The sequence below is a fragment of the Ochotona curzoniae genome, unplaced genomic scaffold, assembly GCF_017591425.1.
Source record: "Ochotona curzoniae isolate NIBS_2020 unplaced genomic scaffold, NIBS_Ocur_1.0 contig_3498, whole genome shotgun sequence".
NCBI lineage: Eukaryota > Metazoa > Chordata > Mammalia > Lagomorpha > Ochotonidae > Ochotona > Ochotona curzoniae.
In genome coordinates this window covers 44,854,464-44,924,903 of record NW_024465885.1, presented here as the reverse complement: position 1 = coordinate 44,924,903, position 70,440 = coordinate 44,854,464, and the positions used below count along the sequence as shown (strand labels likewise).

Sequence of the window (70,440 nt, the reverse complement as noted above, 5' to 3'; positions counted from 1 at the left end):
GATGTGATTCTCCTCAGAGTGAAGGACAAGGACCTGAGCTTTGCCTGTCGTGTGCCCTGAGGTCGAAGCTCATGGAGCTGAAGCTAAAACCCTGAAAAAGAAGGGGCAGGACTGGGGATAGGGCAAGGGTCCAGTGTTGTGCCCCAGTGGGGGTTAAGCCACAGCCTACCCATACGGAAGCACTGGCTCAAGCCCAGCTGTTTCACTTCTGATGCAGCCTGAAAAAGCAGCAGAATTTAGCTCAGGTCTTTGGACAACTAACATTGCTGAGAGACCCAGATGAAATACCAGCCTCCTGGCTTCAGACTGGCTTGTTCCAGGTTGTTGTAGCCATTTTGGGGGTGAACTGCCAGCAGATGAAAGCCTGCTCGCGCTCTCTCTCTCTCTCTCTGCTCTCTGAATCTTTGCAAGAAGGAAAAGCAGTGGCCACAGTGCCATACCCTAGTAAAAAGATCACTAATTGAAAAGGAAAAACAGAGAGAGGAGAAAAGAAGGGAGAGAGAGAGACATTCGGGGGACCCTAGGGTTTTGTGATGGTTGTATTAGTATGATCTTTAGAAGACCAGCCATACCTGGATGCAGGAAGATGTAAGGATTAAAGCACACAGGGAGAGAGGGGGAGAAAAAAAGGACACCACCTCCAGTTCCCTGAGAGTCACACAGGCACCTGCTCTCATCTGGAATCCAGTCCCATCTTCCAACAGAAAGGAAATGCCAACTAGAGCCCAGTGACCGCAAGATAGCCCGCCCCCTGGGATGGAGAGGACCTGAAGGGAAATCCAGATTTGGAGGAAAGAGAAGCCGGGCAGTTTCAGATGGTGTTTATATGTAGCTATTCCTAAATACCAAAGCACATTAAATGCTTGCCTTTCTTTTTAAAGATTTATTTATTTTTATTTGAAAGGTGGATTTACAGAGAGGAGAGGCAGAGACAGAGAGGAAACCTTCCATCTGTGGATTCATTCCCCAAATGGCCATAATGGCTGGAGCTGTGCTGGCCCGAAGCCGGGAGCTTCTTCCAGGTCTCGCACGTGAGCGCAGGGTCTCAAGGCTTTGGGCTTTCCCAGTCTGTAAGCAGGCAAGTGGATGTGAAGCAGAGCAGCCAGGACACAAACCAGCACCCATATGGGATACCAGTGCCACAAGCGGAGGTATAGCCTACTATGCCAGGGCACTGACACTGAGTTCTTGATTCTTTAAAGCTAACATAGAATAGCATAAAAAAGAAAAACAATCCCAGAGTAGCCCATCACTAGCATTACCAACATTATGTTGTGTTTCCTTAGACTTCTGAGATAATGTAGAAGTGTCCAGGTAACACCATTGAAACCCTTGTGTGTGTGTGCGTGTGTGTGTGTGTGTGTGTGTGTGTAAAGAAGTAATTTTATTGGGGCAACTGGCTAATCTTCCATCTGTAAGATCTGGCATCCCATTTGAGTGTCAGTTCATGTCCTGGCTGCCTCCCTTCCCATCCAGCTCCCTGTTTGTGGTCTGGGAAAGCGGTCGAGGTCGGCCCAAAGCCTTGGGACCCTGCACCCGCGTGGAAGACCCAGAAGAGACTCCTGGCTCCTGGCTTTGTATTGGCTCAGCTCTGGCTTTGCAGTCACTGGAGGAATTAACCAATATAAGATCTCTCTCTCTTCTCTCTGAGAAATCTGCCTTTCTAAAAAATCTTTTTAAAAAAGGAAATAATTTTATTTCAATCTGACTTAATGCTTTTTAAGTGAGTTATTTTTAATGTAACCAGATTTTTAAATAAACACACAGTAATTATGCATATTCACAGAGAACAACCTGTCATGTTAGTACATTTGTACAGTGAGCAAACATCAGATCCTCAGACATTCATGACTTCTTCACGCTGGGATGTGTTTTTCACTTAACATTGTAATACAAGGATCCACCATGCTGTTACAGTTATTTGGGGGGAGAAAAGTAAATCAATAAAACATTTTTGGTTGAAAGGATGGGAGCCAGAGAGAGAGAGAGAGGCTCTCCCACCCACTCTTTCACTCCCCAGAAGCAGGTAGAGCTACAGGCTGAGATCTCAATCCAGGTCTCGCACTGACTGACAGAACCTCCCAGGGCATCAGCAGGAAGCTGCAATCAGACCAGACTCAGGACTTGACTCAGTTACTCCAACACGGAGGGCGGCCCCAGAGCAGCGTCTTAGCCCCTGCGGAGGGATGCTAAACGCCTGCTTTCCTAGTGACTGGCTGTAGGGTTGCACTGGGTAGACTCCTGCATACAGATGCAGAGCCTGTGATGCATTGATCCAAGCCTCCCATCGCAAGGAAAAAACATAAAGAACAAAGAAAAGCAGAAAGTGGGGTGCGGAGGGGATTTGCTTCTGCCTTGACAGGCGTTCACACCTCTGGGAGCAGCTGTTCTATAACCCTTTGCGGTATGAGTGCCCTGCCTGTGCTGGGATGCAGGGAGAAACTAGAGGGAGTCTGGTGGGTCTCTTGGAGGCGGCTGTGTCCAGAGACTTTGGAAAAAGGGCTTAGGGGATCCCCCAGATTTTTCTCTTGGCCACCTCCCGCTTCCCCCGCCCCGCCCCCGCAGTCCCACAGAGAGGTTTGTGTGTCCGCAGGTAGGTCGGGCTGTTAGATTCCAGTGCAGATTTTCTGCCAGCCACAATCTCACCCGGCCTCATTGGAGAGCATCTTTGAGCCCAGCTGCGGGCTGGAGTGCAGGGCGCGGAGGGCTCCGGCCGTGTTGGGGGTAGTCCCAGGGACCTGGAGCCCTCCGGGGCGCGCGGGCGGAGCAGGGCGGAACGGCCACCGGCTGCTGCAGGCCCCGCCCGCCTTGCGCGGCGCTGGCCCGCTGAGCGTCTGCCCCTGGGCTCAGCTGACGGTGTCCCCAGCGCTCGACCGGCGGACTCCGCTACACACTTGGTTCTGCCAGCGGCCCAGATCCGGTAAGTCATGGCTGCAACTGCCAAGCACTGCCCCCCGCGCGGGTGCGCTACTTAGGCGAGCTGGAGGGGGCTCTCGGAAGCCGAGCTCAGCCTCGCTGGGCGCAGCTGTAGCACCCCAGGCGAGAACCCCATCAACCCTAACAGGGAGAGACGAGGCACTTATTCATCTGTCGCTTCTTTCCCCTGGGCCCATCTTGAGTCAATCCATTGAACGAAAACATTTTTGCATTCTTTCTGAGTTATGGCTGTGGTCCTAGAGAAATTGGGGAAATACCTGAAAGCATCCAAACAAAATTAAAATCACACCCCTGTCGCCAGTCTTCAGACAGCCTGGGCACAGTGTGCGAATACAGAGGGAACCTTTGGAGTGGAGCTGGGGAGAGTGAACCAGGAAAGTTCTGGGACTCTGGGGTTCCTCGTTGTTAAGGGCATGGAACACCAAGAACACTGCTGGTATCTGATCTCGATGGTGACCTAGGAGAAAGGGGATCTTTAAAAGCCCAGTCTATTGATGGCCCCTTTCCACCTCTGTTGGGGACCAGACCACCCATTTGAGTCCACCTTCAGATAAAGAAGTTCCCAGCCCCGTGAAGGGAGACCCTTAGTCTATTTAGAGGTAAGCCAAAAGTGGAGACTCTGATGATCTCACAGTTCTTTGAATTCATTTGCAACAAGCATCCCAGACAACTCCCTCCCTGGCTTTCAAGCAGCTGCCTCAAACCCTCCACTTTCTCTGGCTGCTTTCATACAGCCCCCACAGGTGAGCAGAAGAAACCTCCAGAGCCACAGGTTACTGGGAAGGGAATTGTCTGGGAAAGAATAAGGCACGTGTTGAGGGCATCCCAGGGACTCATTGAGGGCAAGACAGTTCCAGTGCCAGTTTCGGGTCGGCCTGACTGGTCCTTGGGTGGAACACTTACTCATGCATTTATGCATGCATGCCTACATTCCATGCATGTTTATTGCGCTCACAGCAGATCTCCAACAGTGTCCTAGTCACTCAGGAACAACAGACTTTGGGCTTGCCTCCCTCCAGAGCTTGCATTTTGGTGGGAAAGATAAGCATGAAGCAATGAACATGCTATGCAAGGAAGCCATTTTACATTAGCAAGTGGTAAGTCCAATGGAAGCCAAGGGAAGCGTTCCTGATAGTCGGGGGAGGGATGGAATTAACAATGACTCCCTCCTGCCTTCAAGGGAATAAAATGTGCTGCAGATACATGCACCAGTATGTGGAGGAAAATGCTTTAATGTATAAATGAAAAGAAAGAAGGTGAAATTTAACATATAGAAACAAACTAGTTGCAAGAAGCTTTCCTTTGATTATCCAACAACCTTTTTTCCAGAATGTAGAATATTTTCTCAATTATTCACTCTGGTTCCATTAATATGGAGTTCAATTGATGGCTTCACAATCTCATTGAACTCAGCAAATGTTTACTAAAATATTCTAAAATTTTTACTAAAATATTCTGGAGAGGCAAAACCAAAACCCAGGTGGTCAGTGACCTTCCAAAGCTTCTGGAAGATGGGCAGACATCTCTACAAACCCTTGTAAGGCAAATACTGTTGTAAAAAAAAATCAAGACACAGCCCTATGAGTGACAAATATGACCTGGTTTCTGAAGGGCCAGTATAAGTTGAAAAAAATAATCCTGAATTTATTTAAGGGGCAGAAGAACAGAAAGAGCTTCCATCTGCTGGTTCACTCTCCGAATCTCTGAGTGGTTGAGGCTAGTCCAGGCTCAAGGCAGGAGCTAGGAACTCCCAGGTCCCAGAACCCAGGTCTCCCAGGTGAGTGGTAGAAACCCAAACATTGGAGGCATCACCACTGCCTCCTGAGTCTGCACTAGCAGGAAGTTAGGAGTTAGGAGTTGGAGCTGGAGTTAGAACCTGGAGCTGGAGCCTGAATCCGGTTCCTTGGATGTGGGATGCTGGTGTTTCAACCATCAGGATAGATGCCTGTTCCCAAAGAGCATCCACACTTCAGCAAGCAGGTGTAACAGGTGCTGCTCTTGCAGAGAGCACTGACGACCAGGAAGGTGGAGGTCTTTCATGCGGCACAGACCCCATAGTGTGCATTCATATTATGCCCCACCTGTCCCAATCCTCAGAAGAGAAAATCAGGTGCCGTGGACTTATTTCTTATGCTAAGGTAGGTTTTCTTCTGCCTTCCTCCTAGGGGTCTTCAACTGTCATCCATTCTCTCTTCCAAAACTCCTGCCCTTTTTGTCACACTGAGTTGAGCTGACTCAATTCCCTGAACAGTCATTTTTGTCTCTCCACTCTTCACATCCCAAGCTTCCTGGGAAGCTCTGGTAAGAGTGTCTGACTCAAAAGCTACACCCAACATGCAGCTGGCAGGTGGTAGAAGCTCTTTTCCCACTTTATGGGGAAGACTGACTCTGGCTCTGCATGATTACATCCCGACTCCTTGGAAGACCCTGGTCCCCTTAAGAGGGCCAATTGCTCCAAAGAGAAGGGATGAATTACAAAACACGACAAAGCCAGTTCACTGCCTGGAAGGTCTGATGGTCTCACGGGGCTCTTTTCTGTTGTGTTTCTAGGATTTGGCTATGGAGTTGCAATAAGTATGACACCAATACACAATTGCTTCCTGGGAAAGTTTTAGAATTCTTAACTCTGTAGGGTCATATTCACCCAATTAAGTGTAGTCACATTGCTTTTACCCTAATTCTGCTTCCTAGAGCCAATAAGACCAAACAACTATTTCTTTTCTCTCTCTCTCTCTCTGGCTTATTTATTTATGTGAAAGGCTAATTTACAGAGAGAGAGAAAAGACAGAGAGAGCTATCTTCTGTCCGTTGGCTCATACCTCAAAGGCCAAGCTGAAGCCAGGAGCCTCGAACTCCATCCACATGTGTGACACACACGAGCAACTTGGACCATCCTCTGCTGCTTTCTTAGATGCATTAGCAGGAAGCTGGATCAGAAGTGGAGCAACCAGGACTGGAACCAGCGTTCATATGAGATGTCTGCATCGTAGGGCATGGCTTAACTTACTGTACCACAGAGCTGGCACCCTAGATGACTATTTCAAGACTGCATCTCTTGCATCTTGGTTAAGGAAGGCTCTTCTGAGGAAATATTTCAGCAGTGCTGGTGATAACACTAAGACTGATAATCCCATTCCCACCTGGATGCTCTGCTGAGGCTGTGGGTGGCAGTGGGATTTCCCTGGGCACTGAGCTCTGACATGGGCATTCTGCAGAATTCAGACTTCTTGGAGGAATGCTGGGAATTGCCTACCAAAGCCTTGTCTGGCAGTATGTGCCTGTGAAAGAATGGGAGTTGCTAATGCTGGCTGTGCTGCTGTTCAGAAAGTGCCCCTGCTGTTATCAGTGGTGACAGCACACCCGAGGGAGTGGGTGAAATGCAGAGGAGAGGTGCTCCCTGGGATCAGCCAGGCTTCACCCACTATCTCTTCTCCTCTTTGTGCAGCCAAGGTTTTATGGAACCCCTGGGTGCCAGAGTTCAAACAGGGCTCCATTGGCAGCTGCTTGGCTGATTTCAGTTTCCCAGAGCTCTGTATGCCAAGTCCAAGTTTTCAAGAACAAGAGAAAAAAAAATACACCAACCCAGACTTGGATAAACATCCCTGCCTCAAACCCAGGAAACTTCTAGAAATCTCTCTCTCTCTCTCTTGATCTAGCAAAGCCTCATTGGAGAACATTGTGCTCAGGCTAATCAGCAACTGGATTTATTTGGAGGTGGACACAGCTCACCCAGCCCCCTACTTGACTGTAAGCTCCAGGAAGTTGTAGGAAGACAATCCTCATTTACATAAATCCAATTCTACCTGGTGAAAGTGACCAGTTCCTCAGTGTCTTTCAGCTTGGATTGTTGCCTTGCTGCCAAGTCCTGGGTGTTTCCTTTTGTTTTCCAGTAAAATGTGAGTAGCTGAAAAATTACATTTTTTGTGTATTTGTTGATAGGAGATGCCCTTTGTCAAAGGACCTCATCTCAGGGGAGCTGGTGGTCTGTACTTGAAGGTTGCTGTATCAGTTGCTCTCTAAAACCAAGTGAATCCAACGGTTTCAAACCCTAGCCACTGGGCATGCAGCCCTCGGGCATTGCAGTGGGCGTGCAGCTAGCCACTGGGCATGCAGCCCTCGGGCACTGCAGTGGGAATGCAGCTAGCCACTGGGCATGCAGCCCTCGGGCATTGCAGTGGGAGTACAGTTAGAGTCTGCCCTGAACTCCCAATTAAGCTGCAGATGAAACTCAAAGTCATTTTCACTATGCTGATCATTAAGAGGACTGACTGGTTCATTTTGAGGCTCATTACACACTTACACACACACACACACACACACACACACACACACACACACACACTAGCCTGCAGACCTGAGGGGCACACAGAGCATTTAACAAAAACCACACCATAAATTAAATGTCAGAAACCCCTTTTCTTTAAAGCTGCAGAAGTGTTAGTTGAATGAGGTGCCAGCCTAACTTGGGAAGTTGGCAGCCCAGCAGAGGTCTGACCATTCTCTGCAGCTTCTCTTCAGGGTATATGAGACACATGTCAGACCAAACAGGGAAAAACTATTGAGCAAGCAAGTTTGAGAATTTGACTATGAAATCACGCTTGATCCTCTTACAAACATTCCCCAGATATCCTACAGCACCAAATGCTTTTGGATTAACTCTCCAAGGTCCTGCAGCGCAGCCTCATGGTCACGGTTACATATTGGGATTACTTGTTCTGATTTACTTGCTCTTGCTCTGTTTTATTCTGAGATAGCAGGACCTCTGAGACTGGGTAATTTATAGGTAACAAAGACTTATTTCTTATGATTCTTCAGACTGGGAAGTGCAAGGTCGAGTAATGCATACCAACCTCCGTTGACCTTGCAAGTCACCTTGCGGAAACCTAGGAGGGAAGCAACCAAAAATGAACTAGGCAGACAGTGCTCCAATGGCAACTGGCAATGTTTATTTCCAGGGTTCCAATTTTTATGCACTCAGCAAAACAATAGTTCAAACACAACTCAGACTTAGGTCATGTCTATAAACAAGGAGTTCAAGCCTTGGTCAAAACACTACTGAAACGGGGAGTTGAAAAGGGGTACTGTCTGTTCTTGGTTAGCTGGCTAGACAGAGCACAGATGTTCCCCTTCTATCAAGGAGAGCCCCAGAACACTTCCAAGGACTCACTGGGGGCAGGGTGCACTCTGGGCGAGGGACACTTTGCCTGCTCTTCCTGGAGCCTCTTTTCAGCAGGTTCCCACAGGCATCTGTTACCCCGGCTATCCTGGTGGATGCATTCTGACAATGCACATCTCATGAGGGCTTTCTTGATGCACCATCCCACAGTAGAAGGTAGAAGGTGGAAGAGAAAGAGGTTAGAGAGAGAGAGAGAAATAGAGACAGAGATGTAGGTAGAGATGGAGATAGGTAGAGAAATAGAAATTCAGGCTGGAAACACGTGGTAGACGTACAGAGATGGGCAGAGAGATGAGAGATAAAAGAGATGCCAAATACATCCTGTTGTGAGGAACTGACTCTCAAAGTCACAACTTGAGTGCAGTTCCCTCATCAACTAATCACTCCTTCAAGGCCCCACCTCTGGACACTATTTCATTGAGGATGAGGTTTCCAGGACACAAACTTGGGAGACACATTCAAACTTTCAAACAGGCCCTGAGCCAGACAGGAACAACATGAGTAACACCAGAATCTCTGAATGTGTGGTGCCAGTGTGGAGACCCAGCCCAAGGGAGGTGCCTCTTATGACACCAAGGACCTGTCCAGCACTGGTCAGAGCTTGGGCTGCTCTGCTTCCCATCCACCTCCCCGCTTATGCTGCTGGGAAAGCAAGACAAGGTGCCCAGAGAACTTGGGCCTCTGCCACCAGTTGGGGAGACCCAGAGGGGCCAGTTTCAGCAGCCAATTGGGGAGTAAACCAGTGGATAGAATCTCTTTCTTTCTATCTCTCTGCCATTCTGTCCTTCAAATAAATAAAGTCTTCTGAGGCAGGATCCAATATCTTCACAGGTAATTCCAGAAGGCTCCCTGGCATGGTCAGCAGCAGAAATGCAAATCCCTAGGCTCTACCCAGACCTGCTGGGCCAAAATCTCTCAATGGAACCTGGCCAGCCTCATTTAAAAACTACATTTATTTATTTATTTGAAAGTTAGAGAGAGTGAAATCTTCCTTTACATAATTAACTCCCCCAAGTGTGTGCAACAGCTGGAGTTAGGCTAAAACGGCCAAGACCCAGGAGCTTCTCTAGGTCTTCCATTGGGTGCAGGAGCCCAAGCACTTGGGCCGTCTCTACTGCTTTCCCAAGCACATTATCAGGGAACTAGTCCCAAAGTGGAGTAGCTGGGACTTGAACTGGCGCCCCATATGGGATGCTGGTATTGCAGGCAGCAGCTTTACCTTCTGTGCTACAGCACCAACCCCAAAGCCATCCTCCTTCTAACCTTGTGACTCCAACTCCCTCTACAGCGTGAATCCCACTGCCTTACAAAAAGGCCTGGGAAGTTTTCTGAGCAGCTGTTTTTAGTGGCTTCCTCCCTTCATGGTCAAGCCCATCTGGTTTTAAGTAACAGTAATGCCACCGGAGTAAACTAACTGCAAAAAAAAAGTGACTTTTCAGCTAATTTGCTATATGGAGTTATTGTTGCTAAACCAATCACCATTTGGAACTCCAAAGATTGCCTGGTAGCCTCACATTATGCTATAGGAACTTCTAATGTTAGCAGGATTATTTGCCAGTTATGGTCACTCTGAGTTTGGGGAAATAAAATTATCAGCTCAAGCCTTACCTGTTTTCAAGGCAGGGTTCTATGCATTCATAAGTGGTTTCAAGTCATTTTTTAAAAAATGGTTGAGCATTGAGTTTGACTCTGTTACCGAATGATTCCTGCTCACCCCCATGGTTAAAATGGTCTATGTGCTGGGCTTATTAGGGGCCACCCCTTGTGTGTCTTTTGAAACCCTGAAGCTCAAACACAGATATCTGTGAGCAGATGTTTCTCATTCATGGGTGGTCCCCCCTCGCTTAATAAAAAAGAAAGCGACAGTCATTGGAGACCAAACCTGATGCCCCAGAGTCCCCAGTCTGTGAGCTGCCATTTCTTAACAACATGGACAGTCCAGGAAACCCTCACTTGAGCCCACTCTGGTGCACCTGCCTGTTAGGATCACTGCTCCATGCCCAGAGCAGTGATGTGGCTTCCTACTCGACACAGGGAAAAAGACACCACTCACCGAGCAGGGTGAAGCACCCTCTGTGGCCAGGAAATAGCAGGGCCAGCATTCACAACAGTGAGGGCAGAGGTGTCCAGCCAAAGTCCCAGCTGCTTCTGCTCATCCATCCCCAAGCCTGTGGTCATGCCTGCATTGCAACAACAGCAGCAGCACCACCACCACCACCACCAACACACACACACACACGAGCAAAACTCCTTTTAGCTTCGCGGTGATTCCAATGCCTCCCAGATGGGGTTTTCAGGACATGTGCAGCCTCTGGGGGAATTCCACAGCTAACTCTTGGCCTACTCCTGGACATTCATTGATAGTTCCATCAAGGTGAAAGTGAAGGGGGAGATGCCGCCGTTCCCATGGCCATCTGTGCTCACTGCTAGGTATTGTACAGCGGATCGAGAGGACAGAGAGCATGAGCTGTGATACAAAGTTGGCCATGGGCTGGAATAGGCTTCTCCACCCAGATGAACACAGTGATCCCTGGAGAGCTAGCTATTCCATGGTGAAAGAACAGATCGAGGCCCTTGTCCACTTTTTGTTGCTGGCCTAGTTGTCTGTTAAGAAGAAGTTCATTTCACCAATGGCTGTATAGTCTATGTAAAGGCTAAGAATATGGTGCTGGCATTGACTCTGTATCTGGTGAGGACCCTGTTACTGAGAGAGGGCATCCCTGAGAGACAGAGAGAGCTTGCTTTGATCAGAAAGTCTGTCCTGGCATAACCCATGAGTTCGTTTTTTGGGGCAAGACCAACTCTCCAAGACCTCAACTCTACACTGGGGCATCAGGGACCAAGTCTTCCCTGTGGACTCTGGCAGACACACTCAGTCCATTGCATAGAGCATGCTGGGACTCACGGATGACCGTGCTTGCTTCCAGTTCATCATGGAAAGCAGCAGGAACTAGTTGTGCATGTAGGGTTTCTGTCAGGTCCATTGGAGGAGGAGGTGGCGGAGGTGTGTCTCCTACTGTTGATGGAGCTAGCAGGGAGCAAGGGCTCACCCCAGGTGAAGTGAGGGAGTGTACATGCACACACAGAGCAGGTGGGGGCCATGGAAGCTTATGGAAGGGACCAGTAATACCGTTTCACCAACAGAGATACACACTCTAAGCAACAGTAGGCTGCAAGGGCTGCCAGAGAAATGGGTAACTGTGGTCCCCTGGAGGGTGGAGGGAGTGGGAGCTGTGGGCAGAGATAAAGGGAATCAACATATCAACTGACAAATCAAGAGGGTTATACATACCCACACTGGAACAGACCAAGGACTGAAGAACACAGTTCACCCATCACCTGAGATCTTAAACATTGTGTGTGCATGCTCAAACCTGTGGCTTGGAACCACTGCCCCCTCCACTGTCAGACTGCATTGTTTTTTCTTTTAGGAGGTGTGCTCAGGACCTGGAAGCCCAGAATGCTGCTGCCCAATGCCACAGCTATGACGCCCTTGCTGATCACCCTGGGGCAGGAGATGACCCCACAGGGCAGCAGCGCGTCAAGCCCAGCCCACAGGTCCCCGCCAAGTGACGACGGCGAGCTGGAGGCGCTCTACATCCTCATGGTGCTGGGCTTCTTCGGCTTCTTCACTCTGGGCATCATGCTCAGCTACATCCGCTCCCGGAAGCTGGAGCACTCCCACGATCCCTTCAACGTGTACATCCAGTCCAATGACTGGCAGGAGAAGGACAAGGCGTACGCCCAGGCCCGGGTCCTGGAGAGCTACAGGGCATGCTACGTCCTTGAAAACCATCTGGCCATGGAACACCCCAACGCACACCTGCCTGGGCTGCAGCCTGCAGCCTGAACCCACAGTGCCCAGCTATACCCAGGCAAGCCCCCATGTGACTGTCTGACCTTTCTAATCATGTGCCTGTGGTGGCAGATTCATCCTGTGCTTGTTAGGGGTGAGGGCCAAATCAATGACACTGCTCTCCTCAAATCGCATTCCTTCTGCTATAGATGTCCCCCATTGCTGTCCCTTTCTTGGTCAGTGGACTAGAGTGCCCAAGAACACAAGCTCCATTTTCCATACCTTGTGACAGCCAACAAGGCTGTGTAATGGGGCCCTCGCCAGCAAAAGTAGAAATGATGAGGGTCCCCCATCCCTGTTCCTGACAGCAGGGACTTGGATGAGGTGGCAAACACCAATGTTCCTGGAAGAGAACTCCATGTTCCCAGATGGCAGGACAGCAGTGGTCCAAGGTCAAGGCGATGGCCAGGGTCAAGTAAGACTCCATAGCACAGGGCAACTAACTCCGCCCATCCTTAAATCATTGCTGTTTTTGCCTTTATTAAGGGCACAAAATTGTCCTGCTAACTAATAGACCTGTCTTGCGGGACTTAACCCAAAGGCGGGCTTGCTCCAGTGTTTCACAATCACAGCAGTGTTTTGGGCCTTGTCGCTTCTGTGTTGGGCCACTGTGACCCTGTCCGCCATTCTTCCCCTCCCTTCTGCTCCCCTCCTCCCCCAAGCACAACCACCTTACACAGCTCAGCCTAGCAGGAATTGCCTCCTGCAAGCTTGGAATGAAGGAGAAAAATGGTCCCTTTTCCGAGTAAACCAAGGATTGTGCTTGATCACCATGAAAAGAGGAAGATGGGGCCCTAGAACCCCATGTGGGTATGGGTGCCTCATGAGAGTGACGTGGTCCACCTCTCGGGTGAAGGACCTGCCTGTGGCTTCTGTGGTATTCCTCCCACCCCCCAAAGCATGCTGCAGTCCCAAGCCCTGTCACCTGTGCCCGTGACCTTAATCTGGAGTTTTTGCAGGTGTAATCAGGTGAGGCGAAGGTGATGTCACTGGTGTGGATCCTAGATCAATGTGACGGCCATGCTGGAGCCACACACACACGGTGACCGGCAGGATGACAGTTCTGCAGAGGCAGCCTGACCCTGCTTGGATTTGGGCTCCTGGCCTCTAGGACCAGGAAACAGGTGCATCTGTGACTCAGCCCTCAGTGTGGGGCACCGCCTCCTGCAGGCCCTACTGACCCTGCCTTGGTGCTGCTCCCTACTCAGTGGGTGAACTTGGGGTGCAGGAAGATGCCACCTGCAGGGGCTGTGCCTTGCTGGCACTCACAGGCCTGTGCTGTGATACCTGTCCTGACAGAGGCACAGAGAACAAGGACCCTAGGGGCACAGCTCCCTTCCCTAGAAAATAGGGGACCCTGCCTCCCACACCTGGCATTTCTAAAGAGTGCGGGATTACAAAGTATCTTTGAAAAATTCTGAGGGTGGGGGCCAGCTCTGTGGCATACTGGATTAAGCCTCTACCCGTAGTGCCAACATCCCATGTGAACTCTGGTTCGAGTCCTGGTTGCTCCACTTCCAATCCAGTTACCTGCTCATGTGCCTGGAGAAACAGCGAAGTCTGACCCAAATGCCTGGGTTCTGCACTCACATGGGAGACCTGGAAGAAACTCCTGGCTCCTGGTTTTGACCTGGTCCTGCCCTGACCATTACAGCCATTTAGGGAGTGAAAATAAAAGACCTTTCTCTTCCTTTCTCCTTCTCTCCCACTCTCTGTAGCTCTGCCTTTCAAATAAATAAATCTTTAAAAGCAAAAATATCCTGATGTGATGTCAGTGGAAAGCAGCCCTACCATTCTCAGGGGGACAAATGTGACTCTGATTTGGGGGCCCCATCTAGCCGTCAAGGGTATGTGGGGGGGAAGCCCTGAACCCCCGAGTGACTGCAGCCCTCCAGGGGTTCTCTGAGTGCCAGAGTCCCATGAAACCCCAGGGAAGGCTGACTTCCCTCACTGCCGCCACCCTGAAGCTTGCACACACACCACGAGCAGCCTCAGGAGCCCCTGCTGCAGCTGCTGGCCCCGCGGCCCCTGTGTGACAGGGACGCTGCTTCTGCCAGGACTGTGTGGTGCAGACTGGGAGAAGGGCAGCTTCAGGCGGGCCTCAGAGTGCAGGAAGTCCAGGTCATGACCCAGGGTCACTCGTTGAAGCTGGTATCCCAGGCACGCCAAGGACTCTTGTCCCTCTGTCACACTCCCCCACCAACACAGCTGTGCCTTTGAAGGTACGGGGTGTCCTGGAAGCTTGGTCCTTCCTGTCCCTGGAGGACAGGCCTGGGACCCAATGTAGCTTTTATCTCGTCCTGTCTACCCCCTGCTTGGGCTCTAACACGAAGGGCAAACGAATTGAGACACTGATTTTCAAATGTCTATCTTTGAATATCTGACCTCAAGTGTGTGGAGTGTGTGTGATGTGCCAGGCCACTGTTCTATTCTAAGCTTCTTTAAAATAGAATCACAATTACTATTTTTAGCTGCTCAATAGGGTAACAATGCTTACTGCAATGTTATTAAGACTTTTTGTTGTTATTGTTGTATAATAAAGTCTCTTCATCCGGATCTATAGTGTGTATTTCTTAATATCCTGACACTTTAATTCTTTTAATTAAAAAATTATTTATGTGGGAGCCAGCATTATGATTTATGATTCCATATGGGCTGCTCCACTTCCAATCCAGCTCTCTGCTAATGCGCCTCAGAAAGCAGCGAAGGGAGGTACAAGTGCTTGGGGTTCTGGCCACCCCCACGGGAGACCTGGAGGAAGCTCCTGGCTTCAGCCTGGCCAGCCCTGGCCATTGTGGCCATCTGAGAAGTTAACAAGGGAGATGGATGCCCCTCCCTCTGTCTCTGCCTTTCTCTCTCTCTGTAACTCTTTCTTTCAAATAATTTTTTTTTAAGTTGCTTATCTGAGAGACAGAGCTCTTTCGTCTGCTAATTCACTCCTCTGCAAGTCTAGGCTGAAACCAGAATCCAGGAACTCAACTCAGGTCTCCCACATGGGTGACAAGAAGCGGCATGGAGCAGCCATTCAGAGGAGAGGCGCACAGGTGCCACTGACAGACGGAAAGCTGAGAAACCCAAGGCCCAGGCGAGGACACCCCTCCTACCACCCAGAGACCGCAGCCTAACACCCTCTACTTGAAGCAGGGAGAAAGCTCACAGACCATGCCTGGCAGAGAGCACAAAGCCAGAATGGGGGAAGGGTGGAACAGGCAGCTTCCCCAGTATGGTCCAGGCCAGGACACACAGTTCCCAGCCTCCTTTCATCTGGACTGCTTGGTTAGATACCAAGCCCCACGCTCACTGTCACAAGTCACTCAACCCAAGTCTGAGTCCACCCTCCTTGCATCCTTAAGACCAGCTACTGAGAGTCTGCCCCAGAAAACTGGATCCACTCTACAGGCGGGCAAACCAAGCTTTGGCACCCCTCTAGGGGGCGCTCTCGTGTGAACTGGGCAAAGTGGGAACCTCACCCCTTCACCCTCCCAGGGCTATGACAGCCAGCTCTGAGAGCTGCACAGAGGTTGCAGAGAAAGGCTGCAGGGCATCCCCAAGCACTCAGTGAACCTCAAGTTTATACCCAAGGTCATCCAGGAGGAAGGCAGCAGGCTATCAGCTCCCTGAAGTCCTGGTCCTTACCCTCCTCCTGATGCCTGGTGCTCTAAGGACTCCTGGAGGGGATGGGAAGGAAGGTGAGGCAGCGCTCAGAAAGGCCACGAGAACGCGGACTTGGTGGACGCTGAGGAATGTGGGGGGGTGAACTTGTTGAGTTTACTTTGTCATGGACACAAACTTCAGTCATTTTTCTAAGTAAGGTACCCCCAGTAACACCAAAAAACTGGTCAAAACCGATCCCCGAATCATTTATGATGGGCATCCTGGTGTGTGTTTAAAGAGACATCAAGAGCCCAGCAGACGAACCAAGCTATTAAAAAAAATTTAGACTGAGCCAGAAAGAAGCCACATTGCAAGGCCTGAGAGTGTCCTTGCACCTGCCACACAAGGAGCAGAAACCGGCTGGCAGGCTGAGAAACTGCCACAGAGCTGAGTCTCCAAGTCCACGGACCGGGTTGTGAGTGAGAGAATAAGGCACGCGGCTCTCCGGGCGCTTTGTGTTAAATCCACTTCTCTATGGGCGTGAAACCACCAGCAAGGGCCAGAGAAACCTGCAAGAAGCCGAGTGGAGAGAAAAGGAGTGGTAAATTCTCTAAGTGTGTGGTCACTGAACACACACACGCACAATCTTAATCCCCACAGCCCCCTTCAAAAAAAAGAATCAGGAGATGGAGAGCCAGGGGCTTTTCAAGTGCACAGGTCTACTGGATCATATCACAGATATTTCCAAAATTGCGCTCATCTCCCGCTACCTGTGCAGACGATGCTGCCCCCTGGTGGCTAGCAATGCTCAGGGCACCCTCTCCCATGCCATCACTCCTGCAAAAGTGGGTGAGAGGTATTTGATGGGAGGTTTTATTTGTATGTGAGTTGAACTTGTATGTGGCCATCAGGTTCAGGGACACAGGGCCCACTGCAGGTCCTGGTGTGCAATGTGAGGGTGAATGCTTAGAAAGAGAGAAGCTACCCTTAAGTGCACGGTGTGGCACCTGCTCTGAGCCGCAGCTCAGAACTCCTGGGAAGTCTGAAGGACCTGTCCACCTCCCACCCCCTACCTCCAGGAGCATCATCACACTCACCATCCTTTCTGCCTTTGGAAAAGACTCTCTCACTTGGGATCCAGCGCAATAGCATAGTGGCTAAAGTCCTCACCTTGCGTGCCGGGATCCTATATGGGTGCTGGTTCTAATCCCGGCAGCTCCACTTCCCATCCAGCTCCCTGCCTGTGGCCTGGGAAAGCAGTCGAGGACGGCCCAAAGCCTTGGGACCCTGCACCCGCCTGGGAGACCCAGAGGAAGCTCCTGGCTCCTGGCTCCTGGCCCTGGCTTCGGATTGGCTCAGCTCCAGCCATTGCGGGCACTTGGGGAGTAAATCATCAGATGAAAGATCTTCCTCTCTGTCTTTGCTCCTTTCTGTATATCTGACTTTCCAATTAAAAGATAAAAAATAAATATTAAAAAAAAAGAATCTCTCACTTGGGGTCAGCATGATTATTCAATTGGCTAATGCTCCACCTGAAAGCACCGTTATCCCATCTGGGCACCAGGAGAGGCAACACTGCATAACGGACAGTGCCACATGGGGCAGCACCAGGGAGCAGTGTGAGCAAGGGTGAGGTGGGATGGGGTGGAGCAGGGGGAGGAACCTTTGCAGTAACAGGAAGGGGGTGCCTGATTCCTGAGGGAGGATGTTGGAATAACACCACCTCACCTGACCCCGAAACCAGGAGGGGACTTGGCGGAGGGAACTTGTCTGCAGGAGAGAGTAGGGGTTGCAGTGAGGCCATGGGAGACCTGCCCTTCCAAGTTGTACCCAATGGGCAGTTTGTGAATTGAGTATAGATTTGGGAGCATGGGGAAGCAACTCCAGCCCTTGGCCCCTGGCCCAGGCCTGGGCGTGTGAAGGGCTTGGTGACCCAGAAGGAGGAGTGTCTTGCCCAGGGTGCTCTAAGACCCTTTCTAGGCTAGCAGGGCTTATGCCCAGGACTGACACCCTTTGCGTAGCCCTTCCCCACCCTCTGAGTGTGGACAAAGCCTGCAGCCATCAACAAACAGAACAACCCTGTGGGTGTGGTCAACCATGGGGTGTGTCCAGGACACAACAAGGGACCCAAGGGAACCATTCCATACCTCCTGACAGTGCCATGGAGCCAGGAAAGCGGACAGGGAGACTGAGGGTACTCCTTCTTGGGGGAGATTTAAAGCTCCATGCTGCTTTCCTCCGGGAGAGGTGAAGAAACTTTACTGGCCAGGGCCACTGGGCATTTAGAGATCATGCAGAGGCCCCCGGGACAATGATGGGGATGCTGACATAGGGGGCGTACCGTCTGCGCCACAGGCTTTGACCACAGGGATGAATGTCAGGCCTGCTGTGTGTTCCTGTGAAAGAAGCTGTATTGGGCCACCGATGCACTCGTGCATTCCTGCTAGCGATCACACTCGGGTGTCTAGGAGAGAAGCCACATGGAGCACAGAACTGAAACGAATTACTTCTGGCCCTTCACGAAGAAAAGAAGCAATGACTTCTGTTCCGGAACTGTCTTGATTTTCTGATAGTGTGGCCAAACTTCCCTGGGACAAGAAACCACAAAAGCCCTATAGGAGACAGGACCAGGCTGAACACACCCACATGCAGAAGACCAGGTTTCAAACTACTGTAAAAAAATAATAGCTACAAATAATCCCACAATTTTGCACCTTAATTTCCCTTTCATTGCTTTCGCAGACAACTGCCTTTGTATTTGCTTCTGTAACGCCCACCGCAGGAAAACAAGTGTGGTGCCCACAGGACAGGCTCATCACAGCTCTCTATGGAAAACAGTTGGGGAGAACACTTAGTAGGCTGGCTGTTATAACAGCTTTGCACCAGAGGGCAGGGGCGAGAATGTTGTGAGTCCTGTACCTGGCCTCAGTGTACTCCCAAAAGCTGATCCAAGGGACTAGAGTGCAGGAGTGTCAGCATCAGAGCAGACCACCCTAGTGTCTGGTGCAGGTGATGTGAGCATCAGGGCAGTCTACACTCACAGGTCTGGTGGTCAGTCTACACTCACGGGTCTGCTGCTCTCAGCATCAGCACAATCTACACTCACCGTGTTGTGGTATGAGCATCAGGGCAGTCTACACTCACAGGTCTGGTGGTCTCAGCATCAGCACAATCTGCACTCATGGTCTGGTGGCAGTCTACACTTGCAGTGTGTTGGTGTGAGCCACAAGCACAGTCTACACCAGTGGCTCCAGCAGCGCTGAACCAGAGGCAGTCTGAAATGCACAGGCTTTTGGCCAAGGTCGTTCTGCGCTCCACACCTGCATTGCTGTTGCGTCTCTTTCTTGGGAGGCTGCTTGCATCACTGTTTTATAGGAAGTTCGGAGATTAGACTACAGTCTGAATTTCTTTTTTCTTTTTTTTTTTTAAATCAATGTTTTCAGCATACATTCCTGACTCTTATGAAAATGGGTTTACCTTTTTTAATGGAGAACAGACAGTTGACCAAAATAAGCAAATAAGCCATTGGTGAGGACACAGCCCAAGGCAGTGAAAGGATTCTTGTCTCTACTCAGAGACTTTGATGCTTGTTCAAGAACGTGCAGCTCTTCATGCCCACGCATTTCCCAGGAGGCAGCAGTGATGACTCAGGCAATTGGATTCCATCTATACAGGAGACTTAGATCAGCCTCGACTTAGTCATGGCCTTCATAGCATGCCTGTACAGTTGGACTAGCTAACTCTTCAGAGATGATGCTAAGCCACAGTGGTGGCAATGTGTGGTTGTGTCTGACTCCACATCGTAGAAAGTCACATCAAATGTCTCTCCATGAATCACAAACCCGGCTTCTGACTTAGCACATAAGGGGAGTGTTTACCTTCCTTTTCGAACAAGTCTTAAAAATTAAGATGCACCTGTAATTTTGTGAATCGCTATCTTCTAGGAAGATGGACACAGGGTGATGATCTTATGTCTGTGTTGCATCTATTACGGGGCTTCCTAATACTGCACAAGATCTGAACACAAATAAATGCTCATGGCATCATTATAAACCATAACCAAAAGTGGCAACAGCCCCAGGTTCACCAGCTGACTCATGGATGGGCAGTGACGCTCTGTTGCATGGGGTGACATGAAAGAACCTTGAAAAATCATACCAGATGTGAGATGCGAGGCTTCCGATTGGCACAGCTCCAGCCACTGCGGCCACTTGGGGAGTGAATCAATGGATGGAAGATCTTCCTCTCTGTCTCTGCTCCTCTCTGTATGTCTAACTTTCCAATTGCAAAAATAAAATAAACCTTTAAAAAGAGGGAGACAAAAGTAGGAGGGCCTGTGAGACAGGGAGCTGATGATGCAAGACTTAACTGGAAATAGAAATGAGGCATGACTGCCTTTGTCCCCTGGAGTTGACAGTGCTCCTGTCCTCACCGGCAGTTCCCTCTGAGGCTCAAAGGAATGAAATGACTTGGCTGCACGGGCGCATGCGCGCACACACACACAAGCCAGGAGTGTGTGATGAGCCCAAAGGCTGCCACAACTGGGAGCTGTCTCCCGGACCCCAGCAGACACAAGGAGCTGAGCTGAGTGCCCCTAAAAAGTCACAGGAAAGGACAGTGAAATCCAGATGCAAAAGGGACAGAAACTCGAGATTAGTTCAACGCGCAGAGCTTCTTTCTCAGGTTGCTCCACCACCTCCCGTTGAGAAGTACAAACTTCCAGACCCTGTTTTCCTGGCCCAGAGGGGTGGTGGGTTCTCCCCCAGGGCTCCATTGTCCTGCATGGGGTCAGAGCTATCTCATAACCCAAGAAGCTGGTCTTCCCCAGAAAGTTCTCCTGAAAATGGCAAATAAAGAGGAGGCCATTGACAGCTGGCATGTCTCAAGTGCGTACTCTGACACCTTAACAAGGGAAAGTGCTTCTTTGTCTCTTAGTGCTCCTTGGAGACAGATGCACAGCATCAGAGCCCGAGCTCCCCGTCTGGGCATCTCCTGGGCTCACTGGGCTCCTTGGCCAGGGCCCTGCAGAAGGAGGGCGAAGGCAGGGAGTTCTTCCTCCTGGAGCCGTGCTCAGAGACTGCTCCCTGGATGAGTGGCTCCGCTTAGTTGCGTTTAGGTTGGTGTTACTCTGGACTGAGCTGGAGGCCCCAGGAGATATAACATGAGTGCAAGAATGGCTGGCTCTCACACAGGGACAGGTTGTTCCTGCGGCACAGTTGTGTAGCATTGGGAATGACAGGTGGCTGGTGTCACCCATGCTGTGCGCGATGGGAAGCAGCTGCACAACCCCTGCAGTGACCATGAACTTCACCCTCCCCTCACTCCAGGCAGAGAGAGAGGAGTCTCCCTTAAATGGTCATGTTGAATGTGTAGAATCCTTTTGGGGAAATGGTGTTTATTTCTCCATGGAAACCATCTGCAAGTCAGAGCCAAAGAAACAGCAGGAAGAGGCGGATGAGAAAGTACACGCGGGGCTGGTGCTGCGGTGGAGCAGGTGAAGTCTCCAAGGTGAGTGCTGGTTTGAGTCCTGGATGCTCCGCCTTCCAATCCGGCTTACTGCTGATGTGCCTGAGAGAGCAATGGAGAATGATTCAGGTTCTTGGGCTCCTGCAGCCATGCGGGAGACCAGGCAGAGGCTCCTGGCTGCTGGCTTCAGATCAACTCAGTTTCAGCATTGCAGCCACTTGGGGAATGAATCAGTCAATGGAAGCCCTCTGTCTCTTTCTCCTCTCTCTGTAATTCTACCCTTCAAATAAAAATACATTAAGTTATCTAAAAAGAAAGTACAGTACATACCAGGCCTGTACAATGCAACCCCACAGCTCTGTGACGGCCCAGGCTGACCCAAACCCAGGAAGCAAAATGCAAACAGCACCTGCATCAGTCCTCTTGCCTTGCCCTCAGCTGCCTTGGGCCACAGGGACAGTATTAGGCCACAGCAATGACAGTTGGCCATCTCACCTGTAGGGCTGGGGACCGGCAGAAGTGACAGCATAGGACTGTCATGACAGGTTCAATGCATCGCCTCTCCTCTCCCCACTTTCATTTCTTGCTTATTCTTCCACTGGCACTTCATGGCCACAGAAGCCAAATAAGCTAGATATGCTTTTCTCGCCATTTTTTTCCCACATAGCTAATAGCATGCTATCTAGATTTTCTTTGGTATTTTTACACACTAGAACACAAAGAGCTTCTCCATTCTTTCTCATGGCTGCATAGTATTCCATTGCATATTTACATCATGACCTTAGCAGCATTATTAAAATATGATTAATATAACATAAAATTCACTCATTTTCTACAAGCAAAGTTGGCCTCTAATTTCCATCTCTATAGAATTGCTCTTCTGGACATTTCCAACGAATGAAATCCTGCATGGGCCAATCTGAAGCCTGGCGTCTGTCATCATTTTTCAAGGTTCTTTCATGTTACCCCATGCATCAGAGCACCACTCCCTTCTGTTGCTGAACAACACTCGCTGTGTGGCCATTCCCCATTCCGCCTATCCACTAGTCAGCTGGTGGACACTGGACTGTTGCCACTTTTGGTTACGGTGAGTAATGATGTCATGAGCTTTTGTTTGAGTTCAGATCTTGTGTTGGGCTTAGATTTGCATTTCCACAGGGCAGAAATCACTGGCTATGTGGCTTATTTTATTATTTATGTGACCAGGTTCTCACTGGTGGACACTTAGCCAAATTATAACGTAAAGACCCTCAGACCCTCATGGAGGTTCCGGTCCCAGAAAGGGCTGGGAGCCTCAGCTATGCCACAGAACCTTCCAGCACTCCTGTTTCTGCGGGACTTCACCCAAACCCAGACCCCTGCCCTAATCTTTTGCAGCTGACTCTGAGTCCAGTGCGGTTTGCGACTCTGGGTACAGGAAGAGAAGAGTTGCTCCTCACAGCCTGGTCTGTGAGCCCACCCTCAGCTGCACCCCCTGCCTGCCGTCTTCCAGGAGACTGTCCCAAGAGAAGCTGAGATGTCTTGACCGTGGAGTTTACTGGTCCCTGTGACGATGGTTCTCTGCACACACCTGGCCACCTGTCACACCTGCAGCAGGTGCACAACAAAGGAATCCAGGACCTATCCAGGCTCTGAGTAGGGAGAGCTTCCTGCCACCACAGGTGTCAGTGCAATATGGATGGGCCAGACTCAGCAACATCAGCACCCCCTGTGAGAAGGTCAGTTAAGAGCTTAACGAGCTAAAGCCTTCTAGGCTGAGCCCACATGAGACAGGTTGATTAATTGAATGACAGTAAATTGGTCCGCTTCCTTGCTGTTTGGATTTCTGTCCATTCTGCCCTAAAACTCTTGGGATGTCAGGTTTGCTCCCTGCCCAGGAGGTTCTGGGCAGCTCAGCTGCTGTGGCACTGTGGTCACTTGCAAAGACCAAGGACTCAGCTTTCATTATCCTCCCTGTCCGAGGGGGCCACTTGAGCGTGCTTCCTCCAAGATCAGCAACAGGACCCTTCCCTGAATGTGAGTACCCTAGGACAGAGCAAGGGTGAGCAATTGTAGTAACTTAAGTATTTCACATCATCTGATGGCATGTGCCAAAAAATGAGTAGCTTTCATGTGGAGGATGCGTTGGTTTTCAAATGATCAGAAGTTCCATTGTTCTTAGGTATGTGTTTTAGATGCATTTGAATATTTCACATCATTCTATATGAGTTTCCAGAAAGTTCTACGGATGTAAACATGTCCTTGTTAGGTGGGTTGGTTTTTTCTTTTTTTAATAATTATGCAAGATCTCCCCCTTCTTGAGTATAAGGCCTCACACCCTTCTACCAACAGTAGCATAGAGGGCCTGATGGTTGTATTGTTGCTGATGAGTGACTAATCTCATTTATGCTGGGCTTCATCACATGAGGTTGGGAGGTTATTTTTAGGTCTTTTCTTTGCTCATCATAAAAGCAATTAAGATTGCTCACTTACATTGGCCACTAAACTGTAATAAAAAAAAATTGGTTTCTCTAGATCTGGCATTAGCAAAATAAATAAACCACAAGCAAGCAAATGTCACATGGGAGGCATTTATGACACACCTAGGAGACATTTATGAAACACGTTTGGCTTACCCAGGGGTTGAGACTTATCCTGTGTTGTGTCTGAAAGCAAGAATGGGGCATGAAAGCCGGAAGGCGCCTGTGGGAATGTCATGGGATTATATGCTGTGCCATCTCCTTCTCTGTCCTAGCTCCCCAAGCGAAGAGCACAGTTTTGAAATCAATAGCAATTGAGATTTTAATCTTCTGGTTGTCCCAGGGCACACGACGTCCTTTCCCGGGGGGCAGGTCATCAAGGAGACTGAAAAAGTACCAGCGTGTTCTCTTTCCTTTGTAAATTAATTTCTCTTTGAAAATAAGTGCACCTGGAACAAAATGTGCAGCAGGCACCCGGTACAAGTCCCGTCTTCCTCGGTCATCTGCCTGAGAGGGTACACCCGGTGCCAGTTTCTGTTCCATCCTAAGTGTCCTTAATGTGCACAAACCACAAGCAAACACCAGCCAGCCGGGCTACACAAAGTTTGTGGGGAATGAAATCCAAAGATAGGCTTACTTGGGGCATACAAATAAAGGTTTCCTGATCTGAGAGTGAGGGCGGAGTGTACAGCCTTGCTAATCCTTGAACACTGGTTGCTGAAGTCATACACTGATTTTGGATAACACAAGATGCACTCTTTATGAACTCTGTGAAGTATCCTCACATGGGATGCTGGTACTTGAAGGTGGAGGATGAATCTGTTGAAACACCACATTATCCCCGGGCCCTATATTTTAATATATTATTGACCTGGGTGGTGTGGGGCCACGTTGAGAGAGCTGTGACTCCAGCACTGTGTATTGCACGAGTGTTTCTTACTGGTTCATTCGTCTTTCCCCACCCATCAGACACGTGTCTGACAAACCCCAATTCCAATCAGCTGATCACAGGGCTCCTTACCCGTGGTTTTCTTGCCTCAGTTCCAGCACAGCTCTGCTTTAGTCCTTGGTGTTCTACCGGGGGACTCTCAGGCAAAGCCATGTCTGCTTCTGAGGAACCCAGGCCTTTGTAGAATCCAGCAGTCCCAGCTGGGCTGTGAGCATGACGAGCATTCACTCGCTCATAAAAATTGAAACATAATTTTTCTGGTTTTAAACTTCTGGCTAAAAGTTGCTAACCAGAATTTGCTCATTTCTTCAAAAGTTTTTTTTTTCCAGTTAATACTTTTAAATGCTATTTGTTCCTATTTATTTATTTGAAAGGCAGAAAGAGACAGGGACACAGAGAGATTTCTTCCACGGACTTGTTCATTCCCCAGATGGCACCCAGGGCTGGGTCAGGCCAAACCTCCAGGAGCCAGGCAGTCCATCCAGGTCTCCAATGTGGATGGCAAGGATTCAAGGAGTTGAGCATCACCTGATCCTGCCAGGTGTGTTAGCAGGAAGCTGGATCACAAGGGGAGCAGGGACTCAATCCAACCATCACAGTGTGGGATGAGGGTGTCCAGCCATCAGCAGCTCAACCTGACGTACCACAATGCCTTCTCTTCTACACATTCTTAACACTTCTTTTTCTATACAAATAATTTGTGTTTCACACACACACCAGCACTAATGATGTTTTCATTGCAATTATGTTAGCTGTATGGATATTTTAGGGACAATTGACATAGCTATGATGTGTTGGCTCCTATTCAAGAACTTGATGTTTTGAACTCTTTTGCATTTTAAACTGTACATCTAGGGCCTGGCGCAGTAGCTTCATGGCTAAAGTCTTCACCTTGCATGCACTAGGATCCTGTATGTTCCCCAGTTCTGGTCCCTGTGGCCTTGCTTTCCAACCAGCTCCCTACTTGTGGCCTGGGAAGGCGGTTCAGGATGTCCCAAAGCCTTGGGACCCTGCACCCATCTGGGAGACCCGGATGAACCTCCAGGCTCCTGGCTTTGAATCGGCTCAGCACCGGCTGTTGCGGCCACTAGGGAGTGAATAGATGGAAGATCTTCTCTGTCTTTCCTCCTCTCTGTATATCTGCCTTTCAATAAAAATAAATAAATCTTTAAAAATGTATTTCCATTGAAGGATGATTCAGTCTTCAACAGACATCAAAATTCAGGGATGTTCAAAGTCCTAATATAAAAATGGCATAGTATTTGCACATTATCTCCTATATTTTTTAATTTTTATTTGGAGATTTATCTAATTATTTATTTGAGAGGTAGAACGTGGGAGAGAGAGGGGGAGAGAGAGATCTTTTATCCACTAAATGACTAAATCCACTAAACGACTCCCTAAATGGCCCAAACAGGCAGGTCTGAGCCAGGCTGAGGCCTGAGCCTGGAACTCCACCCAGCAGCCCAGACACTTAGGCCATCATCTGCTGCCTTTCCAGGTACCTTTGCAGGGGGACAAGGTCAGAAGCAGAGCAGCCACAATGAGATGCAGCACTCTGATGTGGGATGCCAGCATCATGAGCAGAACCTAGGCTCCAGCCCATTTTCTTAATCATCTCCAGAGTGTGCAAGATCAAGGCTGTGAAACAGCTGCTATGCTGTATAGTTTAGGGAATATTAGCCAGGAAAGAAGTCTATACAGGTCCATGCCATTTCTTCCTCCAGATTGCTCTTCATTTGCTGTGAGTTGAACAGGAATGTGCAGACCCCACAGCCACAGACAGTCAACTGTGTACGTTGCTCCATCCACAAATAATGTCTTTTGAAATTTGCCACTGGTGTGGCCAGTCAGCCCTCTGCCCAGCATGCCTGACCTCATCTGGATTTCTCTGTCTTACAGTGAACCTTGGGGACGCACCCAGAGACCCTGCAGCTTGACTCAGGCCAGCACACTCCCGAGCCACAGCATGGATGGGAGGAAAGTGACCAACTCCGCCAGGGCCTTACAACTGCCGGATGGGATGAGTGCTGCCCGGGACATCCTCACCATCATCGGCATCTAGGCATGGTCTTCCTCTTCTGTTTAGCTAGAAACACCCTTGGGAAGAATGACAAGTGTCTAGAGGATACATATTATGCAAACTTGACCTCTGAACTACAAAATAGAGGGCTTCAGAGTAAGGTGAATAAATGCTCCCCACTGACCATTAGCAACAGAACTGAATGCAGCCAGGTGAGACCAGCCCGGAGCTCAGGTATGGGAACAGCAGGCCCCACAAAGGACCCCAGGGATCCCCCTAACAGTCAAGGCCAGCAGGATTCCATGTGATGAGAAGCCAGCTTCCCAGTTCCTTTTCAAACCTGTCAGTGTAGAGGCAGAGCCAGTGGCGTCCAGCCCAGGTTTGCCTCTCAGTAGCAAAACCTGGGTTCCAGGAAAGGATGTGGGGCATCGTGTCCTCCAATAACTCAGGAAACTCTTAGAAGTATACAAGCAGGTGGCTGCTTGTCATGGAAAGGAGAGAGGATTTGCTGTCCCACATCCTGGGTTAAATTTCAGCTTCTTGGGGGTCGCATGATTTGGGGTGGCAAATTGCTCTCCTAGAACATGTTGCAGATGGATCTTTTTAAAAAATGACTCTAACTGGAACATAGGACCGAAGTTGTTGCTATCAGATATGAGGAATACTTGGTTTTCATGGGAAAAAATGAGATGTATTTAAAAAGTGCTAGCTGTGGAGCCAGCAGGATGAAACTCCCATCAGTTCGATAACCAACTACCTTGCTGTCTTTACACCAACCATTTCACCCCCTCTGAAATTTAGTTTCCTTATAGATAAAATCAAGAAAAGCAGGCCAAATCTGCTAGCTTCACCAAGGAGATAATATCTCTTGAGCTCATACTTGTGAATCTGTGTTGGAAAATAGAATAAATGTTTAAGTAGAAGCGTTGGTGTGTAATGGCAGCACTGCTGGGGCTGATGGTTAATGTTGCCGGTGGCATTGAAGGTCATGATAGATGTTTGTGATGGTAGTGGAGGTTGAGACTGATGACATTGCTTGTGGCAGTGGTTGATATCAATGGTTGTGATGGTGGTGGTATTGGTGATGGCTGATGTTAAGGGTAAAGGTTAGGGTAGTGGTAGTTAATGTTGGTGATGGTGCTGTTGATGTTGGTGGTGTTAATTGTTGATGTTTGTGATGGTAATTGTGGTGGTTGATGTTGAAGATTTGGTTTGAGTACTGATGGGTCATGGTATTGGTTGTTGGTGGCGTGTTGGTTGGTTTTGATGATGGTGGTAGTAAGTGATGGTGGTGGTGGTGGTGATTGAGATTGTTGAAAATGACGTTGGTGGTTGTAGTTGATGCTGATGGTGATAATGATGGATCAGAACATGACCAATGAATTGACAATAGCTGCACTGCCTCATTGTAAGGAAAGCCCATCTGCATATTTGGTGACCTGTTAAGTGAATCAACTTCAAGAGAGTGAGGATTTATGTGCAGTCAGACCAGATCCTTTTAGATTCCTTAACCTCAGACATGTGATTCACTCAAATATTCTACAAATGCCTTTTCTTATACATTTAACTCTGCCTTAAGAAAAAAAAAAAAAAGATCTTGTCTAGATAGCTGCCGTGGGTTGAGTGTGTTCCCCAAGGGCTCATCTTTTGGATTCTCGATCTTGAGAGTGAGTGGGGAGACATTTCTAAAAACGAGATCCTCGGAACATTTTGGGGTTGCCCACAGCAGGGAGAGTGGGGGCCCCAGCCTCTCTCTGGCTTCTGTGAGGCAATGCAATGCTCCTTTCTCACAATGCTCCCATCACTGCCCTCCACCACAAGGCAAACCAGTCCATGGGCCCTGACAAGAGCCCACACTAGACTGTGTGCACTTTGAGGCTTCTACACTGGGAACTATATAAATTAATTTTCTTCATAACGTTAGCTGCCTTGAGTACTTTTTTCCACTAATACCCACTGGACTTATAGCAATAACTTATGCAGCTAGGGAAGTTGTGAGTAGTTGAATTTAAACAAGTGACTTTCAGCTGGCAAAGGGAAAATCTATGTTCTTTAAGTTTTTATAAATGTTATTGAGTCTAGTTTTTGGAGCTGTCCCCTGACTTAAAGGTGTCATTTTCCTTTATCTGACTCTAGGCAGTGGTTTGCTGATCACATAAAGATCAGAATTAAGCACTAGTCTCTTATTGTTGTAGGACAAGATACACTTTCAAGGGCATTTCCTATTTGCACCTCGTCCACACCATCATCATCATCATTCCATAGGCTGGAAACAAGTGTAGTTTGATTCTATGATAAAGGCTGGGATTTCTTGCTTATACTTGAAGTGTTAATAGGGCAGGACAAAATTTTTAAAAACTGTACAGACAAAAAACAGATCTGCTAACAAATAGGAATGTGTAACATATTAAAATGGGACCAAATGGTTGGAACTTGAGCAAGGAGAGGCTCAAGGAGTTGGCTCAGTCATCACACAGTGGTGGTCTCTACAGCATACAATGCTCCCCTACTCTGCCTAACTGGCTTCATCTGTATTTGGGGACTCATGTGGCTATACGAAAGCTGAAATCATCTTTTGGTCAAAAGTTGGGGTGAGAGATCTAGATGGACCCTCTCAACGTATCCCATCTCCCATACACACTGGGTCCAGAAATACAGACGACCTACACAAACTGACCCCATCAGAATGACAAGAGGGATTCCTCAGGGGAGATTCTGGAACATGAAAGGTCTCTTGCTCTGGACAGTATTAAATGCACATCTGAGCTTGAGATGGCGGGATTCATTCTGGCACCATGATGAAGGCCAACTTGAGAGTGGAAACCTACACATATGACAGGGTAAAGGGGTCAAAATCACAGCATAGTAAGCTAATCCTCTACCTATGACACCAACGTCCCATATGGGTCCCAGTTCGTGTCTTTGCTGCTCCATTTCTAAGCAGTTCTCTGCTGATGGTCTGGAAAGCAGTGGAGCATAGCCCAAGTTTTTGTGCTCCTATATCTACCTACATGGGAGACCTGGAAGATACTCTTGGATCCTTACTTTGCACTAGTCTAGCTCTGGCTATTGTGGCTATTTGGGGAGTGAACCAGTGAATGGAAGATCTCTCTCTCTCTCTCTCCTTCTCTTTCCTTCTCTTTCTGTAATTCTACTTTAAAATACAAATAAAATAAATCTTGTTTTAAAGAAACAAGAGGGCAGAACTGAGAAAATAATAGAGCTTTGAGCACTCATCAATGATGTCCAAAGCCCTAACTGACTGCTGCAAGTTTTCATCTTGGGAGCCAATAAGTTCCCTTTATTAAGTCCTTTAGAGCTAAGCTTTTTGTCCCTTGCCATTGAAAATATCCTAATTGATACCACTGAATGAATAAGTTCCTGAAAACAGTTGACCTCAAACCAGAATCTGAAAAAGGAAGATGCGCACTGTGGCATGTGGGAGGTTGGACTCATTTCTTTAGCCAGGACTTTTAGACTTTTGGGGTAAGAGAGCTCCTTGTTTCTGCTAATCATCCTTTGTAAGGTTTCTGGTTGCTTGATCTGTTGAATAGCATCAGTGAGATTCCATCTCTCTTTAACCCTCAACCCCTGGCATCATGGAAACCTCGAGGAAGCCAGACATGTGACCAGAGACGCTCCAGTGGTGCTTCCCTGGAAGCAAATGCCAACAGCTTCCCCCTGGCACAGAAACGGCTATACAAGACCCAGGACTCCTCCCTGTGGTTGAATCCCAGTCCACCTACTCTCTGGGGAACTCATCAGAGGGGCTACCTCGAATGTGTATGCTAGGATGGGGACTACCTCTGCAGAAGCTGCTTTTCAAGCCATCCTGGCAAGAAAAATCTTAAGGCACTACAGATATTCTGTGCACCATCCCTTCAGCCTACAGTGAGTGCTCACGATCATTCATCACTGTCTTGACAAGCCCCAGGTACTCGGATTGATAGGGAAAGTGGCAGTCTCACAGCACCAGGGCTCAGTTCAGAGGTCTGCAGCTGACACCAGTCCTGGCAGAGATGGAAGCAGAGCATGCTGCTTCCCGACATTCCAGATACTCCTCTTTCCTTGCGCATGGAATTTCACCCCAAGATTTAGATCAATTCAAATAAAAAGCTTTACGCTGCAATGGGTAGGATTTAAGATCAATGTAGATGGACCTAAGTACGGCTAGCTCTGTGAATCTACAGCTCATGGCACCCGGTTTGTCCACATCATCCACTGGCAAATCCAAGCACCAGGACAGTGTGGGTCGAGCCAGGTCCAGTCGCAACAAAGACTGGTGCACAATACAGAATGCCAAGGTGAGGTTGCCTGTACCAGAAGGGACCACAGCACCCAACCAGCAAGCATGTGAACAAGGAAGGGAGGGGGTAGAACCGACAGGGGAAATAAGGGAGGGTTCCTTTGCTGGACAGCTGTTCCTGCTGGAGAGCATGGGCTGGGATGGGGACAGACCAGACTAGGCAGGACTACAACACCTGTGCGCCTCATGTGGACTAGATCAAGGAAAAGCCAGGCTGGGCTGATTATTCCTACTGGTGTAAACAAAATTAGAGTGGGTGAGGGTTATTTAGGCTTAGCCACAGCATCAGCTGGCAGAAGCTTGCACTGGGGGCTAGTTCTCTCAAGTCAAACCACACAACTATCTGGAGAGTGCATAATCTGGGAGTGGGAGAGGCCTGGGAGGGAAATAGTGGGTTCCCCCCTCTTGGGTTACCACTTCCTCGGGAAGGCATAAAACTAGGACAGCGGCTGGGGTGGAATGGGGTGTGGGACAGACTGGACTACTGCTACACATACTGGCAAACCAGGGTAGGGGGTGGGCCTGGTGGGGGTTATTGCGGGTCGCTCCAACTAGGCTGCAGCTCCCACTGGTTTATGCGAGGGCCAAGTTTGCGCTGTGCAGAACCAGGCTGGACTGCAACACCCATTGGTTCCAGTGGAAGTCATGAGGGAAAACAGAACCAACCCAGCAATTGCAACTACCAGCTGATCGGGACGATGGACTGTGCCGGGCCCTGTACTTGCTAGCACATACAAGAATCTGGTTTGAGAACACCTCAGACAAAGTTTCTTTGGAGATTTCCCTAATCAAAATGCTGGACTCAGAACCCTAACCAAGAAAAGAGAGGAGACAGAACAGGTCAACCAACCATCTCAGCTATATCTTGGCAGCGAAATTCGGGGCAAACGGAGACTATGATGGACTATGTCAATCAGTGGATTCTTCAAGGACCTCATAGTGCTTGGAGTGGCAAGATTGGCAGCAATTCATAACTGTTGAAATATCAAAACCACTTGAGCAAGAACCTCAGAGAATACCCTACATCCAGGACCTGGGGAGGGTGGGAAATTGGGTGGGCCTTCTCCCTTAATACCTCCCTTTAAATGCAAAAGAAAAGCAAAAGATGAGACTTGGGCAGAAAAAAAAATAAAAAATAAAGAATTCTAGAAATGCAGGGGGAAAAAAATCTCAATGGAGAAGGTATGGTTGTAGTAAGCTACTTGTTGGAGGTGAAGTTCATGGAGTTGCCTGACCAGAGCTGGTCACCCCGCAAATCCATATATTAAAGCCCCAGCTCTCAATGTGATGGCATTTTGGAGGTTAGGTCTTCAGGAGATAAATAGGTTTAGATGAGGTCGTGAAGGTGGGGTCCCTGTCATGGGGTTAGTGCCCTTAAGAGAAAACACTCCAGATGGCTATTATCTGTCTATCTATCTATCTATCTATCTATCTATCTATCTATCTATCTATCTCTTTCTCTCTGACCACCTCCTGAGGACAGACACAACAAGAAAATAGGTCTTTATGAACCAGATACCGTAGTTGTCAACATCCTCTTTCTGGACTTCCAACCCCTATAACTAGAGAAAGAAATGTGCATGACTCAATCTGTCCATTTTGTGGGTTTTCACGGCAGCAGCCCAAGTGCAGGGAACTTGTTAAAAGTGACCAAACAGAGGCAGTCAGACCTGTGCCTAGGGAAGGGTGGCTGCAACACAGGCTGAGCTCAGTCCTACCTAAATACTGGGAGACGGGAGTTGGAAGACTGAAACTTGGGAAAAAGACCACACACAATATGAATGAGGGGCCATGGAGAGAGAAACTCATAGAGGGTAATGGGAGAATCATGGAGAAGCATCTGGTGTGGTGAGTTGGGACAAGGCGCGTTTGGTTGTTGGGCAGCACACGGTTGTCTTAGTGGATACTCAGCCTGATTCTAGGGTATCAGGGACACAAGCCAGTGCAGGTGGCAAACGGGCTCCAGCACCACCTTCCGGGGAGTCTTCTGTGTTCCATGGGAATGCTCATCCATTGTAGGTATCAGGACAGGTAGTCAGGGCATTGTGCCTCCTAGGAGGGCAGCAGTGGGTTGGAGGGCATGAGAACCACCTCTGGAAGGACTTGGAAAGCAACCCTACATGCCCACAATGGTGATGTTCAGCCTGCACCTGCTCGCCAGCCCTGGTGAGTTTTGCCTCAGAGGGCCGATTTCTGCTGCCCAAGTCTGTGGACCATTTCTGGCCTGGAAAATCCTGAAGTTCTCTTCCATGCAGTGGCTACAACCACCTCTGCTTCTGTGAAATCTCAAAGTCAGCCTTGGGGAGGGGGTCCCCTTCCAAGTTTGTTTTTCCTAAGCCTTCTCCCTCAGTTCCAGAATTCTCTTTGTGTCTTTCTGCTGTCTTTCCTGTAGGAGTTGAATCATTATTTACATTATTACATTCTACTTCCTCTTTTCATTGTGTGGCCATGGGGGTCCCACACTGGTGCAAAGAAAGAATAATACAAAGAAGTTCAATGCCAAGCAAGCTCAAACCACAGTGAGCAAAGAAGATTTCCACAGCATCCTAAACTCTGAGACTCCCATGTGCCTTTAGCACCACCCATGGCATGAACCAAACCAACAAGCCTTCCTGGAACACTTTCCTCAAGGGCCCTCATGTAGATCAGAGCTCTGCGGGACATAGGCTCTGCCACCGCACAAGGTGAGTCTTGGAAATCAAGACCCAGAGCCCACCTGTTTGTGAGCATCTCACTCCATATTTAGTGAGTAGAACTCTAGCTGCGTCAACTAGTAAGCCATATGCATTCCACACCTGCATGACACCCTGGCTAGTCAAAGCAGAAGACAGCCACCTTACCTCTTGGAAGCTCACAGTCTGCAAGCTAGCTGCCACTCAGGGTTAAACACCACTGGAAATGTTAAGCAGGAAATGCCATGAGGCAGCCCACAGTCAATTCTAACATGGGGTAGGGACGATGATGCTCCTCCATCTGTAAAGGGCGATTCATTCACATGTTTGGCAGAATTGAGAATGTATATACTTCCTAAGTAATGACTTACCAGCTCACTCTGGACCTCCCTCCTGTTAATGAAACTGACATTTTACAGCTCCTCAGATTTCATGTATTATAGCCCATTAAGTCTTTGTCCAAAAAATATCACCCTTTCTTTTCTTTGAAGTGAGGAGTGAGAAGGCAGAGTTGAGTCAGGTTCCATGCGGGTTACTGGGGCACCGTGTGGGGTTCCCTGAAGTCCCCCCTCCCCAGTTCTTCACAATTTATATGCAACCCAAGGATCTCTGTACTTAAAAATCTGCATGGCATCTACATGAGAAACCAACTGATGCTGATTCTCAACACAAACCCCAAAGCCCGTGGCAGCCCTAGGGCCGTGTCTCACCAAAATCCTGATAAGGCCTCCTGAGTAAAGGTTTCTCCCGTCCTGCTTTACAGTTCTCTGTGTGGGATGGGGTAGAGTGGAGGGAGGGAGGGGAGCAATATGGAACCTTAACATGAGCAGTTCTGAAAAGCTCGCAGGCATTGTCCCCCAGGGCTCGCTGCCCCTGGAGAAGCTCTTGGCTGCCTCCTTCTCTGTGCACGCAAAGAACCCAGACAAGCAGGGCTGAGGTTGTGCCTGCTACAGCCAGACCACATTGAAGCCTCCCAGCTCCAGCCTGGTGGTGGGCTGTGGGAGAGTGCCCAGCCAGGTGGCTCCGTCCCTTTGGGCCAGACCCGCTCTCAAGGGTGGGGTGGGGGTGGGAGGTGGGGAGATCTTCTGTCTCCCCCGAGCAGCACTTCTGTTCCCAGCTGCTGGGAAAACAGGAAGTCCATCCGGAGCAAGTGTCTGACAGGTGGAGGTGTTAAGAATTCATGCAGGCCCTGGTAGAGACACACACACTCATATAGCCTCTACTGACACATGCAATGTCACACACACACACACACACATGTGTACATACTCCTCACAGGAAAACACACATCAGTGCTTCTACGCACCCACACAGTTTACCTGCTCCACAAGAAAAATGCAGACAGAATATTCAGGTGAGCTAAGGTCTGGGATCACTTCAGATGAAGTTTCACCCTGCAACTGAACCACTGGACTAAGAACTCCAACGATGGAGAGAACTGCAGGTTCCATGGTCTGACCATGGAATGCCTGTGTCAGAGCTGGGCCTCCTCGGTGGCTGAAACACAGCAGTGGACAGCATGTCCAGGTGCACATGGAGGATGTGGCAGTAGATTGGGGTTCACAGAGGACACCCGGTACCACAACAGAGGATGAAGACAGAACAAATTGATCAACTACCCCAGGCATGTGTTGGCAGTGAATTTCTGGGCAAATGGAGACACTAAGGTGGGCTATATCAACCAGTGGATTCTGGAGAGACTTCATTATGCTTGGAGTGGCAAGATTGGCAGTAAATCAGAACTGTTGAAACATTGAACCCTCATGAGCAGAACCCTCAGAGCATGCCCCACATCGGGGACCCTGACATGGTGCTGGGTGGCTGTCCTCCATCTCAGGGTGCAGAAGCATTTGGGAAGCTGGGTGTGCGTCTCTCCTTGTTCCCCCCCTTCCCACAGATACAGGAAGGAAAAAAAGAGAATGTGGAAATGGTGATCTCACCCCCCTTCCTGTAGCCCTTGACCCTAACCACCCTAACCAACTATGTAAAAATCATCAAAAATAAAAATAATTTTTAAAATGCTGAAATTTATTTTATGCATGTGAGAGTCGGCGCTCCCATCCACTGGCTCACAGCCCAGATGTCCAGGAGCTAGGAACTCCATCCAGGTCTTGCACATGGGTGGCAGGAAGCCAGGCACTTGAGCCATCCCCACTGCCTCTCAGAATGGGGTCAGGAGACAGAGCCTGGAATGAAAGCCAGGGCCAGAAGACGCCCTAACCCCTCATCTCAGGGTAGATGGGCTCACTTGTTCTCCCAGAGAATCTGGTTTTGGAGCTGGGGAGAAAGAAGCAGGCTGCGCGCTGGACAGGCAGCAAGATCATCCTGTGAGTTCTCAGCGGTTTCTCTGCCTGCTCTGCTTTCCACAGCTGCATGCCAAGCCCTCAGGGGCCTGTTGCCTCGGAAGGTTCTGGCTCCATCTCTCTGTGTGATGAGCAAGGTGTGCCACTGTCCCAGACAGGGAGGAGAGGGCTGGGCCACTCAGGGCAGGAGCTGTGCCCAGACCAAGGACAGACAGGGGCTCCTGGGCTAGGGGATACAAGGTCCCTGGTTCCCCACTCTTGGTCCCCCAAAAAGCATGTGGTCCTCCTGGGGAGAGGCAGAGAGGTATGGCTCAGGGACATGTACCAGAACCAGACTTGTAGGATTTCAGCCCCAGCGAAGATTCCAGAGCACAAGTGACAAGCCCAGAAGCCCTTGGATCTAAGACCCATGCCCGCCCTCAGCCACCACACTGTGAGTCGCAAGTAGGGGCAGCCTCAGCCTACATCAGGCTGGGTTCTAGGTAGCAGAGATGAAGGAAATGTTTTTCTAGAAGATAGTGATGACTCTTACAGCTCAGAGGAAAAGGGCTGATACAGGGCAGGCCCTGGGGGGACTCCAGTGGGAACTCCTGGGGCCCTGGAAGTGTCTGCCTCTTGCTTGGGCCTCAGCCTGGCAGGTGCTCACCCATAGAGATGCATCTATACCGCCCCCTGGTGGTGCCTCCATTGTCCTCCGGCAGCCCCGCAGCCAGAGTCATCCCCAGTCCCTGAGCAGCTGCTGTTAGCTTTGGAGCTGGCAGCCCATGGAACAAAGCTTAAAGAGGCTCCAGACTCTGCATCAAGGGAAAGGAATCAGAGGAGGCCTTGTTGCTGCTTGCTGCATGCCCCAGCAGCAGCCACAGAGGCAATGAGAGCAGGTGTTACCACCACACATGGTGTTTGGATCTCACTGGTGATCCTGGATGCCATGGTTTGCTGGAGTTCACGGAGCCTCCACCAAGACTTGGGCAGATCCTTGAGGCTTCAAAATGTTCTGAGAGAAAAGGAAAGAGAAGGAGAGAGGGAGAGAGAAGGAGGGAGAAAGCATTTGTCATTTTTGCCATTTCATTTCAACACTGATGGCTTTTTGGTTTGGTTGGTAGTCTCGCTCCTCTGTCTCAGCATGTCTCCAGAGTCACTACAGACAATCTGGGGACCTGTCTTCATCACAGTAACATTTTGAGCTGGATGCAAGCAAATCCTCCCTTCAGTATTTTAACCTACTATTCCCTCCCGTGCATTGGCAGGACTTTGAGGCTGATGAGGACAGGGCATGAGATTTGATGCCGACTCCACCTGGTGCCAACATCTCTGCGCACAGACCCAGTGTTGCAAGTCCTCTACTGCACTACAAAGTCCAGCGGGCCAGGTGCACACCCACCCCTTGACCTGCCATTTACTTAAACTCTGACACAGAGTCCACACAAAGAAGGGCAAATAAATATTCGCTCCACCTCTTTGTCAATGGATAGGATAACGCAATGGTACCTTCCAGGACTCTTCCCTCCTTCCTCTTCCTTCCCTTCTCTTACACGTTAAGCTTTCCAAAATGAGTGCTTGCTTTGTTTTTGTTAAATGCAAAGATAAGCAAGCACGCCCATGCATGGTTGCACACACAGATAAAAGATGGCTGCTTTTGTAGATTCTCCTACACTCCTCAGCAATTGTCTCCTGTATATAACTGAACGGTGTATGAGAAAGCAGGAACTCGCTCCTGGACTGGACTTGAGTACACAGCACTGCCCACTGCCCTTTCAGCCACAGGGTCCTCTGGAAGGGAGCAGGGAGAGAGGACATGGGAGCACCACAGCCACTTCAACTCTAGCAGCCACACTTCCCTTCTATTATTTGGCATCTACATCAACTTTTTTTTTTTAGATTTTATTTTTCATTGCAAAATTATTATATATATAGAGAGAGAGGAGGAGAGACAGAGAGGAAGATCTTCCTTCAATGATTCACTCCCCATGCGGCTGCAATGACTTGAGCTATCCCAATCTAAAGCCATGAGCATAGAGCTCTTCCAGGTCTCCCATGTGGGTGCAGGGTCCCAAGGCTTTAAGCCGTCCTCGATTGCTTTCCCAGGCCACAAGTAGAGAGTTGGATGGGAAACGGGACCGCCAGGATTAGAACCAGTGCTCATATGGGATCCCAGCACATTCAAGGTGAGGACTTTAGCCACTTAACTACTGAGCCAGGCCCACATCAACTTTAGCCTGAAAACTGGTTTCTATCATGAGAAAATGACCATGAACCAACAACCACCCAGACCACCCACTCCAGGGGCTCTGCTTGGAGACCCCCTGCTGCAGGTTGACCTGGCCATGATGGTTGTCTCTCTCGGGTTGCCTGAAGCTGAGTTCCCAAGCAAAACCCACACTGGCGCCTGGCAAGCCCCATCTTTTTTACAGCAGAGCAAGGGAACGGATCGTTTGGTCTGCACATTTCGGAAGTGTCTTTAACACTGATTAAGGGGCTAAAAGAATTGTAAGAAAACACCAACAGAGAAAATTAGCAAAACTATCTTTATTCCCAAACCTATAAAATTAAAAACACCTTTTACATGGAATCATGCCTTGGCTCCGGAGTTGGAGGTCTCAAGGACAAGCAGGTGCGCAGGCCGACTTTCTTCGGCTCTTGGCCACAGCCTTCTGCTGCTGGAGAAGATCACTCAGATTGTGCCTGTGGCGTAAGAGCTGTGCAGGCACAGACACACACCACATATATTCTGGGTCTCACTCAGGTGACATGACTGCCCTACTGGTGTCTGGCACAGAGCCTGGCTCCCAGAAAGTGTTCAGTAAATATAATTTTTTTTAAATGGCCTGAAAGAGTGGAACTGTTTCTCTCCATCCTAACGCAGCACACGAGTAGGAGTCAGAAACCTGGCTCAGCATTGTCTGAAGATTCCGACTTGGGCTCGTATCTATTGTAGGAACGATGCCAAGGAAGCACTGGCCATGGTTAGCACTTGCCATCCCCAGCTCCTGGAGGCCAGACGCGTGGTGCTCCGAGCGTACGTCTCCCGGGGCTGTATCTATGGCGCTGACTCGGCAGCCAGAAAGCCTTCTATGAAGTCATCATCCCACCTCTCCCTGGAGCCAGACAGGCGACCTCTCAGATCCACTTGGGGAGCCACAATGCTTCACTTTACAAACCCTCTTTTAAAAAACACCGTCAGACGCCCATTTGACGGCACCAGGAGGAAACTGGTGCTCCAGTACCTGAAAGCTCTGAGGACGCTGCAGAGTGACGGCTTTAAGACCGTGTATTTTGGGGAAACCGATATCCCAGAAAGCCTAGTCACCGGTGAGGATTTCAGTGACGGCTACTTCATGCAAACGCCAACCTGGTGTGTTGTGCACGCCGGGGGTAGCCACGGCTGGGTTCCTTGGAAATACCGGATGTTCCTGAGAGACGAGCTGTGCGTCAGGCAGGAAAATGGTGTCTTCTTGGAGTTCTGTGATGTGACGAAGAAGGCCTATGGGAAGTGTGCCATCGTGGTCAAAGAGAGGCGGCAGCAGGATGAGATGAGGCCAAAGGGAAGCCGAGAAGCAGAGGCTGAGGCCGACGTGCCAAAAGCCATCCGCTTAACAAGCCTTGTCTGTTGCCCGGAAGTGGCCAAGTCCTACGGCCACGAACTGCTCTCCCTGCCTGCACCTTACAACTACCTGAACCCTTTGGACTCTGCCTGGTCTTCTCTGAAATGGTTCATCATCAACAACAGGAAGGAGTTTTGCCTTGAGTCCAACGACAATGTCTATTCATACCAGTATATCCTTTTCAGTGATTTGGTTAGCAAAGGGATTGAAAGGATGAATCCAAGCAAATGGAAAACGCTAACGAACAAAGTCAGAAGATGGGAAAACTACTATCTCGGGAAATTTTCCTAAGGGTGATCCCTCCAGGCCAGGTGCGCGTTCCAAACCGCCAACCCTGTCGAGCTCCAGTCTGAGCACTGTCCCTGAAACTACCGCAGACAGTCCTCACAGCGATGCTGTGACCACAGAGCGGCCCAAGGATGCCAACGCCATGGACCACGAAAACTACCGCAGACAGTGCCCTCACAGCGATGCTGTGACCACAGAGCGGCCCAACGCCATGCTTGGATTCTACCTGAGTTTTCATTAAAACATGCCAGGAAGGGACGGGTCTCAGCTCTCATCTGGTTAAGGCCACATCGCAGGTATGTGATCGAGAGGATCGCCCAGTCTACACGGGTGATGAGGCGGGGCAGGAGTGAGCCGGGTTAGTGCCGGGTGGTCCAACCTAGGCCGGGAAACAGGAACTGGGGTACCGCACGCTCGCCTGCTGCTGGTGGTGATAAGGAACTGATGGTCCAAGTCTCAGCTGTTCCATTCCAGTCCAGTTCCCCACTAAGGCACCTGGCAAAGCAGCAGAGGATGGCCCAGGTCCTTGGAGGACGAGGATGGACGGAGTTCCTGGCTCCTGACCTTGACGTGGCCCAGCCCTGGCTGTTGGGGCCATTTATGGAATGAACCAACGGATGAAAGATGTCTCTCTCCCCATTACCTTGCCTTTAAAATAACTACATAAATATTTTTTTATTTTATTTTTTACTATAAAAACAGATATATGGAGAAAAGGAAATACAGAGAGAAAGATCTCCCATCCTGGTTCACTCCCCAAATGGCCTCAATGGCCAGAGCTGAGCCAATCTGAAACCAGGAGCTTCTTCCAGGTCTCCCATGTAGGTGCAGGTCCCAAGGTCCCAAGCAAGGCCTTGAGCCATCCTCGACTGCCTTTCCAGGTCACAAGCAGAGAGCTGGAAGGGAAATGGAGCAGCCGAGATATAAACCGGCACCCATATGAGACCTCAGTGGATTCAAGATGAGGATTTAGCCACTAGGCTATTGCATTGGACCCACATATAAATAATTTTTTAAAAATGACTAGATCAAAGAAAATAAAGTTGGCAGTTGTACATACACAGAAATGTCAAAATTGAGCAGTGGGTTAATAGATTTCACTGTTTCAGACTAAGTCTCAGACAGTGGCCAGGGACAATGCTGCCCTTTACTCTGGCAGGTAGCAGGTACCCATAGAAAACCTTCCAAGGCAAGCCAGTCGTCTACAAGGGGCTTAAAAAGCTGTGACAGCGGTGGGCTCAAGGACGACCTGGGTCTACCAGGAGCTTAAAAAGCTGTGGCAGCAGTGGGCTCAAGGACGAACTGGTGAACAGCTGGTGTGCAGGGGATCTGCAGGACCACCCCCACCCAAGGACCCCAACAAGAAGCTGTCACAGCTTCGCCATGGACTCTCACACCACCCCCTGCCAGCGCACAGCACCCTGTTTCAGGGAAGGCCGCCGCTGGCAAGGGTCATGGGGTTGGGGATTTGTGCTTTCATGGGAACAGCGTTACGTCATGTATGCCACAGCGTTTGCTCTTGCTTCTGTACATTCAGGCTTAGTTTCATAATTAGAAGTAGACACTCTGGGGGTGTGTAAAACGTTAGATATCGGCAGTGAGCAAAGTTGTGGAGGAAGGAGGTGGGGTGTGTGGGCACTCTCTACTCTTTGATTGGCATTGCTGTGAACCTAACAAAACTCCCCTACAAAATAAACACTGGGGCCGGCACAGGGGAGCCGTGAGCTAAGCTGGAACGCCACATAGGAGCGTGCTTCAAGCCCGGGCTGCTCTGCTTCCGATCCAGCTCTCCGAGAAAACAGCAGAAGACGACCCAAGTCTCTGGGTCTCTCCCACCCACATAGAAAAACTGTATTCCTGGCTACAGTCCCAGCTGTTGTCTGTCCGCCTCTATTTCTCCACCTTTCAAATAAAGACATATTTTTTTAAAAAATAAAGACTATGTAAAAACAACGTGCATATTTCTACCCAACCCTTGTCAGCCTCAACTGTGTAATAGACTGCAAGGATGGGTTCCGAATAGCCAGTGCAGGCGGCCAAGTGCAGACAGCACCAGCATCTTTGCTGCCGCATCCTGAACTTCACTGTCTTATTCAGAAGGACTTCAGCCGATGACTGGGGCTTCAATGTGGGATGCTGGTTGTACTACCATTTCAATCCCTGTCATCAAATCCTAAAAGCCACTTGCCAATACTCATGCTTAGCTTGCTGTTTCTGTATGGCCAAGGCTTCCCAGCTCGATCAGACCAGGTGCAAAGGCCCATCCGCAGTGGGAGCCCACAACCAGAAAGGTCAACTTAACACAATTAGTTAACCAAGAGCTTAACAGACGGGTCACACATGCCAAGCTGTGACACCGTGTGTGGCCTCTACCGAGTGCTCCGAACACGGAAGCTCCGATCTTGAGAGTCCAGGCTGAGGTGCTGCCCACTGGCAGTAGTAGCCAGACCTTAACCAGTTGGCTGCTCCCTCTTGGCTGCTCCCTGTTATTCCACCTCCTTGTCCGCAGATGGCGCTCCTGTTCCATCGGTCATGAATTAAGACTGTCCTAACCCACGTGACCCTAACTAAATACCCTGGCTTGGTCTTTTGACACAGGACACAAAGGTGTGTGTGAGTGGTGTTTGTGTTATGTGGTGTGTGTGGTTTGTATCAGATGGAGACTGTGTGTGTGTGTGAGATCATGTGTGGCTGAGGGGTGTGTAGTATATGTGTGACTGCGTGTGACAGGTGCATGTGTGCGAGAGACCGTGTGCAAGTGTTGTGTGAGTGTGTGAGAAGGAGGCTACCTGTGGCTCTGTGTGTGACTGAGTGTGGTATCTGTGTGTGGGAGAGGGCGGTCAGTAGGATGATAAGGACAGGTGGGGAGGGGTGGGAAGCAGGGACGTGTGGACAGGCCCCGCATGGCATGAACAACCAAACCACTGTGTCTGGCCTCCTGGGGCAGCTGTCACAGAGAGGACGCCCCCGGCTTGCCCCTGCTGCTCACCCTACCTCCGCCCGCCCCCAGGCTCGGTCCCATGTTTGCTGGGCAGCTCATCCTGAAGGAACCTGCAGTTTAAGCAGCCTCTATTCTCTTCCTTCCAGATTCCTCTCCCCTCATTTCAGGGGGGTTCTCTCCCTACCCCCGCCATCACACACAGCTCCCCTCTCCCCCAAAAGGCCGGCATGGGCACCTCCCGTGTCTGTGCCCTTGGCTTCTGGTGCAGGCGAGGTATCATGAAATCAGGGGCACGGTAAAGATGCAGGCAGCTGAGAATCGTCAGGAACAAGTTGTTTAGAAGGCTGTGTCTCTGCCGGGAGCAGTGTGAGAGAACCCCAGGGAGCGCTTGCCTGCCCTGTTGGGTCAGGAAGTGGCATAACCTGTCTGTAGTGATTAGGTCACCATGCTGAGCATGCTGCCACGTGGCCTGGCCTGGCAGGTGCCGGCCTGCCCATGAGTTTCCAGGCCTGGACTGCTTGTCTGTCTCACTGTCAGTACTTGAGTTGTCATCGGTCTTCATTCTTTCTACTCCTGGCATGCTGTAAGCTGGGAAGCCCGTGTCAGGAACACGTGGGAGAGTAAGCAGGAGCTGCATAAGGGGTCCTGGGGTCCCCCGCGGGCAGAGAACACGGCTTGCAGTACGGACTCCCCCACTACCATCCAGAGCTGTGGGACAGCTAAGCATCGGGCTGTGTGCGTGACCAAGCCTTCCGACCCCTCCCACCGGCCACACACACTCAATTACACAGTTATTAAAAAGCTACTGACATCATGGCCAGATAGAGGAGGGACACGGATAAGTACAATCATAAATGATTCACACACACACACACACACACCCGGTGGCAGAGGCGCAAAGAAAGGTGACCAAAAGCAAAATGAAGCCAGACCCTTGGGCTAACCGGCTGGCTGCTCCCTGTCGGTCCATCTCCTTGTCCGCAGATGGCGCTCCTGTCCCATCGGTCATGAATTAAGACTGTCCTAACCCACGTGACCCTAACTAAATACCCTGGCTTGGTTTTTTGACACAGGACACAAAGGTGTCCTTTTCACACTTGGAGAAAACTCAACTGTGCGGGTCAGTGGGTCAGTCCAATCCTTAGGTCAACTTCTGCCAAATTTTCTAAGCAGATTATTCAGCAAATTCCCGAGTTCTAAATGTCAAGGCCTAGAAAATACACCGGTGTGTATTTATTTACTTTTTAAAGATTTATTGATTTATTTGAAAGTTAGAGAGACAAAGACCTTCCATCCTCTGACTCTGTGAGTGTATCAAGTCGCAGCCAGGAGCCAGCGGCTTCATCCATTTCCCACATGCGTGGCAGGGTCCCAAGCACTCGGGCCGTATTCTACTGCTTACCCCGGGTACATTAGCAAGGAGGCTAGATTGGGAGTGGAGCAGCCAAGATGGGAACTGGTGTCCATGGGATGATGGAACCGCAAGTGGTGGCTTTGTTTCCTTTCGCCATAACACCCCTGGCACCTATGTTTAAAATAAGCAGAACCAGCTCCTGGGCAGGCACACTTAGATTCTCTGTGAAAAATCAACAGACCTTCTGCCTCAGGGTTCACATGGGTGGGTGTGCCAGCTGCCAGTGGGAAGAAACAGTGCCCGAGGTACTGGGGTGCTGCCTGCCATGCTGGGCACAGGTAGTGCCTGCCTTGTGTAGGTAGACCCAGCCCCCAGCATGGGCTCAGACAACACAGCACTCAGCACAGCCTACCAGGCTGCAGAGGGACCCTGACCAGTGCAGGAGGGTGGGCCAGGGCCCTGCAATTCCTGCTCATCTCTTCCTGTCCCAGCAGGCCCTTTGGCCACAGCTGGCTCCCAGGCAAAGGCAGCTTTCTACAGGGGCTAAAAGCTTAACTGAAAGTCTCTGTCAATCATTTTGAGGTTTGTAGCCAGCAGAGTCAGGTGTGTTAGTCAGTTACAGTTATTATAATAAAATGCCAGAAGCTGAGTAATGTCTACAGAAAAGAGGGTCAGCTTAGCGTGGGAGGGCCTGCACTGGGGAGGGCTTCAAAGCGGGAGTGTGCGTGTGTGTGTGTGTGTGTGTGCGCGCGGAGGAGAGACCCCATGGTGCGAGTGTGTGTGCGGAGGGAGAGACCCCATGGTGCGAGTGTGTGTGCGGAGGAGAGACCCCATGGTGCGAGTGTGTGTGCAGAGGGAGAGACCCCATGGTGCGAGTGTGTGTGCGGAGGAGAGACCCCATGGTGCGAGTGTGTGTGCAGAGGGAGAGACCCCATGGTGCGAGTGTGTGTGCGGAGGGAAAGACCCCATGGTGCGAGTGTGTGTGCGGAGGAGAGACCCCATGGTGCCAGTGTGTGTGCGGAGGGAGAGACTACATCACAGACAGGAAGCAGGCATGATTCAGGAGGTCACACTGCCTTTTCCCACTCCTCTTGATCCTATGAAGGTGACCCCCCTGCTGACCTACTTCCTGTGTGCTGAGCTCCACCTCCTGAAGGTTCCACCACCTCTCATTGCCACACCGGGAACAAGCAGGTGAGGGCAGTGGCTGTGACTTGCACGGCCCAGGATCCTGTTCCCCCAGCAGATGCTGCCTGTATGACCGGCCTCTGTGGCCGTGCACCCGTGACTGGGCCCCATAGCTAGGAACAGCTGGGGACCCCATAGCTAGGAACAGCTGGGGACCCCATAGCTAGGAACAGCTGGGGAAAGGGAGGGGTGGGGAGAGCCGCTCTGCCATGGCGCTCTGAAACTCTTGGTGCAGTTGGGTTTGCAATGGAGCCTGGTGGGGCCTTTCAGAGGTGATGAAGGCCACCAGGGCTTAGTGCCGCCCCTTGCCCAGAAGTGGTTTAATTCCCCTGGGAATCGGTGTGTCCCGCTGAGAGCAGCCCTGACAAAGCAAGGCCATCCCTCGTGCTTCATCCTGTGCGCATGCCCACTCCCCTTCCCCTTCTCCACCCTGCGTGGAAGTGGCACGTGGCCCTCTCCATAGCTAGATGCTCAGTCTCACACTTTCCACCCCCGCAACTGTGAGCCCAAATGAACCACTTTTCTGAGCTGCCAGTTTTGGGCACTCTATTCATGGCCATAAATAGAAATCAGAGCACGAGAGAGGAAGACACACACACTCACTTAGATTACTCCAAAGACCAGAGACGCCTTTCTTATGAAGGTGCTTTATTTCAGCAAAATACTACATTGTTTAAAAGCATATAAAAGTCCACATGGTTTCAAGTTACACTGCTTTAAGTTCTTTAAAGTTGAGAGCTTCTCCCCTGACCTGCAGTCTTTCTGTTCTTGCTCCTCGGGCTCAGTCCACTCAAGCTGACACTGGCGGGGCAAACTCTACAGAGGAAGACCAAGGGGGACAGAAGGAAAGTTTGAGAATGGCAGCTAGTGTTTCACCTGCTCAACAGCAACCTGCACCGTTCAGCGTTGAGATATGCGATCAGCCGAAAGCCCTGAGCTGCACCATTTTCCTTCTAACAAAGGCTTTTCTGTAACGTCTCTCCTGACGCAGCACAGTGAGCCCCTTGGTCAGTTTGTGTCCACTTGCACAAGCCCCCGTCCCTGACTTCACTGATGTGTCTCGGGGGATGGCTGTCGCCAGAAACAAGCACACAGGGCCCCACATCCGCTCTGTGTTTCTTCAGCTTAAAGCATAAAGCGCTGACTCTGGTGGGGATATATGACTGCAAGCAATGGCACCTTACATCAAACAGCCTTCTGTTGCCCTCATTGCGCCCTCTCGCCCTTCCTAGTAGCGCCTACCTCTGAGTGTCAGTCAACCAGACAGCCTAAAAGAGAAGCCAGGCAAGGCTGTGAAACAGGCAAAAGCCTGGAGCCCATCTGGGACCACCACGCTGGGGTGAACACCAGGGAGCGAGCAGCAGTAGAGAGAAGTGCTCGCTGCCTCGGGCTCAGCCTCAGGCCCTGGGGAAGCCACACAGCCCAGGGTGGTACAGTAGTTAGACATGCCTGACATGGGTTCAGGCCGTGGTTCGGCTCTTCACCACACCTGGTGTGGGCCACTCCTCTGAATGTGAACACACCTCAGAGGTTTGGTGAAACACTGCCTAGGACGGCCAGATATGCAAAGCCAGCTTAGCAAAACGCCCGGCCGGGAAGAATCTCTTGGGAAGTGGCACTCCATGTCTTCAACATCAACAAGACCAGCATCGCTGTTAGGGAGTCGCTACTGCCAGAAGCAGGCAGTGGCACGGGAGGCATGGCTTGTGCACGGCAGGCAGTGCCATGCAGGCAGCTAGACCAGAGGCTTCCACAGGCACCTGTCTGTTGTGAGCACTATGTAGCAATCACCTGCGGGAGTTTCGTTCTTTTTAAATTTTTATTTTATTTGGAAGGCAGAAGGACTGACATTAGGGTGAAGATTAATCCACCTCCTGTGAGCACTGGTATCCTGTAAAAGTGATGGTTCAAGTCCCAGCTGCTTGACTTCTGATCCAGCTCCCTGCTAATGAAAGGCAGAGAGAGAGAGACCTTGCATCCACTGGATGGCTCCCGAAATGCTTGCAACAATGGAGACTGGAGCAAGCTGACCTGGATCTTAAGTCCCAGGGCCATGTCTTGTCGCTGCCAGGTTATGCATCAGCAGGAAGCTAGAATCAGAAATAGAGCTGAGACTCGAATCCAGGTGCTCTAGATTTAAGCATCCCATAGCACCTGTTATGCCAAATGTTCCCCCTTGACCTGTGAAATTTCCCAAAGAACAGATGCCCAGATCCAACCACAACCTAACAGGCTCTGCCAATGGCTGGGGCCCAGGAGGCTGTGCTGTTACCCAGTGCCCCGATAGCTCTGATCCTCCAGCAAGTTTGGGGGCCACTGACCTAGACACTCCAGTCATCACAGCTGAACCCTCCAGACAAATGAAGACACTGATTAACACTGCAGAACCAAGTGGTCATATGTTGAATAGGGTCTAACGCCTGGTTCCTGGAGTCTTCATGTACTGACTGTCCCAACCCCCACCCCCATCTTTGGGACCCTCCCGTATGCACAGTGATGGGGACCAGACTACCCTGAGAAGTGAGTCTTTCATGGACTTGGCAAGTATTTTGAGGCTGACCCCTTTAGTCGGGGGCACTAAGGACCCATGCCAAGGGGCATGAGAGTCTGTTGTGTCTCAGGTATGGCCTGCAGGAGCTGGGCAGGGTACAAGGAAGCGGACATGTGAGAACAGGGGAAGGACAGATTGGGGAGCGACCACGACAAGGAGTCACATTCTATATGAGGTAAGAGAGTTTCTTCTTAGCCCTGAGGTTTCAAGTGACATGGGCTCCTCTGTTCCTCATCCCGCTCCCCACACCTCCAAGCTGACACACAGCTGCAGGTGTTTTCAGCACAGGTGTGCTGTGTCCACAGCTATGGCCACACTCTCAAGGGTCCTGTGACATAACACCCACGAGGAGTCACACTGGAGCCAGAGCACACAGGACCGGGCATCAGGAGCTGTATGTGTGACCCTTAAACAGGGCTGTTCTACTGGAGGGCACGTGGGGCCATGTGCCCTCATGTAGCCCTTCACACAGGGGATGCCCAGCAAGTGGCAGGACACTGCTTGCATTGGGCATTGCACATCTGCAAGGTCTACGTACCTGGCACCTCCCTTTAGTTTTCCTTCTTCTCAGATTGCTCCTTCTTCTCACCCTCCAGCTTCTGCTGTTTTGCTTCCAATCTCTTCCTCTGGTAGATTTTCACAGCAGCAAATGCCAGGCAGAGAATTAACGTTTTTGCTGCCAAGATATACAGCAGCACGGGCACATGTTCGATGGCCTGGAGGAGAAAAGAAACCGCTCTAATCGCTCTATCAGTGATATGGCATGCGTCTTTTATGTCCCTTCATCCAGCAAATATTTACTGAGCACCTGCTGTTTACCAGGCACGAGGCTAGTGCTAGGGCTACACTGGCAACCATGCAGGCAAGGTCCCTGCTCCAGGTCACCAGTCACCAATGGTGCAGTTACAGCTCTGCCCTTCATTACTCCCCTGCTACCGGCTCCGCAGAGAGGAAGCCCGGTCAACTACAGGTGCAGTATCCCATGGGACTGGCTGGACGGTCAAGCCCCCTGCTTCTTTCTATTTCATAATTTGAGAAAGAGCAAGAGAGAGAGAGACAAGGAGGGTTTCCATGTGTTGGTAATCTCCCTAAATGGCCACAGTAGTTGCAGCTGGGCTGAAGCCAAATCCAGGAGCCAGTCTTTCACGTAAGTGGCAGGAACACAGTTCCTTGATAGTCCCCAATTACTGTCACATTCTCCGGAGCCTGTGACCTCAATGTCTGTCGGGCTCAGGGCAGAGAGGACGCTGCATCACTGCTGGCTACCAGGGCCTGCATCATTGGTATGCTGGAGTCAAGAGCTGCAGCCAAGAAATGAACCCAGATAGCCCGGTGTGGGATGCTAGCAGCTTAACCAGCAGGTCTCACACCCACTTTCACCCCTGCTTTGGAGGCGGCCTCAGGGTCCGATAAGGTGGGGCCAGGAAGCTTGCTGTAGAGTTCTGCCAGGCCACTGGCTGACCATGTGAGCTGGGACAGTCCCTGGACATGTCCGAGCTTCTGCCTCTTCCCTTGCCGAAGTCCTGGACCTTCCCTAGATTCTCCCAGTTCAGGACACCATGAAGGTCTCTTGGTTCTGCAGACTCAGTCATTAGCACTGGCATTTGAAGGTAAGATAGAATTCAAAAGAACTATAGGTCAAAACACGGCTATTTGTTAACTGCCTCTATAACTTCCCATTGGGCAGAAAACTTCCCCCACTGGCTAGATGGCATCTGAGGAGTAACTATGGATTTGAATTGCTCACTCATTATACCTGTGACTCTTACTATGAAATTCTACACCGGCATAGCTTAATGGTATCTCAAAGAAAACACTGTGCTGGTTTCATAAGCACGGCTGGTACGACCTAAACGATAATGACAAGCTTTCCGTGTGCCTAACTAGTACTCTCCACATGCAGCGAAAGGGCGTGTTTTAATTAAGGCATCAGTTGTTTAGGAGACCAAGTAGGATCTATCCCAGTGAAATCATCAGGCTAAGTTATCAAGCATTATTTCGTGCATTAAACGTCAACACAACGAGATTCCACAGGAAGCACACTTGAATCCCCTCTGCTGGTCCCGCTGATGCTGACTGGAAATGGACGGTGAAAGTGCAGCTGAGAGCAATGTGCTCACAGGTGCAGGGGGCTGGACGGGATTGTGAAGATGACCTCAACGAGAGAAGGAAAGTTCATGAAGGCTGAGCCCGAGGCACAGCCATCAGTGCTGTGGCCAGAGTGGGGACAGACAGTCCCTCCCACTGGTGCACGGATCTCCCATTTGGGCGCAGGGGCCAAAGGAGTTGGGCGATGCTGAGTGGCAGGGAAATGAAATCGATGAAATCACACACGTGCACACAGACACTGAATGTGAGTGTTTTATGGGAACCTAGCATGCTCCAGGATCCCACACGAGTTCTTTCATCCTTCATGACCCACAGGAGGCAGACAGGCTGTCGGGGCTGTGTGGCTGAGGAAGAGCACAGTGCAGATGGTGAGGCAGGGTCTGACCCAACCCTGAAGGCCCCGGTCATGCTCTGCTGCCCGGGGATGCAGACACGCGCTGCTGGGTCACCAGGACGCCTTCCGAGAGTTGCATCCCCAGGTGACGTCATTGTGTGTGCATCACAGTGTGCTTCCAGAAACTGCTGGCTACAAAGTCACTGGGAGACCTAATCCTGGCCAAGCACCGCTGTGCGTGTCACCCACTGGTGCCAGGTGATATACACAGCACTCTCACGACCCTCTCACTGCCACCATCTAATTATGCAGGTACATGATGGCTTGGCTACTGAACTGACGAGAGGACTAGACACGGTATCAGACACGGAAATCTGAAGGTTGTGATACAATAAATATATGAGGGGTGTCACAGGAGGAGGGGCACTTCAGATATTTAAATTATTTTACTTTAAATAAAAGGATAAGAACATATGGATAATCAGTAATTGGGTCAAGCTTGGTAGCCACTAATTCATTTTAAATAAAGAATATATGGAATAGCGCCAGTGTTGCAGTGCAGTGAGTTCAGCCGCTGCCGGAAATGCCAGCATCCCACATGGGTACCTGTTCAGGTCCCAGCTGCTCTGCTTCTGCTAGAGCTAATTCTCCTGGGAGCAGGGAAAGATGGCCCAACTGCTTTGGCCTCTGCACCCAAATGGGAGACTGGGCTGACCCTCTCGGCTCCTGGCTTTGGCCTGGTCCAGGCTTGGCTCTGGAGGCAATTTGGGAAGTGAGAAATAGATAAAAGATATCTATCGCACTCATTCTCCCTCTCTTTCTCTTTAACTCTGCCTTTCAAACAAATGAAATCTTTAAAAAAAAATTTTTTTTAAGTACAGCAGCATTTAAAAATAAATAAATAAAACAACATCACTGCCCAAAGAATAAAACACTAAAAAAAGTTAAAGTCAAACTACAACTTTTCATCCTGGCAAACAGAAGCGGCTCCAGTCTCCACCCCTCGCTCCCCCAGAGCATGGCTAACCTCACCGCTCCAGCCCGGTAACAATCCTCCAAGCCCACCGTGCCGCAGGCTCCCGTTTCGGGGAGGTGGGGATCCACTTCTGAGTCACAGAGCCACTGTGCTGAGCCTAAAGTCCCATCACCATCACTGCTTTACGGCCCGCAGTCCTCCACGACTCAGCACAGAACAGGAATGGAGGCACAGCAACAAAGGTACATGCCAGCGAGTGGTTTCGGTCCTGCCTGCCTTCCCCTAGGGACCAGAGAGAAGGTGGCCGTTTGAGGACTGAGGGCAGCGGAGGTCAAGGACACTAAAGGCTAATGTCAAGAGTGTGGGGCCCTCTGCACCTCCGGTGGGGGAGGGGAGGGCAGTACAAGGTGCCAGATCTGTTCAGTCTTTCCAGCAAGCCCTTCGTATCTCTCAAAGCATGCAAACCTTTGGGGGAAGGCAGTGTTGAGTGTTGGGCAGGCCAGATCTACCCTACTTTTTAAAGTGCCCAGTGCCTGTGAAGCGGCCATGGTTAACTCCTTTAACAATGAGGCCACAGCTGCTGCTAACACACAGGCTGCACTGACTGTGGCTGCCAGCCCCTGGCCCACTGGGTCAGAAAGGACACAGGACACCCTGAGGCTCTCTCAGTTGGGGCAGAAGGAGATCGCTCCTCTCTGGTACTACGAGCCAGGGGCCTGCTTCACACACAAGGCCGCTCCCTGTATGCCAGGGTGCTGTGCCTGTCTGAAGCTGGAAGGTTTGGGCAGATCCAGCTCCTGACCTGGAGACAGACAGGTCTCTTGCAGGCAGGACTGGGACAGCTGGCCCCTGCACAATGAAGAATAACAGCTAACTATGTGCCATCCTGGACCAGCAGCAGCAGCAAAGCACACTCAGGCCCCACGCCAGACCAAGGCTACCAGCAGCTGCAGGCCAGTCCTTTCGCTGGTCCTCAAGGTGACTGTGACCGCCATCAGGTATAAGCCCCACCACCCTGGTACATGCAACATGATGCTGAGAGCCTTGTTGACACGGCCTCTAGTGCCAGTCACCGCCTCTTGCCCCCACTGGCCTAGCCACTGCAGCAGGTGGATGTCCTCTGCAAGCAAACCTTACCTCCCCCTCTGCCTCTTGGCTGTTTCTCCCTGGTTGGCTCCCATGGCCTCCTCGTCCCTCCTCCACCTCTCTGGCCCCACAGTGCATACGAAGCAAACTCTCCTAGCTCCTCAGCCCCTTCCCAGAGTCCTCCTTCTACTTCCGTCACTTCCACAGATTCTCCCTGGAGGATACAGCCCTGAGCTCTCCACAAGGGACCCTTCCGCACAAAAAAGGCTCAGGCCCCACAGAGCTAGGGTTGCAGGGGACGTCTGCACTCGCATGCCTCCCGATCCTGCTTCCAGAACCTTCCAGTTCTCTTACAATAAGTAGTCACTGCAGGCTATGAACAAGGAAATGCTTCTAATGGAATTAACTTCAGGATCCTACATTTGGAAAGAGACACACACCAGACTTGTATGTGGCTCTTTCAAAAAAGATCATGGAATTAACTTTATGCAAAAAAAAAAGGTGAAATCCATGTATTATTCATAATATACATTTTCCATGAGTTTTTGAAGGTTCCCTCTATAGGAAAAAAACTACTGCAAGAAGATACACCAAAACCATTCACAGCCGCTATCTCTCAGTGGGGTGCATGAATTTTAATACTTCCCAAAGTGACTACCTTAAACATGTTAGTGCAGGCTGTCTTAAAAAAAAAAAAGATTTATTTATTTTCATTGGAAAGGCAGATTTACAGAGAGAGGAGAGACAGAAGAGAGAGCTTCCATCCACTCGTTCACTCTCCAAGCAGCCACAACGGCTGGAGCTGAGCAGATCCAAAGTGTCCTCCAGGTCTCCCATGCCGTACAGGGTCTCAAGGCTTTCGGCCATCCACCTCTGATTTCCCAGGCCACAAACAGGGAGCTGGATTAGAAGCAGAGCAGCTGGGACATGAACTGGTGCCCACATTAGACGTCAGTGCTTAGAAGTAGAGGATTAGCCAGTTGTGTCTTTGCATGGGTCCTGGATGCAGGCTCTGTCAACTGGCCTCCACCTCACCTTGGTGCCTACAGGGAATCCAAGTGGTCCTCTCTCCCCTCTGTAGATCAAACCGACAGGCCCTGAGTAGGACAGCTGGCTCAGACTCTCTGGCTACTATTGAACTTCTGTTCCCATCACAGAATCTAGTATCTATAGGAATGAGGTGTGTATACTCTCCAACTCATCAAGTGGTGCTTGTGGCTACAGTAGAGACTTTATTTTAAAATGGCATTTAAGGGACCAGTGTGGTGGCATAGCAGGCAAGGTAATCCTCCATCTGCAGCAAAGACATCCATATGGGCACCAGTTTGAGTCCTGGCTGCTGCACTTCTGATCCAGCTCCATGCTACACAGGCAGAAGAGCATGGCCCGTGGCCTTGAGCCCCTGGACCCACATGGGAGACCCAGAGGAAGCTTCTGGTTCCCAGTTTCAGACTGGGACAGCTTGGCCATTGTGGCCATGAGACGTGAACTGCAGTAGATGGGGGATCTTGCTCTCTATCTCTCTCTCTCTAACTCTGACTTTCAGATAAAATAAACAAATCTTTAAAATAAGGAAATCAGTAAAATAAATGAAATATAAGTAACATGATTGTAAAAAGAACAATTTAGGCTACTTAAATGCAAACTAAGCAAATGCTTTTTGAAAGACTCGAGTTTGATTGGCACAAGAAAAAGAGCAAACAGAGAGAGAGAAGCTATTTACAACTGTAAAAGCTTAGGGAAGCTGGCAGGCATTTGGTGTACACATTCAAACGCTACTTGGAATATCGACATCCCATCTCCAAGTCCCTGAGTTCCAACCCTGGATCCCTTGTTGATTCCAGCTTCCTGCCGCTGCCCACCAAGTGACGCAGAGGGTGGTAACTCCAACAGCTGGTCCCTGCAGCCCCCTGGGAAGGGCCTGGTCGTGTGCCGGGCTTCCGGCTTTGGCTCGGCCCACCCCCAGCTTTGGTGGGAGCTTGGATAATGAACAAGAGGGAGAGAACACATGTACTCTTGTTCTTTCTGCCTTTTAAACTTAAAGAGAATTTTTTTTAATTAAAAAACAAAAACTAGAGAAGAAACACAGAAATCTGGGAAGATTTTGTACAGAGATGCTTCACAAGATCGTAGTTTAAACAAAGCGGCATGCGCCGGACCATTTATCTACGACAGGCACAATGTGCTTCTTCCTGCCCCAGAGGTGGCATGGCTGGGTTCTGCCCAGGGTTCTCTAGAAGGTTCCTACTGTCAACTTCTCGTTGCTTCCTCACAAAGCAGAAAGGGATGTGTATTTAATTACAGGGTCCCCAGAAGCCCCCTCCCCATCTCGGCTACCACGGACAACATCTTGTTTTCTGGACTTGGGAGCCAGATCTGGGCTCTGCTGTGGTGTGAGCTGCAGTGGCCCTTCCTCTGTCAGCTCACAGGAAGCCTAGTTGGTCCTTCTGTGTAGCCAAGTCCCCAGTGGCCCCCCTCTCCTGGGCCTGTTTCCCCAGTGAGCCACAGCCTGCTCAGGGATCCTCCGTCGGCTCTGAGGGAAGCTATCAGGCCGGAGCCTGCTCCACGCCCGAGACTGGTGAGGGTTTGCGTTCCAAATCCTGGAGCCAGGCCTGCCAGCCAGAGGGTTGCCTTTGCCCTTTTGGGACCACTTCTTTCTTTCTCTGAAATGTCTTGTAATAGGTGATAATGTTGTTGACTCAAATTTCCATGGAGAAAAAAAAAAAGCCAAACTACCTCTTGAGTGACATCCTGGTTGATTCCCCTCTGAGGAATCGTGTGGGGAAAAAAGAATATCGTAGCTCCTGCTGTGTTTACACATTTCTGTCGGGAAAGAAGCCCCGCCTGCCCTAGGATCTTGGTGTTTTTGTCTGTGTTGCCATCCCAGGCGTGATAGGGGCTTGTGGCTGCATTGTAATGTCTGGGCCCTGTCTGGGGAGCCCTTCCCGCCTGCGCAACCGGGAACCAGCCACCTCCTTGGAAAGGCCTCCATTCCCTTCCTGTGTTCAAGGCATAGGGAGCGCCACCTCCCACAAACCCACCTTTAGGGGCACTGGTGGCACACATATGGATGAGCCTGTCCTTGGGCTACGCACCCGAAGACCACCTGCACCCGCAGTCTCATGCAGGAATCGAGTGAATGGGATGTTGCTGAGCCCTTGTTCCCAAAGGGCTGGCCAAGGGCTACCTGCCAGCCTGGCTCCATCAGTCCTGTTTGATCCAATGTTAGTTGGCAGGCCACCCAGGCCCTCTGCTACCTCCTGCCCTTGCCAGCTGGCAGGGGCTGGTCCCTGTTCTGTGAATTGACTACCTGTGGAAATGGGACCAATTAGTGTAAAATGCATGTGTAGCAAGTTTTAGGTACTGTATTTGAACCAATAAATGTGAATTCTTCTGCCTGGCATCAGGGCACTAATCACAGTTATGGCAGCTCCATCCAATCAGATTGCACCTCCAAATGCCATCATGCTGGGATTACAGCTGTAACATATGGAAGTGAGGAGGACTCATTCAGTCCATTACACTTGCCTTATACCAAAATGTACAACTGTGGGACAGGCTTTGAGGCCACGCTTTTTTAAGCAGGGCAAATCTGAAGTTTGTGCATGCATACTCAAAGAAAAGGCTTGGCTTTCTTCCAGAAGTGTTGAAATTAAATATATACCTCTGTTCTGACTCGAAGTATCAAATACCATTATGCTTCTGTCTGTGGTGTGGTGGATTAAGCTGCATTCTGCAGCACCACCAGTTTGAGTCCTGGCTGATCCACTTCCAATCCAGTCTCCTCTAATGGCATGGAAAGCAGCTGAAGGATGACCCAAGTACTTGGCCTCCTGCACCCAATCGGAGACTCAGAAGACACTCCCGGATCCCAGCTCTGAACTGGCCCACCCCTGGCCACTGCAGCCATTTGTGAGTGAATTAGTGGAAGGAAGATCTCTCTCTTGCCCTCAGTCTCTGTCTCATAACTACCTTTCAAATAAATATTTTTTAAAAAAACATAAATAAATATCATATGCATTCATTTCACTTTTCTATTTTATCAGTCTACTAATATTCTGTTTTTACAATCCAAAGAAAAACAAAAATCCAAACCGTAACTGTTTATATCTATCCTCACCTTCCAGTTCATGGTGGGCCACCTGTGAATTGACTCCTGATCAAGGAAGGGCCCTCCCAGACCAGCGCATGAAGAGAAGGAGCTGGGAGGTCAGGTGCAGAGAGCTAGAAGAAAAAACAAATGCAGAGGTCAGCTTGATAGCAGGCTCTTCCGAGAGGTAGGTGGACATCCTGAATAAGGCAGCCTAGGGCTGGGCAGCGCCTGAGGAGGCCCGGGAGAGGCTGGGCCCCTCCTGGCTTCCATGCAGCAGGAAGTACTCAGTAACCAGCAGGGATGGCCATGCCACACCTAAGGGACACCTGCTCCCATGCACGCTTCTGAGGACTCGTGACCCAAGTGCAAAGCTGTCCCTCCACCCACCTCCTGCCCTGTACAAGGCTGGTTTAGGGAGGAAGGCTGATGGGTCTCTCAAGTCTTAGGAATAGCAACTGAGTACATCTTGGTTTTAAAAAAACAAAAAAATTCTAGAGAAAACAAAGTACATGACAGGGGAGGAAAAAAGAAAGGCCGTCCGAAGCAAGTAAGCAAGCAAGGCATATGTGGAATTTCTTCTTGAGGCTCAAGGAGCGGCCAGTGAAAGGGGAGGCGAGAGGGACAAGGCAGGGACCCTGCAGAGTGCAGGGTGTGCTCCAGGGTCTCCTCTGCAGCTCTTGTCAGAACAGAACACCTACCCCAGAGGTGGCAGACGCAAGCTCGAGTTGTAGAACTGCACACTTGCTCAGGGCCTTGGTCCCATCTGTGGGTGAAGAGAGGAGGACCTGTGTCTGAAACTTACACAGTGACCACGGCTTCACTCTCCCGTGGCCGCCCATCCTGAGCTGAATGGACTCAGCTGGTCCGTGCATGTGCCCTAGCAGGTGTAGTCTTTTATTTCCAGTTCAAAGGAGCAGAAACAAACTTTCAGTCAAGATCTGGGGTCTTGGGTGGGAGTGGAACTCAAACCTATGAAGTCAGTCCCAGAACCTAACTTTAGAGATCTTCAAAAAGCTCAGGGGAAATGTGTGCTAGAAACAACTACGCATAGATTTCTACAATTTGTGTGCCCAAATATTTCAGTTCCACCTCCCACATACTTTTGAAGTACCCCTGTATGTTGAGTGCCTAGAGAGCTTATATTTTAAAAAAAGGGGGCGGGGAGGACACTTGTCTTTCAATGAATTTAGAATTAAGAAAAACAACAGAAAATGCCACAGAGAGAAGGTGAGCTGCAGGAGGATGTTGTAGGGAAAGTTTCAACCTTAAAGGCATCCAGATATAAAAAAGTTCACACTTGATCTGTTCAAGATTGCAGCAGCTTGGAAACAAGCCAGCAGTCAGCACACGATAGGCTGCTTATCCGCCCGATAAAAGTCAGATATGTGAATATGAAGAATTTAAAGGCAGATCTGTTCCAATGTGCCAGCGGTGACTGAAGGTGCTTGTTACCGTTGTGTGGACACGGCTCACTGGCCTAAGCGGCAGACTGGGAGCCTAACATGTTACAGCCTGTGGCTGGGATTTCCATCCCAAGAAATCTCTAATCATCTCAGGGTTGAGCCATGTTACACTGTCTAGAAACATTTAAGGTCTTGTAGTTTTTTACTTCTGCAAACCCTGCCTAAATGGGTTGTGTGCAAACACAGAAGAGAGGTTTGGCTGTTCCCGACTCATTTTCTGAGACCATATAACACATACCTAATGGTATTTTTAAAAAAGTTATTATCACGGTCAAGGTCAACCCTAGGTCCTAAAAGCACGCTAGGAGGAATAAGTGGAAATGACCATCCAGCATTCCGGCAGACATGGATGCAACCCTGGACAAGGCGCTCGGCGTCCCTACGCCTCAGCTCTCAGTCAATGCCGCTTCAGAGGCCGGGCTGTGAACCCCAAAGCCCCTGTGCTGAGCACACAGAAAGCAGATACACAGCAACCACCAACACAGGGATAAACACCTCCACTTCCATAACGACCAGGTCTCATTCAAAGACATCAACAGGGCAGCCATCGCAGTCGAGCAAGGCACAGAATGAAGAACAGTAACCCACAGGCCAGGAGGAGGGGAGCACCAAGGCAGGGCACAGGACCCAGGGTACACCATGAACCCTCCCAACCCAAGGGCGTTCCCTGATAAAAATCAGAATTCCAAGAACAATTCTGCAACTCTGGAATTTCTATCTCCCCACCTTCTCAAGATGGAAAACACCCACTGGCCGACTCTGTAGGCCTCATACCTAGATTGGCAAGAGATTTAAAGCCAATATGCCATCGCCACCAGCCCTGCTCATTGCCACTCTGTCTGAGTGGCAGCTTTCCCAACTCCTCAGATCCCCCGGCCCCGTGTCGGTCATTTTCAGAGCACACTGAAGGCCAGCTAGCAAATGTGGATTAAGACAGCTAAAAATATTAGCAAGTGATTTGCACCGCTATCGTAGGCACATTTGATGCCACACTAGAAGCCAGGGGCAGCCTGTAGCCATCTGAGGGCTGACCTGCAAAAAGCCACCAACACAAGGACAATTGTGAGTGATGACGTAGAATCCACGGATGGCAGGGACTCTGAAACGGCCCTGGGGCTACCCACAGCGCTTCAAACGCAGAAACAGCAAATGGCTTAGGTACACCTGCCAGTAGTACTTCCAGGTCCTCCTTTTCTAGTTTCTCCTAAACGCCACAATAACAAATCCGATTCGTTTATGTTGGTGAGGTCAGTAAAAGCAGATGGTCAATGTCCAGGCCACGAGCCACAGGGGTGGGTGTGGGAAGGGGGGCTGCCCACTGAGCCTCTGGCATCACTTGGGCTTCTAGAAGAGAACCAGCCCCACTGCGTCCCAAAGCGAGGGACCCCAGCTGATGAGTGCTGCTGGGGCTCGGCCGTCCCCATCTTGATGGCTTTTGCAGCCAGGCCCTCAGATACACAGCAGCAGAACCCACCAGAACCCCCAGGCCCTGCAGGACGAGGCTGGGGTCACCGTTGGCGGGAGTGTGGGGGTCCCTCTGGGCTCCTCGGTAACCTGGGGGGACCAGACCAGGGGGCTCCCCGGAAGGCCCCACTCATCAGACCCGAGGAAGACGGCCGGGGGCTGTCATGACTCCCCACACTTGTCTGCCAGTCCAAAACCACCCCTGCGCCCCGCCCGGGGCCGCGCGGGCCTCAAAGCGAGACTGCAGTCCCTGGGCGGCCTGGCCAGGCAGGGACGCGCCGCCGAGGGTGGAGACCGGCTGGAGTTCGTCCCGGAAGGGAAACGCCGACACAAGGCCGGCGACGCGCCAGGCTTCAGTCCCCGACCCCATCACCAACACTTACGGCTCCCGGGAGCAGAGCCCCTGGTTCAGGGTCGGCGCATAAACCACAAAGCTCACGATCCGGTCCCAGAAAACTACAAGTCCCAAAATGCACCGCTCGGCGCGCAGGAGCAATGGGCCCCACCGGCCGCCGTTGGCGCTCCCCGCGCAGGCGCAATAGGCGCCGTCCCTTTGTGTGACGCGCGGGCTTGTTTCAATGTGCTGGAGCAGGGCAAGAATGGCTAGGGTGTCTCGGAGCCCCTTCCCTCTCAGCCCTTCTGCTTTCTCTGGATGCCTCCTGGCTGCTGGCTTTGACTGGGGGCACCTGGGTCCCTCTAAGACGGTTTTAAGTTAGCAGTCATGTGAATCCTCTCAATAACCAAATTTGGTACCATCTATCCTTTTTGTCTTTTAAGAGGTAGCTCTTCTCCATCTCCTGCCTCACTACGCCAGGTGTCCACACTGGCCAAAGCTGGGAGCTGAGAACTCATGCCAAGAATCCCACATGGGTGGCAGGCACCGATAGACTGAGCCATCACTACCATAAGCCCCAAGTCAAACCCAAGTTCTCCGATGTGGGAGTTGGGCTTCTTAACTGGAGTCCTAACGGCTAAGCTAGACACCTGCTCCCTATTCTTGGTTCTTCGTGAGGTTGACAACCATATGGGATTCCGCCTTGTTTAAACCTGACTCAATGCATGTAACAGTAGGATATGCCAGTACCAGCAATCCAGGTTCCCAGATGGTTTCATTCAACAAATAATTCTTAAAAACTTGCAGGGCTGGAGCACACGCGGTCCCTGTCACATGGAAAATCACGAGACGGGACACTGGAATGCAACAGGGCTTCAGAAAGCTCATGGAAAATGGAACTATAAAGTATATTTTGGAGAAAAAAACACACACATTGAAATTCAGGCATACATATTAAAGATTTTCAAACAGTTTTTGGAAATGTGTATCATGAACCAATCTTTTCCAAGAAAAGATTTATGTTTATTGGAAAGGCCTATTTACAGAGAGGAGAGAGAGAGAGAGAGATTTTCCACCTGCTGTTTCATTCTCCCAGGTGACTGCAATGGCCAGGGTTGAATTGCTCCAAAACCAGGAGCCAGAAGCCTTTTCTGAGTCCCCCATGTGGGTGCAGGGTCCCAAGACTTTGAGCTGTCCTCCACCGCTTTCCCAGGCCACAAGCAGGGAGCTGGAAGAGAAGTGGAACAGCCAGGACATGAACCTGCACCGATATGAGATGCCAGTGCTGCAGGCAGGAATTAGCCAGTTTAGCCACTGCTCCGGCCCCCATAAACTGATCTTGTAATCCCATCGTTTTATGCACTTTTTGAAGGCCCCTTATTCAAGGGTAAGGAGATAGCGTATTCATAGAGTTTTCATTCTATGCTCAGTTCACCCTTCTGGGATGAAGAAATTGAGGTGAGCAAGATGTAATGATTGGTGTCAGACAACAAGTGAATTGCAGTGCTAAACTGAGATTTGCAATCTAGTTGTAAATGCCACTTTGACTCTAGCGATGAAGTAGAAAATATTAGGGAATGCAGAGGGGAGAACAAACTGTGGGATAGGAGACTTCGTTAAAGTGGAAGGAAAGTCATAACAATTCTTTTGTTCCAAGCACTTGGAGCAATTTTAAGTGCCACCATAACACAAAAAATAATATACTCTAATTATAAACATACTACTAACACAGTGGTAACACAAAGAGATACATTTATCCAGTGTTTTTCTTTAAGCCTTAAATATGTTCATAATAATTGAAAGAAAAACTTACAGAGACAGAGACAGTGCACTTTCATCTGCTGGCTCACTTCCCAAAAGGCCACAATGGTTGTGGCTGTGTCGGGCTGAAGCCAGGATCCAGAAGTTTCCTCTGGGTGTCCCACATGGGTGCAGTGACCCAAATACTCGGGCCTTCTGATGCTTTCTCAGGAGCATAAGCAGGAAGCTGGATGGGAAGTGAAGCAGCAGAAACTTGAGCTGATGCCGATGTGAGATGCTGGCATTGCAGGCGCTTTACCTACTAAGCTAAAATATCAGCCTCAGATTTCAGGTTAAAAAAAAATTTTTGAGAGAGAGTGCTCTTGACCTCTGGCTCATGCCCAACTGCCCTCAAAAGCTGAGGCTGGGCCAGGCCAAAGCTGGGAGGTAGGAGTTGGGGACTCAAGCCAGGCTTCCGATCTGGCTGGCAGGGATCCAACCGTTTGAGCCATCACCCCAACTCCCAGGAAGCTGAGCTGGGAGGATAGCAAAGTCCTGAGCCCGGGTGCTCCAATGTAATACACTGTGGGGTCTGAATCACTTGGCTTAAATGTCTGTCCACTGTCTAGAACTTTATATGCAGCAAGTGCCAGAGCTGGGGTGTGGCCCTGGGTAGTGTGAATCTAGAGCTTATCAGGTGAGCCTCCACCACGAGTGCCTTCTTATGTAATTTCTGAGCTATTTTTGGAGAAATGAGGGGGTACTCGGGTCCTATGCAGCCAGCAGCTGAAGCAGAAGGAGCTCTTGAAAAGCTTGCATTTTCAGTTGCAGAGATGGAATGGAAAGCCCATCTCTGCAACTGAAAAGTCTGGTGGGCTTGTTGGGTGTTGATACTGGGATGGCAAAATAGGGCAAATGATTCTGGCTGTAAAAATGTGGCATTTCTCAACTTCCCAAAAGTAAAGCCATCTGATAAGCATCCCCGTTTTCGCTTCTCTTTTCAGTGACGATAAGAAAATGTGCTTCGAAAAACCTAGCTTTTTTTTCCCTCCACCTCTGGTTTAGTTTCCTTTGTGAAAGACATACCAAACTAAATATTAGTTGAAGTTACTAAGAGCTGACTCCATCAACCACTGAAATAGGAGAGCACGAACGGAGCTCAACTTGTGTTTGTCACAGGTAACAGCCTATTCAGAGAAATGGGAGTTCCTAGAAAACAGGAGGGAGCTGGTCTGTGTGACCCGCGTTTGTTAATCAGCACTTAACCTGGAGGAGAAACATACTATCTGATATGGGGAGCAGTAACCTAAGTTAGAATAAAGCAACTACTCCCTTGAGAAAATTTGTTTGCATTTCAAAAAGACCAGACAGGTAGGACATTTGCATCTCAATGGGGAGACTGAATTGCAAACTTTCTCAGGTAACTGTCCTAACTTGAGGTTCAGGGACCTGTCTTCCTGTCGCCATGCCGAGTCTGGAACCAAGTAAGTTCTCTTAGCAGCTGGCATTTTTCTCAGGCAGGTGCTTTCGGGATGCCTCCTTGAGCTATACTGTATGTGTCAAGTCTGCAGGCTTTACAGTTGGAGTTTTATCAAGAAGAGGACTCAGAGCCGTTTGGTCAAGGGGAGACTCTCCTGGTGGCACCTTGGATGCTGTGTGGATCCACAGCTGAGGCTTGGGACGCATGGCCAACTGCTGCTCTGTCCTCTCTACGATGGATGTTCATGTGCAATCACATTTCTGGCCACTGTTACCGCCTCTACTATTGGGAAATGAATGGCTTTCCTGAACATTGTCTTTGATTGTTAGCAAGCTTGCAAATCTGCTACCGTGTTTGTGAGAGGGATCTTCATCATGTTCAAAAAAATGCATATTATAAAAGAAAACTATGGGTGGATTTCAAAATGATTTGGCACTGAATTCCTCTTTGTAAAAATTTTGATTTATTTATTTTCATTTTATTTGAGAAAAAGAGAAAAATCTCCCCCCTTGCTGGTTCACTCAACAAGTGCCTGCAATAGCCAGGGCTGAGCCAGGCCAAAGGCTGGAGTCTAGAACCCTTTCTAGGTGTTGCAGCTTCTAGGGACCCAACTGCCATCACCTTCATACTACTTACTACTACTTAGTAGGAAGCCAGATTGGAAGCAGAAGCTCAAATTCCAGCCAGGCACTCTGATACAGGATGAAGGTATCCCCACATGGTACCTTAACTGCTCCACTGACATTCTTCCAATTCCACTTTATCCACAAACTTTTAACAGTGCCTCATAGATCTCACTGATAAATTTAAATGCCCACAACAACCAGCGTTGAACTGGGTCAGAGCCTGGTAGGTGCAACTTCATCCGGCTCTCCCACACAAGTAGCAGGAACCAAACCCTTGAGCCATCATCTGCTACTCTCAGGATGCGTTAGCAGGAAGCTGGATTGTAAGAGGAGCAGCCAGGACTCAAACTGGCACTGCCATATGGTTGTCAGGCCACTTCACAGTGGTCACCCCAAGACCCTAGGCTCGAGGCCTTGTCCACAGTGCCAAACCCTGGCCAAGGAGTGGCAAGAAGAGACTAAACCAGAGGCTTCACTGTACAGAGTGCTAAGACCCCACAGTTGTGCCTTTTGATTTCCTGCTGCTCTGACAAAGGAGACTTTGACCCTTTGCCCCTGAGGTCCAGGCCAGTGGCCCAAGCAGGTAAACATTGCCTATTTGATATTTAGTCTCAGAGGACTGCAGTTTCCGCATCTACAGATGGAATGTCTGGCAAAAACGGGCTGACCTCCGGGGTGCCTTCAGGCCTGCCAGTCCTGATACTGCTGTCTTAGTCGGTTTCCTGTTGCTACACCAGGACACTCAACACTGGACCCTTTACAGAGCAACCTGGCTCGTGGCTCTAGGGGTGTACAAGCTCGGCAGCAGCATCTGCCTGGCTCCTGCTGAGATCTCTCCCTGAGCCATACATGGCAGAACAGAGACTGTGGAAGGCAGAAGTGGTCAGTGAAAGCCCCACATGGCTGCCTGTGGCAGGGGCAGACCACGTTAATCATAGCAGCCCTGTATTCCATCACACAAGCTATTTTTTTATTACCTTACTTATATTTACAGATACATTTTACATGTTTATCACGTATAAGTTATGCTTTGGAATACATATACATTGTGTAATGACTAAATCTAACTAATTAACATATATATCACCTCACTTGGCCATCGTTTTGGTGATCAGAACAGTTAACATTCACTCAGCCTTGTTTTCAAGAATATGTACAATATATGGCTATTAGTTAAGCTACCTTACTATACAACAGATCTTTCTTGAACTTATTTCTGTTAACTGAAATTTTGTATCCTTTGGCCAACATCTCCTCACCATCCAAAGTAAAAATATCATACTAAAGTTACTATCTAGCTTTTCTTTTTTTGACAAAAAAAAAAAAAAAAAAAGAATAATTGGAAAGGCAGCATGATGGAGAGAAGGAAAGTCTTTCATTTGTTGGTTCACTCCACAATGGCCAGAGCTGGATCAGTCTGAAGTCAGGATCCTAGAGCGTCTTCTGGGTTTCCCGTACAGGGACCCAAGAACTTGGGCCATCTTCTACTGCCTTCCCAGGAACATTGGCGGGGAGCTTGATGGGAAGTTGCACAGCTAGAACTCCAACCATCATTCATGTGGAAGGTAGGGTCTCAGTTGGCAATTCTATCCACTGTGCCCAAATGCCAAGCCTGCTGTGTAGCTTTACAACAGACAGTGGCATTTTGAATGCTCTCTGCAGAAAATCAGTAATTATAAATAGAATAAAATAAATATGAATAAAAATAAATTGTAAGGCAGTGGTTTATCATTTTTGGTTAAAGTGATGTGAAAATATTATTTTATGCAAAATTCAAAATATTAACTAAAAGTGTGTTTGTCACAGCAGGCAATTCTGCAATAGTCTGCTCCTGTATTATTTGCCACTTGAAATGTTTATTCTATTTTCGGACTTTCCATTAACTAAAAGCCTATCAGTGTCATTCTTAGTCCCACACATTGAGTTCACAATGTGCCTGTCTTAGTGGCTGAGTCCGTGGTAGACTTTGAACCTCAGCGTCTCAAGAACATTCCAGATCATTAACAAATGGAATCTGACACGTGCAAATGATATGCTGCAAAACAGAAGATGCAGTGATTTCCCAGTCTCTCTCCCTCCCCCCACTCTGAGGCCCAGGCACCTTCCATTAAACTTGGTTTTATTGTCACTGTTGACATTGTTTCCATGGCACAGAAAGGAAGATATCTTTCGGGAAAACAAACAAACAAACAAACAAAAAACCTGCCCTCAAGTCACTGAGATGATCAAAGTCTCTCTTGGTGGTCCAACCATGGAATCTCCACACAAATTCTCAATAGAGAGCGGGGAATTTCCTACCAAGCTGGACCAAGTTTGGATTTGTCATCGCACTGTTCTCTCTGCCTCTTTGGTTGGCATGCTCTGGGCCTCGCTCCCCCATCAGGCAGACGCTGTGAACCCTGTTGCGCCAACATTCTCATGGACGGTGGCCTTGGCCTCTTCGAGACGCAGAATTTGACTCTTGTCCCTTTCCTGCCAGTCCTCCACAATGTACTGGTGGTAGGGGTCGTTGGAGTGTTCTCGTCTCTTGGACTTCACCGTGCTCACCAGGATGGCCACGACGATGAAGGAGAACATGCCGATCATCACCATGAGGTACAGGATGACGTAGTAGAAGTTCTCTGCGTCAACCTTGGCCTGCAGCGCCTCTTCCTCAGCTGTCGTGTTCTGGCGCCAGTTGTCCATGTACGTGATAAAAATCCTTTTGAAGACATCTTCCAGAGTCTGTGTCCAGTTGGATAAAGCAGACATGTTTTCCCTCCTGCTGGAGCATAAATAATAATGTCAAGAGCAAAGCAAAGAGGACACACCTACCCACATTTGGTCACTTAAAGGGACAGACGGGGAAGGGGCACAAGGGGAGAAGTAATTATTTTTTCTTGACCTGATTAGTGATTGATGAAGGGTGTATTTTGTAAGTCTTTAAGCTGACCAAACACATTTCATTGATTTTTTGCATGTGTCTTTCATAATAAGATGTTGATGGAAGACATAAACTAATAATACTATATATATATATTATGTATATATATATATATATACATAGATGTGGGCTCCTAAGAGTTCATGGAAGGTGCATAGCATAAAAAACTATGCATATATTTCAAAATATTTGCAATAAGAAAAACATCTCTTTAAAAGATATTTATTTATTCCAACAGTAGAGTTAGAGAGAGGAGGAGAGGCAGAGAGATCATCCATGTGGTGATCCACTCCCCAAAGATCATGACAGTCAGGGCTGAGCCAGTGTGAAGCCAGGAGCTGGGAGCCAGGAGCGTCAGTCCGATCTGCAGTATGGAAGCAGGGGCCATCTCTCATCCGGGAGCTGGATCACAAGTGAAGCAGCCCGGAACTGAATCAGCACCCACACGGAAGGCTGCTGCAGATGGAGGCTTAGCCAGTCTATACTGCTGAGCCAATCCTGTAAACTTACCTTTCAATTCTATTTTCCCTGAGCTTTTGGGAGTGCTCCACATATTTGATGCTTACATATGTATACATCATAGATGTTTACACATTTAAGAAAAGAGGGGAACACACTATAAATGAATAGATCAAAATGCAAGTAGTGGTTAGTGTAAAACACATTTTTAAAGTTAGTGGTTACTTAAAAACACATTTTTTTCTTCCTTGTTTTTCTCCCATGCCTAGTTTTCATCAATAATCTGAATAATTTTTGTTTCTAGAATGATCAGCTAGCTTCCTTCGTGATAAGAACTCAGCAATCAGTTCATTGAAGCCTTACATATTGCGGGGATTGAGACATAGTATGGAGGCACAAGATGACAAGGGACATTGGCCAGCTTTCCCCTATGTCTAGACAATGCTTTGTCCTAACTGCCCTAAAGAAATGATTATGCACATCCATGCTTGAAAGAAGCATTCAGCAATTCAAGCAGTCATTGTATTTCTCAAACCCACCTCTCCTAATCAGTCCCAAAACCAATGCCCAGCCACCAACATCTCTCACACAGAGGAAGCAATGCACTGGCTTTCAATGCAACCTAGCACAGCTCTCCCCAAAACCACCTCCTTGGAGTAACATGTGACCCTCTCTGCTCTGAACAGCAATTCCTGTGCTTTTTCTAAGGGGAACAGGGGCCTGTGCCATTCCCTTGGGTTTAAAATGATGTAATATCTTCCGGTCATTCCTAGTTCCTCCAAAGGCTGCCTGGCCACCTGTTACCCAACCCTAGGTGTCTCCTTGCTTGCCACCATTTGGCCACACTAACTTCTTTCCTCCAAGTTTGCAAGTTTTCTTGCTCCTGGTCGTTTGCACATTCTGCTTCTTGTACCTAGAATACTTGGGGCCTCCTTTTCCATCTGCTAGTTCTCCATTCTTTAGGTTTTTAGTTTGTCACCCATCTTTAACATGTGTCTTTCTTTGATGAAATGTTTTAAACATTCCCCATCTGAAAGGGGACACCTGAAACATGCATCCCATGAAACATGCCTTCCCTTTCCCCTCATTAAGAATTTTTTTTATCGTTTTTAAATGATTTACTATTATAAATTCAGATAAGTGAATGGCATTGTGGTGTAACAGGTAAAGCTGCTGCCTGTGACACCAGTATCCCATGGTCATGCGGATGCTGGTTTGAGTTCTGGCTCCTTTACTACTGATCCAGCTCCCTACTGACATACCAGGGAAAAGAGTGAAACATGGCTCGCGTGTTTGGGCTTCCCAAGTGGGAGACCTGGAGGAAGATCATGGATTCATCTCCATCTCTATCTCTGTAGCACTTTCAAAAGAGAGAAAAAAAAAGTTGCTTAATTCAGAAGCCAGGGGCCAGCATTGTGGCATAGCAATAACGTCATTCCCTACAACACTGGCATTCCATATCAGCACCAGCTCAAGTACTGGCTGCCCCCTTCTAATCCAGCACCCTGCTAGGGTATTTGGAAGAGTAGCAAAAGATAGCCCAAGTGCTTGGGCTCCTGCACCATGTGAGAAGTCTGGACAAAACTCCTGACTCCTGGCTCCAGATCGGCTCTGCTACAGCCGTTGTGGCCACCTTGGGAATGAACCAGTGGATGAAAGGCCTCTCTCGGTGTATGTCTCTTCCTTTCTAAGTTTAATTATTTCAAATAAATTTATTTATTTAAAAAGTCAGTAAGCAGCTCTCATTTTGAGCATTTTATTTTTCCTCTAAGGATAACAAATAATTATGCATAACTTACATGCCAAAACCAAGACAAGATATCATAAACAGAATTCAGTAAAAGGAATAAAGCTGACTATTTTAATAATATTATTATCTGCACAAAAAGAAAAAAATGCACTCAGGTCTTAATAAATTTTAGAACACAATAGGATTTTTAAAAAATAATCATTACCATTTATTTGAGGATTACATACTAAAAGCTGGTACTTTGATATAACAAGGCATGAAATTTATGCATCTCTCTCTCAAATGATTTCTTTTAAACTTGCCTCTACAACTTCTTCATCCCAGAGTAATCCTCTTGGGAATTATTATTACCAGTACGTTTAAAAAAAAATCTGACATATTATGACCTCTCTTGTAAACAGCATGATCTTTCTTTCCTCTTTGCCACGCAGAACTTAGTAGGCTGGAAAAGAAACTTTATGGAGGAAATTGCTCCAAGATGCACATTTTCCAAGCAGGGTAACAGACATGTGACCTTGAAATAGCAGTTTCCCATGGAAGCATGGAGAAGAGTCAGTACAGATTTCATCACTGGCTCTTCCACATGGTCCTCTCACCAGTGAGGTCACACCTGTGCCATCTGCCAAGAGACCAACCATTCCACACTGGGACTCCATTTCCAGTGCTATGCCAGGGTCCATCTTGAAACGTAACAAGATAGAATCCTTCCCCGTCTAGTTTCAACCAGCTCTACCATCAGCTTCAGCCAGAAACAGAAGCTATGATTTTTGACATATCATATGTTCCGCCACTGTTGCAACTTCTGGGAAGAATTCAGGATGACAAATTGGAAAAAAATAATAAGCAAGATACAGAGATAGCTAAAATAAATTTTTAAAATAACCAAATGAGCTAAGCTTACAAAATAAAGAGCTGACAATGGGGGCAGAGAAGTCCCTGGGCTGCGCCTTAGGAAAGTGCTGTAAGAGGTTTCTTAGCAAGCACAGAGGAGAAAACCTAAGGGAAGTGGGGGGCCTCCTCCAGCAGAGCAGGTTGGAGCCTTTCTCATGTCCTTCCTTGGGTGTGGTCAGGCCTGGAGTTATTCTAGGCATTTCAGGTTGCTGGACAGTGTTTCTCTGAAGGAACTCCATGTGTGCACTGGGCCTCATGGAGCTCTGCCCTGTAGCTGAGGTCCCTAAAGAGATAGCAGCATTGTAAGCTCCTAAGGTGTCTGGATGCCTCTGCTACCCAGCATCTCCACTACCAGTTGAAAATCCAAATATCTGAACTGTACCAAAATCTGACTCTTTGAGCCCTTGAGCTTTAAGTGGAAAACTGCACACCTGACTTCATGTGATGGGTTTCAGGGTTGCTGTCAAAACCCAATCAAAACCTTCAGGCTGCATGTAAGGCATCTATGGAACATGAATTAATTTCATGTTTAGACTTGGGTCCCACGTCCAAGTTATCTCATGATGTCTGTGCAGGTATCACCAAATTAAAAAAAAATCCAAAGTACCAAACCCTTCTGGCCACAAGTGTTCCAGGCAGTCAAGGATCAACCTGTGGGTCCCTAAAGCACAGTGTCATTGTGTGTCTGGAGTTACATCAGTGACTCCTTTGGGTCAAGCAGAAAAGTCTCAGTATTCCCAGAGCAGGCAGTGACAAAGGCTGCATTCCTTGTCACTACCTCCCGGGAATGTTTCCGTGGAAATCACCCACTAGCTTTCACTGCACGTGAACCACCTGTACTTGACTTAACTGAGCGAACCTGGGAGAGGTTGAAGTTTGCCTGGGAGCAGCTTCAAGATTCTTAAGCCAGAACAGGAGTTAGTCAGTAAGTAAGACTGAAGGGGAGATGCAGTGGCTGGAAAGAGGAAGGAACAGTGAAGGAATTTGAATTTTTCCTGTGTTAAACAAAAAGCATTTGTCCTGGGTCCCCTCGCCCCCCAGATCACA

General features: G+C 49.4%; 5 protein-coding genes across 8 annotated transcripts; 3 read left to right on the top strand and 2 right to left on the bottom strand.

Annotated features, from left to right (window-relative positions):
- The first annotated feature begins 11,573 nt into the window (after positions 1 to 11,573).
- KCNE1 (potassium voltage-gated channel subfamily E regulatory subunit 1) lies at positions 11,574 to 11,963 on the top strand. Its single transcript, XM_040980902.1, has one exon. It carries the CDS (start codon positions 11,574 to 11,576, stop codon positions 11,961 to 11,963), a length of 390 nt encoding a protein of 129 aa, XP_040836836.1.
- A 14,341-nt stretch (positions 11,964 to 26,304) lies between these two features.
- Positions 26,305 to 34,374, top strand: SMIM34A (small integral membrane protein 34A). The gene is given in 3 exon segments (XM_040980436.1): positions 26,305 to 26,497; positions 26,500 to 26,672; positions 34,300 to 34,374. Coding segments are annotated over 3 exon segments (441 nt in total).
- A 4,507-nt stretch (positions 34,375 to 38,881) lies between these two features.
- FAM243A (family with sequence similarity 243 member A) lies at positions 38,882 to 39,634 on the top strand. The gene has a single exon (XM_040980901.1). It carries the CDS (start codon positions 38,882 to 38,884, stop codon positions 39,632 to 39,634), a length of 753 nt encoding a protein of 250 aa, XP_040836835.1.
- A 6,111-nt stretch (positions 39,635 to 45,745) lies between these two features.
- SMIM11A (small integral membrane protein 11A) lies at positions 45,746 to 59,703 on the bottom strand. Of its 4 annotated transcripts, none has more exons than XM_040980781.1 (5): positions 59,574 to 59,703; positions 56,962 to 57,026; positions 56,291 to 56,394; positions 48,204 to 48,381; positions 45,746 to 45,930 (listed from the first exon to the last, which is right to left on the bottom strand). In XM_040980781.1, the coding sequence occupies exons 3-4, from the start codon at positions 56,300 to 56,302 to the stop codon at positions 48,217 to 48,219; spliced, it is 177 nt and encodes a 58-aa protein (XP_040836715.1). In that variant the 5' UTR covers positions 56,303 to 56,394; positions 56,962 to 57,026; positions 59,574 to 59,703; the 3' UTR covers positions 45,746 to 45,930; positions 48,204 to 48,216. The 4 variants fall into 4 exon arrangements, with proteins under 4 accessions (XP_040836715.1, XP_040836718.1, XP_040836716.1 ...); XM_040980782.1 differs by lacking the exon at positions 45,746 to 45,930 and adding an exon at positions 45,942 to 47,059; XM_040980783.1 differs by lacking the exon at positions 45,746 to 45,930 and adding an exon at positions 47,068 to 47,204.
- A 6,046-nt stretch (positions 59,704 to 65,749) lies between these two features.
- KCNE2 (potassium voltage-gated channel subfamily E regulatory subunit 2) lies at positions 65,750 to 66,128 on the bottom strand. The gene has a single exon (XM_040980900.1). It carries the CDS (start codon positions 66,119 to 66,121, stop codon positions 65,750 to 65,752), a length of 372 nt encoding a protein of 123 aa, XP_040836834.1. The 5' UTR covers positions 66,122 to 66,128.
- Between the last annotated feature and the right edge of the window lie 4,312 nt (positions 66,129 to 70,440).

Excerpts from the sequence above, each read along its gene's own strand:
- KCNE1 (XM_040980902.1), top strand. The coding sequence starts at position 11,574 with ATGCTGCTGCCCAATGCCACAGCTATGACGCCCTTGCTGATCACCCTG.
- KCNE2 (XM_040980900.1), bottom strand. The coding sequence starts at position 66,121 with ATGTCTGCTTTATCCAACTGGACACAGACTCTGGAAGATGTCTTCAAA.
- FAM243A (XM_040980901.1), top strand. The coding sequence starts at position 38,882 with ATGCTTCACTTTACAAACCCTCTTTTAAAAAACACCGTCAGACGCCCA.